General features: G+C 43.8%; 2 protein-coding genes across 2 annotated transcripts; one reads left to right on the top strand and one right to left on the bottom strand.

Moving 5' to 3' along the window:
* Positions 1-42,430: 42,430 nt before the first annotated feature.
* LOC131313386 (cysteine-rich receptor-like protein kinase 10) lies at positions 42,431-43,113 on the bottom strand. The gene is made up of 3 exons (XM_058341677.1): positions 43,019-43,113; positions 42,736-42,854; positions 42,431-42,641 (listed from the first exon to the last, which is right to left on the bottom strand). Exons 1-3 carry the CDS (start codon positions 43,098-43,100, stop codon positions 42,582-42,584), a joined length of 261 nt encoding a protein of 86 aa, XP_058197660.1. The 5' UTR covers positions 43,101-43,113; the 3' UTR covers positions 42,431-42,581.
* Positions 43,114-46,021: 2,908 nt separating this feature from the next.
* On the top strand, positions 46,022-48,524 carry LOC131314019 (uncharacterized). Its single transcript, XM_058342517.1, has 4 exons — positions 46,022-47,076; positions 47,191-47,628; positions 47,739-47,895; positions 48,006-48,524. Exons 1-4 carry the CDS (start codon positions 46,022-46,024, stop codon positions 48,522-48,524), a joined length of 2,169 nt encoding a protein of 722 aa, XP_058198500.1.
* Positions 48,525-50,872: the final 2,348 nt, after the last annotated feature.

Here is a 50,872-nt window from a genome sequence, read left to right as displayed (position 1 = left end):
CCTCCTGTCACACCCCAAAATGAGAAGTGACCGGCTGTGAACCATGAGGCTAATCCATGGAACACGCAGCCTAAATAAATCAAAGTAACCGAAAATCAAATGATCGCTTTTTCATTATTAATTCAAATCAAAAGCCAAATATGTCTCATCATAAACATGGGGCACAACTATCCCATGAACCAAACAATATCCAATAATCCAACAATAATTAAAAGAATTTGTTATCTGACAATTGTTTCAAATGCGGAAGCTATTTCTAAAATAAAACTAAAATGAGACACCCTAAGGAAGTCAACAAAAGATTATCCCCAAAATGCCGCCAGAGTCCTTGCCTAATTCCCCAATTTGCCTGAAAGAGAAGTTGGAATAAATCCGTCAGCTGACGAACTCAATGAATAGCAAGTATGTATAATAAATAAAGTTGAAAGCGGGGATTATAATAATTTACCATTAAATCATAATTTGGCATACGATGTGTCCAATAGAATAATAAATTAATCAATGAAGCATTTAACCAAATAAATATTCTTGGTGGTGATCACAACATTAACGCCATCAATAATGGGGAACCACAATCAAACAGTACCATGACAAAAATAAATCTCAACAAAATTGGATCCAATATCGAACTTAGAGTCACCAGGGTTGGCAGCTCATGGTACTTTTCCCTAAGACGATCCGGCGAAAGAAAGCCATTGAGCATTAGGGTCACCGGCCTAACACGGTCTTTTCCCCAATGGCCAGGGTCACCAACATGAGAAGGAATAAGTTCCCTGGACTTTCGAAATAAATGTTCCCATTAATATCCACCAAGTTCTCACCAAAAAGAATATTTAACAATTGATCTCAGAAAATTCATCGCATGCCAATTTATAGAACAACTTATAAACAAATTTCTGAAAGAAATATTTTTAAGGGATTTCTGAAAGAAATATTTTTAAGGGACATAAGGATCTTTCGAAAATACGTAACATACTTAACTACTCATCTGAATCCAAAAAATAATGCAATTGAACGACGCAAAACGAGACCAACCTGAAGAGAAAATCATATAGCATTATTATATCACTGATGTACCAATTAGGACTAACGTCAAATTACAATTAACTAATCCTAGAATTATCTCCCTCCAAGCCACCAGAACCATCCAAAACCTTAAACTTCAATTTTCAACTCAAACAATATATTTCTTAAGTAACCATGTGTTCTCCATTCCCAAACTCTACCATATAGACTTTATTCTCACATATGCACACCGCCTCACCATTTAAACTCTTCTGACACACGTAGAACTATATCATTATTCCACTAATCTCCAATACTAGCAATTCCCAGCAACATCAGATCGATTCAACGTGCACCACAACGCACGAGCCACCAATTTCACAACCCACACGCCTGGCACATCTCTCTCTCTCTGTGCCGAGTAACCCAATAAATTTACTCGGCCCTAGTGTGCCAGTGCCCCCATCCATGGACCCTATTGCTCTGAGAAATGGTAGATCAAAAGTAAATGAGAGAGATGGAGAATAGTATTACCTCAAACGAAACCCAATGAATACCTCCTCTGAAACTTGGCTGCTACGGCTCTCTTAGAAACTCAGGATACTCTTAATACTAACCCTACTCTACGAATTTATAAATGACCTCATAAACTACCCACTACTCCCTATACTATGGCTAATTAGAATTAGAGAAAACGTAACACCATTTATAAAATTACCATCCGGTACCACTATTTTATTCAAAATCAATCTCATACCCCAAATATTACAATTGTGACATCAATATTCATAGCGCTCGCAAAATAATTAATTGGGAGCCAAACATAACACCGATTAATAACAGTAATATAACTAATTAAACAAATAAAAATGCTAGGTCGTAACATCCTTCCCCTCTTAAAATAAATTTCGTCCCCGAAATTGCATACTAATCTCATTCATACAAATGCGAGTACTAATCTCATTGCATACTAATACTTTGACCAATAGAATTGTTTTGTTGCGAAGCACCTTCTCTTTCGTATCCAGAATCTCTAAGGGTTGCTCATCATAGGTTAAATCATCTCAAACATGAAGTGACTCGCCATCAGTCACATGGGACGGACTATGCACATACTTGTCATAGATACATGAAAAACATTATTGACCGGAGCCAGCTAACCGGCAACACCAAATGATAAGTCACCTCACCAATCCTCTCTAAAACCTCAAACGGCCCAATACAACGAGTACTCAACTTTTCCTTTTTGCCAGTGTTCGTCGATTGGCAGCACCGATGAGCCTCGATGGCGTCGTTCTCGGTAGTCAGTGCTTGTGTGTGTGTGTGAGAGAGAGAGATTTACTGTAGGAGACGGAGGGATAGGCCACGGTGCAGGAGGGGCCCAGATAGAAGCGGCGGAGGCCCTGGTTGAAAAAGGCTTTGGTGGTGAATAGGCGAGAGGTGGGGAGGAGGGATTTGGGGAAAATGGAAAAGAGTGGCTACTTCAGAAACAATTGGAGACTGGTTTGCTAGGGCAAGAACGGAATGGAAGTTCAGGGGAAAATTTGGGAAAGTTGCGAGGGGGGAATGATAGCGCGTAAAATTTTACGTGTTCAAAATTTTAACTACTCTTGGCACCCGGAGAAAAATAATTAACTACAACACAAATAGCCTATTGTGAGGAAAATACCATTCTGTTAATGAATTTGAGTCAAAATGAAGTGGCTTTGTAAACCTGATCGAGCCAAAAACTCATGTGAATAATCTAATGAACAAGTAGAACAAAATCAACGGTCTCGATAGTCATGATAGTGTCCCACTCGTGTGGCTACTGTACATTTAATTACAACACAAGACTTAGTTTAGGGTTTTCTAAACCGGATAGAGCTAAAATTTTACGTGAATGACGTGATCAACAAGTACAACGAAATCAACGGTCTTGATCATCATCATTGTGTCCTGATTGTGCGGCTACCATATGTTCAACTTTAGCACAAGACTAAGTTAATTATTAATTTAGTAAGTTGAACATATAGATTCTAAAGGTTATTGACGAGTCTAAATGCATGCCTGATTTGTCTGATTTGTCCAACTAGTCATCAATTCAACAGGTGTACGAACTAGCACAATGCACGCCAGATTTGTTTGATTCTGATAGCAATAACTGCTTCCAGAATTGTATCTCAAAGCTTTCGAGTTGCTGTGATGGAAAAAGAGGGAGAGTGCTGTTTCGGAGCTGTAATGTCAAGTATGAGATGTACCTGTTTTACAATGCCAGCGCCACTCCGTTGCCCCCTTCACCAGTCGTCCCCCCTCCTCCTCCTCCCAGTACTACAACTACATGCAGCCTTGGTAAAACTTTATTTTGTAAAGCTTAATTAGATTTGGAATTTAGGCTCCACTTGTTTCGAAAAATATTTTACCCGTTTTATGGTGTTTGGTTGGTTAAAAGTTAAATAAAATGTTTTATTAGGAAAACAATTTTCGTCAAAAGGGTGATAAACGTTTTACCGACACAATGCCCGTAAGTCATTTTTGCAACTTCTATGTTGTGCCATCGCTGTAGCCTCAGTGACTGTGTGTCCGCCGACCCCACCCCAGCCATCAAACCATATTCCCTCATTTCCTCTACTTTCACCTGGTCTTTGACTTTGTCCTACCTCTGTTTTTTTTTTTTCCCTTTCGGGGGCGTCATACTTCTATTCTTAAACATATTTTCTATGGTTAACCAAACGCCGAAAAATAAGTTGTAAAAAGTTATTTTCTACAAAATCATTTTACATGAAAATATTTTTTATTTTAAAATGTTTTACTTCAAAACAAACGGAGCCTTAATGATCAATTAATCTTTCGTCCTTACTACGAGTCTATGATGAGTTTTATGTATTAGTACTAGTTTTTTCCTAATAGTTGAAAGACTCGGTCCTAACGCAATGCCTTATCCTAATTCCAAATAATTTTGGTAGCCTTAGGGCGTTTCCGCTAAAAATGTTGGATTACATGTTATTGAATTTTGTCAGCATGTTCACATTAACCCACAATTTCTTTCTCTTTAGTTTTCCCTCTACATTTTTCTTTCACTCACCTATATACTATCTACAGCTTATAAGTTAGTTGAAACAACTTGACATTTTTGGACAACAAGAAGTTGTCCATAACTTATTAGTTAGCGAAAACCGCCCTAGATATTTTGTGAATAAACCTGATTAGGATTCTGTTGAGTGGACGGTAGACCCAGCACAGGGCTTTTTTAGAGATTTTTACCTCTAAGTACAGAAAAATGAAATTTAATTCCCATTAAGGAGAGAGAGAATACTTAATTACCACTAGGTCCATTTTTACAAAAATACATTTAGCATTAATGGAAGTGTCACCTTAGGGTTTTAGGATATCTTAGGGTTTTAGGGTTTATGATACCCTAAGGTTTAGAGTACCCTAGGGTTTAGGTTTAGGCGCTTTCATAGAACCCTAGGATTTAAGTTTAGGCACTTTTCATAAGGGATTTAGGGTGCACTTTAATTTCTATTATAGGGTTTTAGTGTTTTATGCACTTTCATAGGATACCCTAGGAGCTTAGGCATTTTTATAGGGTACCCTAGGGTTTAGGCATTTTTATAGGGTACCCTAGGGTTTAGGCACTTTTATAGGGTAACCAAGGGTTTAGGGTTTTAGGCACTTTCATTGGATTTTAGTGTTTCATTAATTAGTGTTTCATTAATTAGATGAGACTTGGTGGGAATTACTTTCAATTTTCTGGACCTAGAGGTAAAAAGCCCGCTTGCATATACACATATATGTTTCGCACAGTCTATACACGTACATATCTATGCTTAATCATGCATGTCATATTTCTTACTTGTTCTTGCTCTTGCTTAATTAATGAGTAACACTAAACGGTTTTCAAAACAACTCTATGCAATCAAATAACTATATATCTATAGGGTTGGTTCCGTGGTCTTGGCCTGAAATTTATAGGTTTGCTTCATAAGATACCACATACCCCAGATGTTAGCATGCGAAACGGTAGTCCCTTCCCTCGTCTAGACATTTAAAAAAAAAAAAGCGCTATAGGGATTAGTAAATTTGAAAGTGCGTGCAAGGAGTCCAGATACCCTATTATGTACTCCCTCCGTCCCCTTTTTAAAGTCCAGTATTCTATTTTCGGTTGTCCCTTAAAAGTGTCACTTTTGTAAAGTTAGTGGGTAAAAATTGATACATTTTCTATTTTACCCCTAAAAGTAGATTCCATTTTGAAAAGTTAGTAAGTAAAAGTGTAATGATGATGTTTCCATAAAGGGTACGTAAGGAAAGTGGAGGTAAATGTTGATGTGAAATTTGTAATGATGATATTTTCTTAATAAGTTGGAGTTACGAAGCAAGATACTTAAAAATGAACGGAGGGAGTATTTAGATATTGGTTTTTTGCCTCAATCATAAGCAGTGGTGGAGCGAAGAATTATATTCATCGGAGGCACCTCTTTACAAACAACCAATGATCATTCTTGCGGTTTCCCAATAATTGATTATTCGACTTTTATTTTGAAAAGCTAGAAGATGAGTTGGATGGACTAAACAAGTAAAATAAAGTACAATTTGCTATTTGCTTCCCTGAAATAAACATTTAACTCTTTATGGGGTTGATTGATTTGGTTGGAAACATGCTACCATAAGTCCTCTGCCCAAATTTTTTGCCTTGTTTGGATGGTGTTTTGAAAATTTGATTTTTGTTTTTGGGTAATGAGTGGAAAGATAAATTAGGGTAATAATTGGAGATAGGAGTTTTGAGTGGAGAGAGATATAAAGATAAATAAAAATAATGATTAAAAAGTGGAGAAAGAAATGAGAATAATAAAGGGCACGTGACCTCCTGAACCTATGTTGACTTTGCCCCTGATCATAAGAGAAATAGACATTTGTACCAAAAAAAAAAAAAAAAGAGAAGTAGACATAAAAGGTATAGCTAAGCATTATGCACAATTTGACACAATGCAACCCTAACAAACGCATTTTTATAATTTTTTTGCCTTTTGGAATAAGAGCCGTAGCAGACAATTTGCGCACGACTGGAATGGCATGGATCTTGAGAGCACCAAATGGATTCAAACTGAAATGTAAGTCGTTTTCTTTTATTGAATCTGAGTTTTTTTTATTGCAACTGATCCACTTTGTATATAATAATCTACTTGCTATATACTAATCCTACCCTTTACAGATTAAAATATGGGTTTGCAAAGTGATAACCGTGGTTTGTTGCTGTCAAAGGGGCAAGTATACCCTACCAGTTTTGGCGTTTTTCATTTTTTAAAGTATAAAGTGGTCCTATTTTGTATGTTTCTGTATGTCAGTTTTGTTTGGTGAATACAAGACCAATTTTTTTTTTGTATACTTGCCCATTCAACTATCCAATTTCTTTGTTTGGTCAACACAAACTGGTTGTTTATTTCTTTTTTGTTTTGTTTATGTCATAATTTTGCAAATTCCAGTCCTGAGTATTTTACTATTAAGTTGAATCATGATGAAAATTTAGTTAAGGAAGATATGTTGAGTATTATGTAGGTGGTACTTTGTGTGGGCACGCGCCCCGGAAATTTTATTTGTAAAATTGGGTGCGGCCCTTTTTGTTGGAAAAGCGCGGTGAAACGCCTCGATTCAGAGTCGCCACTCGGGTTTTAGCGGTAAGAACACCCAAGGAACCGAACTCGAAAACGTTTGCCACGTTTGTTTGAGTTTGAAAAAGGCATAGACCGGTCCGTCGTCACCTTCGATACCTGAGGTTTGGGAGCCAGGTTACGAGAGGGGAAGGGTTTTATGGCACCCCTCTCGCCCAATCCGGAGATCGGTCTCTACTCGGGCATTTTGTAAAAGCGCTTGCATTTTTCTCTCATTTGATTATTTTTTAGCCAGTTAGGGCGGGGGAACAGTTAATGGGGGTTAAAACTTTAACAAGTTGTGATCATGTGACAAAAATATTTATGAATGGCTTGATTGCGCTACTAAATATAGATTGAGAACAAGCACTGAGCAAACTGGACAAATTGCAATACGCTGTCCCGCAGGGGCGTGAGCAAGTTCTACCAGCATGCACTGGTCGAGCCACTGCATGTTGATTTGACTTGCACACGCCATAGGGAGACTGGCGTACTCCACTCATCTAGTTTCACAATCCTTGTTTGCAACCCTCTGGGCTCTGGAAAAGGACCAGCGCACACCCAGGACAAACCATGCAGTTTAAATAAACAAGATATATACATTTACAGACAGATGAGATGGCTTGAAGCCATGAAAATAGACAAGAAACCCCCTAAACAATGTGGGGACAGAAAGGAGGCCAAGACTGAACTAAGATGCAAGGGCCAGCCACTGGATCCTAGCTTTAACTGCCGTACGCCAGTCATAGACTGTCGTACGCACGTTGGACCCTAATCCAGTGCTTGGCTTTTGCATCATCTGGGCTCTGGAGCATGACCAGAAGGATCCCAGGGGCCTTTTAAGCAGATAAGAAGCGAGTATTAACTACTACATCTAAACAGTTCTAAATATACAGAAAGCGGTAAACTGGTTATTTAGCATGCAAGGGTGACTGACAGAAAGATAAAACGACAGAAATGGTAGTCCATGATCCCCACGCCAGTAGTGCTCGTTCTACCATGACTGGCGTACGGCATATGGTTACTGGCGTGCGCCATGTATCACCTCATACGTTTGTCGTATTTTGCCAGTTTGAGGCCAGGACAAGTATTACTTACTAGCCTGGGCCTCACTGGTTCCCCTCAGGGGCCAAAAACAGAAAGGGACACAAAGGTGGTATACCTTTTTGTTTGAGGATTGAAGGTGGTATTGAACTTTAAAGCTTGGAGATGGAAGCTTAAATGGTGACTGGATGTCAGCAGGGTGTGTGGAAGTGGGCTATTTTCTTTTCTCTTTCAATGGAAGAAAAAGGGATAGAGAGCAAGAAAGGAGGAAGGAGAGAGCTTCTACTTCTTAATGAGGCCAACCCCTTGCAAATGAATGCAAGGGGGGTATTTATAGGGGAGAGAGAGACTGAGATCAGTCTGGTCTAGGGCCTTGTTTGGCTGGTTAAGGCAAGGTTGGAGCCTCCCATGCATTAAATGCATGGGACTTGCCTTGATGGGGGGTGTAGGAGAGAGGGGGAGCGTCTCTGCCGAAAGTAATCATCAGGGACGCTGTAGCCGACGTCAGGGTGGCACAAAAGTCCCGCCCAAGTTGCTGAATAAAGTTGATTTGACTGGATTTGACCGGCGTGCACCACTATTAACTGGCGTGCGCCAGTAAAAGCTGGGCCACTGGTCGATGACTGACACGTGGCAGGTAACTGGCGTACGCCTTCAGAACACTGGCGTATGCCAATTGGGTTTTGCTGGGGCTGTTTGGCTCTGGTTTGAAGGGTTTGAAAGGGGTTTTGAGAGAGGTTCGGGACGCTCAAAGCGCAACCACACCTTTGTCCTTAAACTGTTTTCGACTAAGATCATCATTGGGGAAATAAAAGATCGACAAATAACGCTATCTGGCCAGTCCAGAATGGGGTGTCTACAGAAGCCCCCCTTTGACGGCACTTGATGCACCATTGACTGGAGACAAGTAACGTCAAAGGTTTCCTAGACACCCTCTTCAAGGCCATCCAAAGTGAGAATTTTGAAGAACCTGTTTGATTCGACGTCGGGGCGGGCAGACCGCTGCTTCGCTGTCTTGGATAGCCAGATCACGGAATGTGGACTCTCCTGGGGAATGATCTTTTTGCAAGAGCATCGACTCTGTTGGGGAAAGCAGATTGTGGGACGGGTAGATCGTCTTTGATTTTGAAATTGGACGGATAGATCGTCGTTGATTTGAATTTGGACGGATAGATTGTCGTTGATTTGAAATTGGACGGATAGATCGTCGTTGATTTGAATTTGGATGGATAGATCGTCGTTGATTTGAAATTGGACGAGTGGATCGTCGTTGATTTGAAATTGGACGAGTGGATCGTCGTTGATTTGAAATTGGACGGGTGGACCGTCGTTGATTTGAATTTGGACGGATAGATCGTCGTTGATTTGAAATTGGACGGATTGATCGTCGTTGATTTGAATTTGGACGGATAGATCGTCGTTGACTTGAATTTGGACGGATAGATCGTCGTTGATTTGAAATTGGACGAGTGGATCGTCGTTGATTTGAAATTGGACGGGCCTCTGCTTGGGGATGGGTCCAAAACTTTCCAGAATGAGTTGGGCTTTTCTTTTGAGGATGAAATCTAGTACACAGTGAATTGGGCCTGAGGCCCAGGACTTACTGGCGTACGGTATCATAATACTGGCGTGCGCCACTTTTACGAAAGATCCAAGCCCAGACCCGGCCCAGATCCGGCCCAATCGCTCCATACGTCGTATAAACTTCTGTATGGGTGCAGAAAATCGCTCTCAGTCGGTTTTGAAACTCTGAAATCCTCCCGAGTCTCCCAAAAACTCCTCAATCTCACTCAAACTTCGATTTCTTTCCAAAACCCAACGCTTTCTTACTCATCAATGGCAGAACCCAATGGTGGAGGCGGCAATGGCGGTGACGAGGTTCGGCGAAGGGGCGAGCCCGAGAGCCCTCAAATCGACGATCAAACGCTAGGCGAAGCCCCGTCGGCGATCAGTGCAGAGGCTCCTGGGGGTTTGAGCGGTGGCGATGGCCATGCAGCGGAGGTTGGCGGTGGCGATGAGGGGCGTACGCCGGCTGTGGTGGTGCGTACGCCAGGTGTCCTGGGCACAGGGGGTCCACGGGTTGAGCGATTGGACGCACGAAGTGGAGTAGAGGGCGTCGTGATTACGGGTATAGGCTCGGTTGGGGCCGGCAGTAGCAGTAGGGGTAGTGGCGATGATGGTGAGCGGCCGGAGACGCCGGCGAGAGATCCGGCGAGGGGCAAGGGTCCCGTGGTTGAGAAGGGCGCATCCGGAGGGGTACCCATGGAGGGGGTGGAGTTCAGGCCTGCGGTAGGGTCTTCGGCACACGTACCCATCACTCGAGGAGATTTTGCCGAGTTTGTGTCCGAGGAAGAACTCGGCCGGTTGCTCCAGGAGAACCCTGGGGTGGTGGCTGCAGTGCTGGCAGCACGAGAGGATAGGGCTCGGCAAGTGGAGAGAGCGCAGGAGGAGGAGCGCCTGAGGGAGGAGGCCGAGAGGGCCAGGGCCGAGGAGGAGGCCTTCGTGAGCGAGATCGGGGCAGCAGAGGAGGTTCAGAGGGAGGTGTGGCCCTTTGAGCGAGCGGTGACGCTTGCAGAGTCCGCACGGCTGGCACCCCGTGCTAAGTTTGATGCGGCCACCTACGCCTTGCCCGAGCCACACGTGTTTATTCCGTCTGGGGTTGATAGCCTTGCACCTTTGAGGGAGAGCTACGACGCAAAGCTTGTTCTGAGAGACCCTCAGAGACACCTGTCCGTGAACTGGGCGCAGGTATTCCTTTGAACTTTTCCTTTAATATGCATGTCTTGTCATTTGAATCCAAATGTAGCTTTGAACTGTCGTAGCGTAGCTCGCAATACCTGTTGACTACAACCCTGAACTGTAACTTGATAGAGAAAGTAGAACCTCGAATAGCGTACCTCGACTTTTGAAACTTAACTTGAATGATAGAACACTCGAAGTAGTTAAATCGACTTGCAGGATGCCCAATGATTTTGACAAAACGGTTGGTGCCCCACTTGAATGAACCATAAGTTGCCTTGATCAATAAGACTGTCCTTTGAACTTGAATTCGACTAAGTAGATTGCCATGGCATGACGGACGCCCGGATGGCGTGCCCAATAGCTTGAATCGACCATATTGATAAACTGAAAACTCATGCAATCGACTGAGAGATGTACCTTGAGAAAAGAGAGGCCCTGTAGCTCGGAACCTGACTAAGAAATACCTTTGAACTGATTCGACTGATAGCAGAACTGGACAGGAGAATACAAGTGCCCGGTAGTTTTGTTCGACCTTTGTGATACCTGTTTCGCTTGTAGAGTTACTTTTGAAATTCTGAATTCGACTAACTGTGTGGTTTGCAATTATTGATGAAATTCTTTCTGCTGTCTGTCTTTGTTGTGCAGAGGGGGGCAGCCAGCACTCGGGGCCACGGAGGTCCAGCGAGCTCGCTTGAGTTGTACAGGAGCTTACCCGAGCGAGTCAGGGCCTTGGTTGACGCTGTAGGGTTCCGGCCGTTTATCCTCACGCTGACGGCCGTGAAGAGCGACCACGCTTTGTTGACAGCGCTGGCCGAAAGGTGGTGGGATTCCTCAAATTCCTTCCACTTGCCGATTGGGGAGATGACAGTGACCCCGTCTGACTTTGCAGCGCTCACAGGCTTGAGGGTGGGTGGAGAGCCTATCCCGTTTGACTCAGAGATTTACAGGGATCCCGAGGCTCTGGCGTGGTTTTTGGGGCAGGCGCCGGCGGGTGAGGCGGAGACCGTCCATTATGACCAGTTTAAGCGGTATTTGCACGGGAGGGAGCCGGAGTCAGACTTGGAGGCGGAGCAGATGGCGAGGGCCTACTTGTTGTACTTGTTCGGGGCTACCTTGTACCCGAACAAACGATCCACGGTGCACCTGTCCTACTTACCGGCCCTCCATGATTTAGGCGCAGCTTCGAGGTTTGACTGGGGAGGAGCGGCTCTGGGTGCCTGCTATAGTTTCATGGGAGAGTTCTCGCGCGGAAAGAAGGCGACGGCCGGCTACTGGAGAGTGTGGGAGGTAGGAAACAAAGCTTGTCATTTACTTCCCGTTTTTCTATTTCTTGCACTTGTCTTTAATTTGCCTATGAACTGTATTTCGACGCTTTGATTGCCTGACCGTTTGCAGCTGTGGGCCTATGAAGTGCTAAAGATGTACCCACCGGAGAACAAGTGCCCGAACTGGAGGATGCTCCCTCGTGCCATGATCTGGGGTCCCATGTACAGCGGCAAGAAGAAGTCGAGAGGGAGCCTCCTAGCCTTCCGGTCGTACCTGGACGAGCTGTCGGGTACCCAGGTATGTAACATGCCAAACTGATTATCCTGCCTTTTAGAATTGCTTTAATGCTGTCGCTGATGCTTCAAAATCTGTGCCATTGTCCTGCAGGTAGATTGGAACCCGTGGAGTAGCGCCGAGCCTGAGCCTGAGTACCTAGCACTGAGCAGGGTGGTGACAGCAAGTCGGGTGTTGTTGGAGTCTGCTTTCGGGTGGCGGTGGTACTTGGGTGACCGGGTGACACGGCAGTCACTGGGCTCTCTTGAGTACCAGGTGCCCGGGCCACTGCCTCTTCACGCTTCTCATACGGACAGGTACACGCTGGCCGAGCTGAGGCGTTTCACTGTTCCGGCTGGGCTTGCTGCCTTCCTGAGGCCTGAGCGTGACTATGCTGTCTACCGGAGGCAGCGCTTGGCTAGGCCGCTTGGAGTGCTGGAGCATGTTGCCGTGCAGAGCGAGGCGCTTGAGGCTGGCGAGGAGAGGCGGAGCCGGGAGAGCAGGACAGCCCAGCCGAGAGAGAGGAGCGACTATGCTACAGCGACGGGGCTGCCTCGGCTTTCTTGGACCCTAGCTGTGCGAGACACGGCAGGAGAGGAGGCTGTAGTTCGGTTCGAGCCCGCCAGGACAGACCCAGCAGAGATCACAGAGCCGGTAAGACATTCCTTTACCCTTTTGTAGTTCCCGTATTTCGCTCTCAGTATGTACATTTGGCTTGCATTCTGATTCTGTCCCGAAATATGTCACAGGCTCCGATAGAATGGGTACGGGAGGCAGCTCGCCTGATGAAGGCCATGGAGAAGGAGTTCCACAGGATAGCCGGCGGCGCCTCTTTGCAGTTGGAGTACCCACCACCAGCTCCAGCTCCCGTTGAGCAGCCTCAGGTATAACTTTTCCTTTTCCTTTTACTTTTGATCAGGATTGCTTTTGACATTTCCTGCACTCAGCATTTCAATATATACAATATGCACAATGTATGTTAACTGAATTGAATGACTATGCAGGGACATGCTAGGGCGGCTCCTAAGAGGAAGAGCGTGCGGCCTCCCCCAGCAAAGAAAGCAGCTTCGAGCTCCTCCCGGCCAGCGGCAAGGGTGGAACAGGGAGTGCAAATCACTCCGGCCAGCGAGGAGCTCCAGCTCCGCCGGGAGCTGAGGAAGAGGCCTGCAGAGAAGAGGCCTGCCGAGGGACCCTCGCAGAAGAAAATGAGAGAAGAGGAAGAGGCAGAGGAAGAAGAGGAAGAAGGGACGTCCCTTAGCAGCGGCTCTGACTCAGCGAGCGACCCCAGGTTCCGGATAGACCCTCGAGAGGTAGAGGACAGTGAGGACGACGACGACGAGGAAGACCTTTTTGATGACTGAGGGCTATCACCGAGCCTTAGTCTATTTTGCCGGTACTTTGATACTTGAAAACATTTGGATACTTTGGATGGGGCCTGCGTGCCTTTTGACCTTTGGGCGAGTGTGCCCTGATACATTTAGCTCTGCCCGAGCCGTTGCGCCGTTTGATACTTGATACATTTCCACCGTTTACTCCTTGGCACAGTAGTATATAACATAAGCATTTTCTGTTTTATCGCTTTCCCATTACTTTGGTGAGACTTGGTAAAGGAAAAGAACAAATCATCCGCTAATATCTAACATGCATTGATGAATTCTTTGAGTCGACAACAGACACTTGTATACGCACATAATTGACTTAGCTCGAAGAAAATATGGACAGAAGAGTCCTAGGATACGACACGTATCCCAGACACGCGGGGGATACGGGAGTTTTGGGCGCCGGTAGGCCAAACTCCAAGATTCTCCCCGGGGAAAGAAACTGACCGTTTTGAAAGGTAACATAGATGTACAATGACTTGCACGAGCCGTTAAAACCGGTAAAATTGCCCCGGTGCAAGAGAAATACTAAGAAAAAGCTAAAAATGTCGCAAAAATGGACATAAGACGCCAAAGATGACTCGATATGGTCCCGAACTGAAACCGACACCCCCACACAGTCACACAAGGCCTATGTAACATATATGGTATGACAAAACTTGGCAAAAGCCCCGGAAATGAGTTTTGACCTCCCGTATCCTTGATTTTAGCTTGAAACGGGCCACCGGGGGTCCAAGATCTTTATCGGGCATGGCTTTTAGAATCCGACGCACTGCCATAGCCTTAAATGATGTTTGTGACTTGTATGAATCCTCAAATGGCAAAAACCAACCCCGGAATCAAAAACGAACATTCGGAGGCAGTAGCTGCTGCAAACTGGTTTCTGGTGAAACCTACTGGCGTACGCCAGGAGTTGAGGGCCGTACGCCAGTAAGTGGGGGACACGGACACGCCGGTTATAAACTGGCGTACGCCAGGTTCTTGAACGCCAGATCCACTTGACTGACCAACTGTCCTTTTTCAGGGGCCACTTTGTTTTTACTCCCACACGGTTTGCACACGGTTTCTGGGTTCTCAGGGGGCAGTGTCCTTTGCAGAGGGGAGGCTTGGAAGTTAGCATGATGCCTTGGTGGCTTATTGGTGATGAAAGAGCAAGGCTAAGGCCTATAAAGCAGAGGCATGAGTATTGTAGTTTTCAGGACTGCATTGCTTCCCCTTTTCCCCAGTATATTTCAGCATTTGCCATGGATAACCCCCTCCCCACTTTACTTAGGCCCTGGTTAGCGCAATTTCTAAGCGTTGACTGGCTCAATTTTCAATATCACGGCCTTGCCTCGTTCCGTTTTCTGCGGCATGTGCCACTCCGCTCAGCGCTCCTGCAGGCTGCTCTCAGATTCTGGGATCCGGACGTCCATGTCTTTCGCTTTGGCGACGACGAGATGTGCCCCACCGTTGAGGAATTCCAGGCGTATCTTCGGACCTTCTCGTCCCCTACGCTTGTAGTTCCGCCCTACCAAGCGAGCATGCCTAAACTGTTGGCCAGTTCACTCAACATTTCCCGGGGCTTGGCGAATACTATCCTCGAGGGCGGCCAATTGAATACCATGCGGCTGATCGAAATGTACAGCCCGGACGGCGATTTGGATAGTGATGACGCTCAAGCGCGCCGCCGCTTCGCCTTGGTAATTTGCTTGCTGGCCGCCTATTTGCTCGTGCCGGCCCATGGGCAGGTCAGCCCTTCGCTTGTGAGCGTTGTTGCACAGATGGGGGCGCGAAGGAATGTGGTCCCTTTGGTCCTGGCCGAAACTCTCTTGGGTTTGGATTTGGTGTATACGGGCCAGTCGGCCGTTTTCAGCGGCAGCCCTCTCTTGCTTCAGGTAATCTCACTCAGCTCACCTTTTTTCGGTTTTTCTCACGTTCTCATTTTACCTCGACGCTCGGCTTAGGCTGCTCCCTAGCTCCTTACTTGTCTTTTCGCTCAGGTTTTATCTGGCTTCTTACTTGTCTTTTCCTCTCATGCAGTTGTGGCTGTCGGACAAATTGAATCTACTGCACCCTCCGGTGGCGGGTTGGAATCTCTTTCCGAAGAGGATTCATCAGAGGGAGATGCGCTACCCTGACATGGACACAGAAGGCTGGTACGAGTTCATGCGGCAAATGCAGCCTGACGAGATTGCCTGGAGGTGCCCCTGGTTGGATCTCCTGGACATGGCCATTCATTCTGATGGGTTCGACAGGGTGGTGATCGCGGGACTGTCGAGCTTTACTTTCTACATTCCTGGTCGTGCTCTTCGACAGCTGGGCGCTTCTCAAGAGAACCACCGCATCAGCATTGGGGATTTCTGTGTCCCGAACTTCAACGCTCAAACACTCAATGGTTACCAACGGCGCTGGGGCCTTAGAGCCCTTCAGGCTGAGATGCCGGATTTTTCAATAGGGTTGAGGAGCCGCTACAGACAGTGGCACTATCTGAGAGCAGAGGTGAATGCAAGAGAAAATATTGACTGACTCCGGGCCACTCTGCTATGCTTAGAATAAACTGCGAGCCGTTAGGCTTCTTAAGCATTTTGTTCTGTTTTTCATGCTCCAACTGTTTTTTTAAGGCTTTTATGCTCAGCTTATGTATTAGAAGTAGTAATTTTCAATAAAGTTGAAAGACAATGGGTTTCCCCCTTTTTGATTCGCTTCAGTGCTGCCTTTGACTTGTGATCGACCTCCTCAAACTGCGATGTGGACCCAAAAATGTCAAACCTGGATTGAAATTTTGATGGAATGTGACCGAATCTCAAGGTGAGATTGCCTACGTATCCCTTTTCCAGGGAATCAGGTCAGAACGTAGTTCAGGCCAAGGTTCGCTCGTGTATTTTACCTCTCCTTTTACGCTCTAACTTTTGCCTAGTACCGCCTTTTCAGGTTTTCGGTCTAGCGAGCTTTCGACTTTTGCCTATTTATTTTTGCCTAGAACCGCCTCCTTAGGTTTCCGGTCTAGCAGGCTGCTCTAACTTTTGCTTGGAATCGCCCACCCTTGTGGTTTTCGATCCAACGAGCATCTCTCAGGGAAAATAACGTTTGAGCTGATCCAGGTTGACCAGGGTGTTGAATTCATTGCCGTCAAGGTCGATGAGCTTAGCAGCACCCCCGGATAGGATGGTCTTGATGATATATGGCCCGGATCGCTTCGGCCTGAATTTCCCGCGGGGATCAAACACTGGAGCCCGGATCTCCTTTGTGACCATGTCTCCTTCGACCAAGCCCCTGGACTTCACCTTTTTGTTGAATGCTCGAGCAACTCGACGCTGATAACCCTGAACATGATACAAAGCCCGGAGTCTTCTCTCATCAAACAACATCAACTCGATGAACCTTCCGCTTAACCAGTCAGATTCCTCAAGACCGCTTTCGACCATGATTCTCAGCGACGGTACCTCAAGCTCGATGGGAAGTACTGCCTCCATCCCATAGACTAAAGAGAAAGGAGTTGCACCAGTTGAAGTGCGGATAGATGTTCGGTACCCCCAGAGGGCGAGAGGCAGCTGCTCGTGCCAATCCCTTGCAGACTCGGCAGTCTTCTTGATGATCATCTCGACATTCTTGTTCGCAGCTTCGACCGCCCCATTTGTTTGCGGGCGATAGGTCGTTGAATGGTGGATCTCGATGCCAAATTCTTCGAAGAGCTCCAGAACCCTCCCTTTGAAATGACTTCCGTTATCGGATACGAACGCCTGAGGAACTCCGTACCGGTAAATGATGTTCTTTCGAATGAACTGAGCAACCTGAACCGTTGTCAGTGTCTTGTAAGACTCAGCCTCGACCCATTTGGTGAAATAGTCTATCGCCACTAGTATGAACTTATGGCCGTTTGAAGCAGACGGTCTGATCATCCCGATAACGTCGATGCCCCAAACAGAGAACGGCCATGGTGAAGTCATGCCATACAGCTTAGATGGAGGGACATGCTGCAAGTTTGCGTGGATTTGGCATTTGTAACAGCGCCGGACATAGTCGATGCACTGCGTCTCCATTGTAGACCAGTAATAACCCTGCCTGAGGATTTTCCTAGCGAGCATGACGCCGCTCATGTGAGGCCCGCAGACTCCTTCGTGGACCTCCTCCATTATCTTTGTTGCCTCGACGCCGTTGACACAGATCTTGTGCATTCCGCAGTGCGACCTTCGATACAGCTTCCCCCCACAGATGATGTACTGAGAAGCCAACCTCTGCAAAGCAATCCGATCCTTTTTCGTGGCCTCAGTAGGAAACTCCCCACGCTCCACAAAGTTCCAAATGTCATGGTACCATGGTAGGCCATCATCGACATCATCAATGGCGTTGATATACTCGTAAGCGGGCAAGTCCCTCTGTTCAATCACGATTGGCCGCAATTTAACACCTATTGGAAGTTCGATCATTGAAGCCAAAGTCGCCTATGCATCGGCGAACTGATTCTTCAAGCGTGGGACATGGGTGAAAGTCACCTTATTGAAGCGAGGAATCAGTTCTTCCAAATCTTGGTGATAAGGCTTCAGCTTTTCTTCACGAACCTTCCAATCTCCATTGGCTTGGGAAACCACTAAGTTCGAATCGCCAATTACTTCCAACTTCTCGACTCCTAAAGCGATAGCAGCTTCCATTCCGACGATGCAGGCCTCATACTCGGCTTGATTGTTGGTGACATCGAAATTCAGCTTGAAGGCGAGCGGAATGTGAGCCCCGGCGGGCGTGATCAACAACACTCCAATCCCAAATCCCCTCTGGTTAGCAGCCCCGTCAAAATAGAGCGTCCATACTTCCTCGACCACTGTTAGAACCTCTTCGTCGGGGAATGTGAAATCCACGTCTTCCGGGCCGTTGATCGGGTGATCGGCTAGAAATTCGGCCACAGCGCGCCCCTTTACAGACTTCCTCGTGACATGTTGGAGTTCGAACTCAGCCAGCAGAAGCAACCAACGTGCTAGCTTATGGCTGAGTGCAGGCTTCTCGAATAGATACTTGATAGGATCCATCCGAGAAATCAGTCTCACCGAATAAGCTAGTATGTAGTGTCTAAGCTTTCTTGTAGCCCAAACTAGCGCCCAACACGTCTTTTCCAGAGGGGTATAGCGCTCCTCAGATCCAACCATCTTCTTGCTCAGGTAGTACACAGCCTTCTCGACCCCATTGCTTCCTTCCTGTGCTAGCAGACATCCCATGGCTGTTGAAGAAACGGACAAATAGAGAATCAAAGGCCGACCCGGCGTTGGCGGCCTCAGTACCGGTGGGTTCTGCAAATACCTCTGAATAGACTCGAAAGCGACCTGGCATTTCTCCGTCCATTTGAATGGGACCCCCTTTTTGAGCAAATGGAATAACGGCCCGCATGTTAGAGTCAACTTGGAGATAAACCTGCTGATGAACTGGACCTTCCCTGGAAAACTTCGCACACCTTTTTCAGACTTGGGCGGCTCCATCTCGAGAATTGCTTTGATTTTGGAAGGATCTACTTCAATTCCCCTCGCGGTGATCAAAAACCCCAACATTTTTCCAGACGTGACCCCAAACGTGCATTTTTGTGGGTTCAGGCGCACATTGTATTTGCGGAGCCTTTCGAGAAATTGCCTGAGTGTCGGAAGATAGTCTTTTTCCTCCTTTGCCTTCACGATCATGTCATCGACGTAGATCTCGGCGGTCTTATGGATAAAGTCATGAAACAAGGTCGTTTGAGCCCGCTAGAAAGTGCACCCGGCGTTCTTCAGTCCAAACGGCATTTTTACATAGCAGTAAGTGCCCCATTCCGTGACAAACGTTGTTTTCTCTTGATCCTCGGGTGCCACAGAGATTTGGTTGTATCTGGAGAATCCGTCGACAAAAGAGAGCAAGGCATGCCCCGCCGTGTTGTCCACAAGCACGTCAATGTGTGGCAAGGGAAAACTGTCTTTGGGGCTTGCCTTGTTTAAGTCCCGAAAGTCGACGCAGACTCGGATCTTTCCATCCTTCTTAGGAACGGGCACGATATTGGCCACCCATTTGGGGTATTCTGCAACCCTTATGAACCCTGCATCAATCTGCTTTGTGACCTCTTCCTTGATCTTCTGAACCCAATCCGGCCTCATCCTGCGGAGCTTCTGTTTGACGGGGACAGCCTCAGGCTCCAACGGGATCCGATGCTGCACTATTTCAGGATCGATGCCGGGCATATCCCTGTGAGACCACGCGAAAACCTCGGGAAATTCCTTGAGGAGCTTGATCGTTCCTGCATGATTTTCCGGGGACAGATTTGCACCGATTTGCATCATGCGGGGGTCATCCTCGTCTTTCAAATTTACAAAAATTACTTCTTCTTTTAGAGGCTGAGCACGCCTTTCGTCTTCCTTTTCGATGAGGGAACGCAACTCAGCCGGGATGTCCCCGTCGAAGTCTGTTCCTTCATCGTCAGGGTCGACACAGTTTATATAGAAGCTAGCAAAGTAGTCAGAAGTAGGATCATGCATTTCATAAAACCCCACAGGGTTGCCAAGTACAACAGACTCGAACTCGAAGTAAAAGCTACGACGTGGAGGGCCAAGAGGCACAAACTCCGACTCTGAGCTAGACTTAGACTTGACAGACTCCGTGTCAGACTCAGACTCATCGTCAATGCATGTTAGACGCGGAGTGAAAATGCAGTTATTGAGACTTCCCTGTGCCTTTATGATGAGAGCGGTAGGATCCTCGAGAGCATCTGAGGAGTCGGGCCCGAGCATCAGCACTTCAGCTTCTTCGCCCTTGCCAACCAAACCTACTTGGGAGAACAGCATCTCCAGATCGCCTTGATCAAAAGCCTTCAGCCAGTCAAACTCTCCCTTGGCCTGACCCAGCTGCTTCTTGAATTCCTTTTCGGCCAGTTTCTCTTCGGTCGTCTCCTCATCGGGCCAGGTGTCCGCAGCGAAGATTTCAAATCCTGGCAGCCAAGTGGAAGTCTCCGGATCCCAAAACGGCTCTATCTGTCCCGAATAAGCAGAGCCTCCTCCCTCTCGTACAAAGTAGCTGTCGGGGTTACCAAAAAGGGTTCGAGGTTTTCCTCTGTCTTTCCTCTTTTCGGCGTCTTTGGCCGGTGGAGTGTAACCAAGACCAAAGCGACCTTTGTTGGAAGGAAAGACAGGGAACTCGGCGATCCCTTGTTGGTTGGCCCCGAGTCCTAGGCCCGGCATGAATGACATCTTCCTCATCATTTCGAGGACAGTTGAGCTTATGGTGAAGTCATCATCCATGGCAATGGCGAGGACTGAGCCAGATGTGTCGAAAGAGAAACCCCCGAAGTCCGAGTCTTCTTCCCCGTGCATAATGCCCAAGACGGGTGTGCCGTCATCCGTGAGAGGGCGGATCCCAGAGTCTGCGCAGATCGTTAAGGTTCCGGTAGGCAGCCCCAGCATGACTTTCTGGTGCAGGGTTGAAGGTACAGCCATAATGTCGGCCCTATGAAGCCAAGGCCTGCCCAGCAGCAGGTTAAAGGTGGCAGGGACGTCGACCACGTGGAACTCTACATCCATTTCGAAGCCCTCAGCATCCAGTTTCAGCATCAGAGTTCCTTCCACCATGCGGCGGGTGCTATCGTATGCCTTGACGGCCAGATTGGAGGGCGTTAGGTCACTTTTGGAGAATCCCAAACGATAGGCAACCCTCATCGGGCAAACGTTGATGGCCGAGCCGTTGTCAATCAGCACGGTTGGCACCCAATGTCCCCGGCACTTGACGGTGATGTGCAGTGGGCAGTTGTGAGCGGTTCCTTCGACGGGCAGATCCCTCTCGGTGAAAGTGACGGAGTGCTTAGAGAGAAGTGGCAGCACGAGAGCAATCATGGCCTCGGGGGTGATGTCGATTGGTACAGTGAGCCGGGCCAAAGCGGAGGACAGTTTCTCGCGATGCTCCTTTGATGACGAAATTAGGCCCCAGATAGAGACGGCGGCCGGGATCCGCTCGAGCTGTTTCAAAATGGCGTCTTCTTCTGGAACCCCGTTTGGAAAGAGCGGATCAGTCCTCTGAGCAGCGGGAACAGTGGCTTTCTGACCGGGCGGATTGGACGAGCTTCCAGCCTGGAGGTTGGATGGCTGAAACACTCGGCCGCTCCTAGTGACGTTGGCCACATCCCACCAAGATGATGAGTCAATAGAATCCCACAGATCGGCCGGTACTTCTTCCAGCTTGCGCTTCCCTCTGTCCGTTGATGCCACCGTTGCAGACGTGTCTGTCCCCAGAGCGGTATCCCATTCCAAGTCCTCCATCACTAGGCCTTCCCAAAAGGCAGGATCCTGTGCAGCCGCTTCTTCAAATGGTGCTCCTGGGTTGGTGACGAACGGAACGTCCCAAAATCCTCCATCGACGAGAGCAGCATTGACGGTCCACACTTCGTTCCCCATGTTTAGGTCGACAATGTTGTTGACGTCCCAAATATCAGCTGGCGGTGAGGTCTGAACGGTTTCTTCCGCATCCCAGAGGTCGGCCGGAAGCGCATCTAGAACCATGATTGAGCAGTCGTCCCCGGGAGCAGAAACAATAGGGCAAGGCTGTTCCACAGAGACGAAGTCGAGAGTAGGATCGAATTCATGGATGCGTCGGTCGAGCGTGTCAGCAATAGCATTTACCAAGGGTAACATGGCGCCTAGTGGGCGACGAACGTCGGGCACAATCTCCCCCTCTTAGAACTGGTCCCAGTACTTCTCATCGAAGTCGTTTTGGTCCACATCAGTCTCGAGACCTTGACCCAATTGCCATCCACCAGGCTGTGGATCCCACACGTATTCCTCGGCTTCCACTTCGACTGGGTTTAATTCGGGCTGGTAAAAGAGCGTGAACAAAGAGAGACCATCCAGAGGGTCAGCCTGCGCCGCGTTCCATTCTACCTGCCACTGGTCTACCCATATTTGATTGACCTGAGGGTGCGCGGGGAACCCCATGTTATACTGTTTAGTCCAATCACTGCAAAGCTCTTCCCATTCCTTGGCTCTGTCTTCCATGGCCCAACCGGCCGCCATCATGTTAATGCTTGGTTCGGAGGGAAAGGGTACAACTGGTCTTGGGTTGAAGGTTGAGGTGATATGGTCGGTGGGGTTGAGTATGGTGGAGCTGAGGTTTATCTGGTTCACTTGAGGGTTAGGGTCATGTTTGGGTAAGGAGTTGGAGATGACATTGGGCTTTGTGGGTGGAGTCGGAAGGGTACCGTTGTCCACCAAATCCTGTATCGCATGACGGAGGCGATAGCAGGAGTCAGTGTAATGGCCGGGCATTTGGTGATACGCACAGAAAGCGTTGGGGTTATGGCTAGGGGGTGGATTTTGAGGAAGTGGAGTTGGGGCTAGAGGTCTGAGGTGCCCAGTTTTGATTAGCTTCTCCAACACCGAGGAGAGAGGCGCCTCGAAGTTGGCGAAGCTACGAGGTTGGTTGCGGTTTCGGGGTCGTTGAGGGGTTTGAACTTGGTTAATGTCGGCAATGTGGTTAGAGTTTTGGGTAGAGGGGTTGTTGGCAGAGTTCGCGTTGGCGTAACTGTTGCCACCGAATAAGGCAGTGCTGTTCTCGGTGTATGCACGGGGCTTTGATTTTGAGGCTGAGGTGGAGGAGGAATTGTCACTCCTAGGCAGAACGCCGGTTTGAAGGGCTTCTTCGATGGCCAGCCCGGAGTCATAGAAGGTTTCGAAATTTGCGCCCTGAACCAACACGAGATTTTTGGCGAAGTCAGGCTGCAGATTACGGGAGATGATGCGGATCTGGTCCTTCTCGCTTGGGCGATCGGGCATGAGGGCGGCCTTGGCTCTCCATCTTTGGATAAAGTCTGCAAAGGACTCCTTTGCAGTCATCTTGGTGGATTCCAACTCCCGAGTGGTCATTTTGAGTTGGGCGTTGTAGCTATACTGAGCATTGAAGGCCGTGCCGATGTCTTCCCATGTTCGCCTCTTGGAGATGTCGAGCGACAGGAACCATTGGAAGGCGGGACCGGCAAGAGTTTGCGGAAATAGCTGAGCCTCCTCGACGCCATGCAGCTTCATGGCTCCATGATAGGCCAACAAGTGAGTTTTCAGGTCCCCAGTACCGTCGAACTTTGCAAAGTCGGGCATTTTGAACCGATCGGGCAGCCGGGCATTCGGAAATGGGCAGAGGCGGTCCATGTCTAGTACTCCCGACCCTTTTCTTTCGGATTTGGCGACGGCTTCTTCCAACTTGGCCATTTTGGCGACCAAAGCTGCCACTTCTGGGCTTGGAGCGGGATTCTCAACCAGCGGTTCCTCCTGGGCGGCGGCTCCCTGTTCATGCCTTTCACCTCCTTCCCCTCCTGCTACCAGGGGAAGTCGCTCCTCGATTAGGGTTTGAAGATTGGCCATAGAGGCGTCGGCCTAGTCGGCTCTCTGTTGCATGATGGCCAGGTTGCGCTGTAGATCGGCTAGGACGGTTGCAAGATTCGGAGGCGGGACATCCGCCATGACTAGTACTTATGTTTTAACAAGCTTGGGAGATGCTGGCGGAGATGGAGTAGACGGAGGGGACTCGTGCGGAGTAATCGGTGGCGAATCCTCTCGTGACACAGTGCAGGCCAGAGCTTCCGTTGCGGTCGACTGAAAGACGAACCCCAAAACAGATCCTCAAACAGACTCGACGGACGGTCCCAAGTAGGTTTGGCTCTTGATTTCGGAATTCTGCTTTGACATCGGCATGACTAGACGGCAAAGTACAAGAGCTCAGTGACAGCCTGCAGTCATTTTATTTGAAAGAATAAACGGGAATTGAAAAATGATCATGCCAACGTCGTCGGTGTCCTCCTAGACTCTAGAACTAGGGGGAGTCTGCTTCACGCCACTCGGACAGTTGCCATGGAATCCTCGGATTTTCTTTTCGACGGTGTATCCTTGATTGAATCGAATGTTACTAAGAGATGCCAAAACAGCCTAAGTCTTTGACTTTCTCCCTTCTCGAAGTTTCAAAGTTTGGTTTTGGAACAACTCGGTGTAGATGTCATGATACCGTAACCGAAATGGCGTAAGCAGCACTGTGCCAGAGCCTGGTGTAAGTGATTAGCACTTTTAACCTGAGTGGTGTAAGCATCATGCCATTTTCTCCGTTGTTCCTAGTTTTCGGTTTGAAACCTCGATGGGGTTTTAGACAAGGACTTAGGAAGTATCGATTTCCCGAAGTCTCATTGATTAAGGATTTGAAAATTCTGGTAACGTGCAACATCGAGATGCACGACTCGTCATCGGTCCAAGGCAAACGCCGAGTGGGCGCAAGACAGACTCGACAAAAGACATCCTAAAAGCCGCCCTAGCATGCTCCTACGCAAAACGATCATGGATGTATGTACAAGCATGCGATAGGAAAAGCGGTAACACATAAACAGGACATGGGGTTAGAAACAAGTAATCCTACCCTGCGGGTTCCTGTCTTATGTTGAAAGCTTCTAATGCATTGTACGCGCTGTAGAGGCCGGTTTTGGCTTAAAGGGGTTCCTCTGACTAGAGCCGCGATATACCTCCCATTGCAACGCGTAGAGCAAAGCAATGGTCGAACGGTAGTACGACTCATCATCGTCCAAGGTTGTTGGGCGTTCGAGGACCCCGGGCTCTAGTAAACTGTGCCGGTTACCCAAAACACCTCAACGGGGCTGACCAACCATCGATACGAACGGAGAATGCCGAAGAATGACCAAATGAGAGAGAAATGCAACGCTTTTGAAAACGAATGCCTTTTGAAGCTTGGCCCACTTTTGTTAATTGATACTTGTAGAAAACTACACAAGAGAACAATAGTAAAAGCCCCAGTTCGGATTGGTCGGACGCTGAGATCCTGTTACGTTACCATTCCGTTCTTCAGTAGCGCGGAGCGTACTGTTTTGACAACCTTTTGAAAATTGTTCAATTATGTATTAATCGCCAAATATCAATCAACGCAATAGATCCCCAGCGGAGTCGCCACTGTGGGCACGCGCCCCGGAAATTTTATTTGTAAAATTGGGTGCGGCCCTTTTTGTTGGAAAAGCGCGGCGAAACGCCTCGATTCAGAGTCGCCACTCGGGTTTTAGCGGTAAGAACACCCAAGGAACCGAACTCGAAAACGTTTGCCACGTTTGTTTGAGTTTGAAAAAGGCATAGACCGGTCCGTCGTCACCTTCGATACCTGAGGTTCGGGAGCCAGGTTACGAGAGGGGAAGGGTTTTATGGCACCCCTCTCGCCCAATCCGGAGATCGGTCTCTACTCGGGCATTTTGTAAAAGCGCTTGCATTTTTCTCTCATTTGATCATTTTTTAGCCAGTTAGGGCGGGGGAACAGTTAATGGGGGTTAAAACTTTAACAAGTTGTGATCATGTGACAAAAATGTTTATGAATGGCTTGATTGCGCTACTAAATATAGATTGAGAACAAGCACTGAGCAAACTGGACAAATTGCAATACGCTGTCCCGCAGGGGCGTGAGCAAGTTCTACCAGCATGCACTGGCCGAGCCACTGCATGTTGATTTGACTTGCGCACGCCATAGGGAGACTGGCGTACTCCACTCATCTAGTTTCACAGTCCTTGTTTGCAACCCTCTGGGCTCTGGAAAAGGACCAGCGCACACCCAGGACAAACCATGCAGTTTAAATAAACAAGATATATACATTTACAGACAGATGAGATGGCTTGAAGCCATGAAAATAGACAAGAAACCCCCTAAACAATGTGGGGACAGAAAGGAGGCCAAGACTGAACTAAGATGCAAGGGCCAGCCACTGGATCCTAGCTTTAACTGCCGTACGCCAGTCATAGACTGTCGTACGCACGTTGGACCCTAATCCAGTGCTTGGCTTTTGCATCATCTGGGCTCTGGAGCATGACCAGAAGGATCCCAGGGGCCTTTTAAGCAGATAAGAAGCGAGTATTAACTACTACATCTAAACAGTTCTAAATATACAGAAAGCGGTAAACTGGTTATTTAGCATGCAAGGGTGACTGACAGAAAGATAAAACGACAGAAATGGTAGTCCATGATCCCCACGCCAGTAGTGCTCGTTCTACCATGACTGGCGTACGGCATATGGTTACTGGCGTGCGCCATGTATCACCTCATACGTTTGTCGTATTTTGCCAGTTTGAGGCCAGGACTAGTATTACTTACTAGCCTGGGCCTCACTGGTTCCCCTCAGGGGCCAAAAACAGAAAGGGACACAAAGGTGGTATACCTTTTTGTTTGAGGATTGAAGGTGGTATTGAACTTTAAAGCTTGGAGATGGAAGCTTAGATGGTGACTGGATGTCAGCATGGTGTGTGGAAGTGGGCTATTTTCTTTTCCCTTTCAATGGAAGAAAAAGGGATAGAGAGCAAGAAAGGAGGAAGGAGAGAGCTTCTACTTCTTAATGAGGCCAACCCCTTGCAAATGAATGCAAGGGGGGTATTTATAGGGGAGAGAGAGACTGAGATCAGTCTGGTCTAGGGCCTTGTTTGGCTGGTTAAGGCAAGGTTGGAGCCTCCCATGCATTAAATGCATGGGACTTGCCTTGATGGGGGGTGTAGGAGAGAGGGGGAGCGTCTCTGCCGAAAGTAATCATCAGGGACGCTGTAGCCGACGTCAGGGTGGCACAAAAGTCCCGCCCAAGTTGCTGAATAAAGTTGATTTGATTGGATTTGACCGGCGTGCACCACTATTAACTGGCGTGCGCCAGTAAAAGCTGGGCCACTGGTCGATGACTGACACGTGGCAGGTAACTGGCGTACGCCTTCAGAACACTGGCGTATGCCAATTGGGTTTTGCTGGGGCTGTTTGGCTCTGGTTTGAAGGGTTTGAAAGGGGTTTTGAGAGAGGTTCGGGACGCTCAAAGCTCAACCACACCTTTGTCCTTAAACTGTTTTCGACTAAGATCATCATTGGGGAAATAAAAGATCGACAAATAACGCTATCTGGACACTCCAGAATGGGGTGTCTACACTGTGAACTACTTTGACTTCTGTGATAATGATAGAATTTCTAGAACTGAGTTGCGAGCAATGTGTAAGGAAGGTGGTTACGTGGAAGAAGTGTCTTTGTACTACAGGGTTTGTCATTTAGATGGGAAATGGGTTTTTAACATTATCCAAACAGATAGTGATGTTACAAGCATGCATTGTCACACCTCAAAATGAGAAGTGACTGGCCATGAACCACAAGACCAAAGCTCGTAGAACATGCAGCCCTAAAAGATATTTTAGGAAAACTCCCAAGCAAAGATCCACCAAACAGTCAACCATTTTTTTTTTTATTAAGAACAGCGCCAACAAATTAAGTTCCTAAAAAAAGAATGGAGCACAAACATCCCATGAACCAAATAAAATCCAGTGATCCAACAGTAATAAAAGAATCCATATGTCTAACCAAATGTTTCAAATGCGGAAGTGATTAATAAAATAAAAATATGATGAGACACCCTAAGGAGGTCAAACTAAAAGAAGTCCCCGAGATGCCGCCAGAGTCTTTGCCTAATTTCCCAACTTGCCTGAAAAGAAGTTGGAATAAATCCGTCAGCTGACGAGCTCAGTGGGTAGCAAAGCATGTATATTAGAATAAAGTTTTGAAACAGGGATTAAAATAATTTACCATGTCAATATAAATTTGGCATAGAGGTGAACAATAAAATAATCAATTAATCCAATAAACGATTCATCCGATAAATCTTAATAGTCTTCTCAATCCAATCTCCAACAACAATGGGGAACCACAATCAAAATCAATAGTACCAAGTGCCAGTGAATAAATATCTCAAAATTGGATCCAATATCGAATCTTAGGGTCACCACGAGTAGGCAGCCCGTGGAACTTTTCCCAAAGAACGATCCGGTCAGTAACAACCGTTGAGCATAGGGTCACCAGCCTAATCCGGTCTCTTCCCTGATGGCCAGAGTCACCCGCACACAGAGGATTAATTTCCCTGGACTTCAAAAATATGTTTCCATCGAATTCCACAAAGTTCTCACCAAAAGATTATTCGAACAACAAATGGTTTCACCAATACCGCATGCCAATTTAATATAATCAAATATAACAATATGTTTCCAATTTTAATCATAAATTTTCCAAAACAACAATTTAAGGGACGCGGGGAAGTTTGAAAGTACATAACATGCTTAACCACTCACCTGGACCCAAAAGTAACGCAATCGAACAACGCAAAATGAGTCTAACCTGAACCAAGAATCATAGAGCAATATTATCTAACTATAGTTTCAAGTAGAATTCTATAACAATCTAAGACTAACTAAGAAAAAAAACCGAAACTAAGAAAATAGTAAGCCACCAGTTGAAAATCCAAAACCCAACTTAAACTCCAAACCCAATAATCTTTTCTTCATGTACCCAACATGTTACTCCCAATAACACCAAAACATGTTCCTCGATCTTTCCATTATAATATACTAGTTTTTCATGCATTAAGCCAAGATTGCACATGCACCCAACTGTCGAGATCTCTCTCTCACACACCAAAATCACCATCTACAGCACCAATGCACACACATCAGCCCGCACCACGTCGCACACACAAAACCCACACAACAATCTGCCCACATCGGGCTCTCTCTCTCTCTCTCTCTCTCTCTCTCTCTCTCAATATAAAATACAAATTAACTCCATAATAGTCTCCAATCCATGGACCCAATTGCTATGAGAAAATGAAGATGAACAGAAACGAGAGAGATGGTGTACTATTACCTCAAAAGAACTCCAAGAAAAACTCCCCTTCAAAGTGCGGCTTCTACTCTCTCTCAAACGTCAGGAGTTCTTTTAATATAACCAAGTTCTCTTAATATAACCCTAAACCCTCTATATTTGTATCTCTACCCGTACACGTTGTAAACTACCCGCTAATCACATAAACCCACAATTATAGCTAATTAGTTAATTAACTCATCCAATTGAAATAAATTAGTCTGCGATTAATAATTAGACTTGTGCCCTCCGAACCACAATAGCGCTGATAATAGTTATATCAAGCGTCGCTTTTAAAAAAAAAAAAATTATTAGGACCCACACCATAGAATCTAAATTAATAAACAGCCAAAGTAATTAACAAGACAAATAAAATTTCTAGGCCGTAACATGCATGGTTCAATCCCTTAATAATGACTTGTTGAAATTGTACTTAGTTAATAGTCGTGTTTTGTATTGCCTTGGCTTTTGGTGCCTTGTTTGGCATGGCTATTGATGCTTCTTTTGCTTTTGTGATGGCTATTGATGCCTTTTTTGGCTTGTGCACTACTAGGACTGAACCTAAGGAAAGACCTTGTTCTGTTAATGGAGACATTTGTTGGTGCTGTTATGCCTTGTTTTACTTTTGTGGTTGCTGATACTGGTAATGCCCTTTTTTTGGGCAATTGGAGATAAGAATGCATGCTTGTGATTATGCTTCATTTTTCCATTTTCAGATGCATTTGGTTTTCATATTGTCTCCAATGAGTGAATGTCATTGTATCTGTATAAGGGGAGGAAATTGCAGAAGAAATTCTCACTGCTGTTTGCCTCTCATTATTGTGTGTGTGTGTGAGAGAGAAAGAGAGATGAACAGAGTGAGTGAGTCGGGGAGAGAGAGAGAGAGAACAAAGTCAGAGTTATGGTAGACCATTTGTGAGATAGAGGAAGAAGATGACAGATACATATGCATATCTAGTAGGCAAAAAGACATTTATATCCTTCAACTAACCCACTTAGGAGAGGGGGTTAAGTTTTCTGTCCAAAAGGAAGAGATTGTTGTGACTGTGGAACATTTTTTAAGTTGAAGGGGCAAGGGTGTTCAATTGGTAGTTAAAGGGGGAAGTAAAAATTTCGAAATAGTTTAGGGGGCAAGTATATATTTAACTCTATTTTTTCTGGATTCGTCGGATGAAAATGCTCAACTACTTAGTTTTGCCCCTATGAATTTAGGAAAATATTTACCGATGGCCGTTGAAGCTAATTTGTTACAAGGCCCCAAAAATTTATTTTTAAAATTTATAGGTATTTTTTTGTATTTTTGGGTTCCGGAATGAGCCCACATGTGTGTAGTCAAACCGTGCGGTAAACCCAAGCGGTAAGGGTAGCACGGCTGAAAAATATCTAAGACAGGATCACTGAAAGTGATCATGTAAACTTCATGATCAACTGCAACCAATAGATCTGATACCAAGGCAACATTTGAAGGAAGGTTTATGTATCTGTCATCAATTAACCAATATCATAAGTGCCTCAATATCTCTATCCCCTGGAAGTGCATAAATTTTGGCCAATTATGTAAAATACATACATCTAATCCCACCGATTTGGAGTCCCTATTTACAATCATCAGATCAGAGCAAGCAATTCTAATTTGGCGTTGTTGCCCCCTTCAATTTAGAATAAATGGGCCTTGTTGTCTGCACATTTTGTAATACCCATCTTTTGTCTGAGTTGAGATCTTATTTTTACAACCATTAGACCGTTGTTAATCAAATGGCGACGATTTAGACATAGATTGAAAGTTGAAACAATACCATCTGTTTCGCAGGAAGGAAAGGAAACGCGATTACAATCGGTCTTAGTGTATCAGCATCCGTAGTGCTAGTGCTAGTGCTGCTTGGTTCTGGTATCTACTGCCAAAGGAGAAGGAAGGAAAAGAATAGCCAAAGGTAACAAAAAGTCTTCTAGTTACCAGTTTCCAATCTACTGATCTCATAATATGTCAGCTATAGCTAACTGTACAGTTCTCCACAGAAGAGAGAGAAAATAGCCAAGAAGTTCAATTACTTGACTTGGCGCAAGGTAGAATTGTTGATGATTACAGCACTGATAATTTGCAAGGAGAAAAGCCAGCAAAGTCGCACGACTTTCCTTCAGTTCAGCTAGATCTTGTACTTGTAGCTACAAAGCATTTTTCGGAAGAAAACGAACTTGGAGAAGGTGGATTTGGTCCAGTTTACAAGGTACTTGTGGTGCTGACGATTTTGTCTAGTCTAAATTTTCAGGGGTGTTGTCACTTTTTCAAAAACAAAATCTAAATTGAGAGCTAAAAGAGGCATTTTGTGACAACAATGTTGGAAAAATGAAATTTTAACCAAAGAGAATTTGGTGGGACCCACACTGTGCAATGTGTGCCCAAGTGGGTTTTAGACAATCCTTGTTAAGGAGTTTAAATCGATGAAAGAATAAACAAATTCCATTGAGAGATGAATGACAAACTATCTCTCAAAGTGGGTTTCGGACCAACAACAGTACACGGTTGGTTGGTCATAGCTGGGTTGATTACCAAGAGTTATTACCCATGATTATGTATTTAATTTCGAGAATAATAACTGTATCAGTTTTATTTTAGAATTGAATTGTGGAATCAATTCCCCTATTGATTGAGAGGCTCCTCCACCATCATTACAGCATTCATGGCAGAGGCTCATCCTTCAACTATAAAATGAGACCTCTTCCTTTGGTTTCGATACACCAAAACTACACCGAAAACAATCCAAAGCATCTCTATTACTTCTTCTGCAATACAATTGTTCTTTTCGAGAGAGAGAGTATAGACACAAGTTGGTTCGACGGATAATCTACGGTGGTGTTTCGGCGGCTAAGTGGTAACCGAGTCAACCTTGGGAGATGAACACCGACACAACCTCTAGCACTGGTGAGGCGGCGAATTTGTCTTAAGGGCACCGTTGTAAAAAACGGATCTCGGTTTGCAAATTCTTGACCCTTTACAGTTCATGTTCTATTTACTGTAATTTTTATGTTTAAGTTGTAAATCCCTAAATTTATAATTTCCAGAAATTAGTGAATTTCATTTTTATTTTTCGCACTATGTCCTACAATTAGGGCTACAAACGAGCCAAGCCGAGCCAAGTTTTACAGTGTTCAAGCTTGTTTATTAAGTTTTTACCGAACACGAGCTCGAGCTCGAGCTCAGTGAAAACTTAACGAGTCAAGCTCGAGCCCAGCGGGCCTTGGCTTGACTCGAGCTCGAGCTTGTTCACGAGCCTCAACGAACAAACAAAAAATGTATATATATTTTTGCATAGGCCTAATACAACCAGAAATGTTTTGATTGTGAAGGTATATATCTTTCATTTTCCTATGGAGCAAGGGTGTACTGGCGTGCGTGTGCCTAGCCTCCCTTGGTTGACTAGAAAGTGAAAACGGAAAGAACAAATTACGAAATAATAATAAAAATCCTAAACTTAAGTATATATATATACCCCGGCTCGCGAGCCGACTCGAGCCAAGCTTATCCTAGCTCGAGCTCGGCTTGTTTACAAAACGAGCTGAAATAATCAGCTCGAGCTCGTTCGTTTAACTTCCGAGCCAAGCTTGAACGAGCCACTAACAAGCTAAGCTGCAAGCCGCTCGCGAACGGCTCGGTTTGTTTGCAGCCCTACCTACAATCTTAAGACAAATTATTTTTTGGAAAATGGTGTTCCTGTTTTGATGATGGAAAAACAGTTTACGATCAGTTTTTGGAAATTGTTAAACATGGGTTTTTTCATATCTTTCGGGAACCAAATTAGTTTTTGGGAAAGTAGTTGCTTGGAAAAGGAGGGGAAAAAAAAAAACCCAGTGGTTTCACGGAACAGTTTTTTGGGTTTGTTGATTGTGTGTTATGACTAGTTTGATTTTTTCAAAGTTGTTATATAACCTTTTGAATTGGTAAAAGGAATTTTGTCCACTACTGTTATTGTTGGTACAACAATTCTCATGTTTTGATTAGCATTTGTGTTTATAACAATTCTCATGTTTTGATTAGCATTTGTGTTTGCTAATTTTTTGATTGGCAAAAGATGAAAATTTATTAAAAATGGGGAATAGGGGAAGGGAATCCAACAAAAAGTTGGATGAACATCACAAGGGCAAAAGCCCGAAACACCTGAGGGTCTACAGGGTCCACAACAAAAATAACAAAAAAGCCCAACCCATACCCAAAATAAACAACAAAAGCCCAGAACACCCAATCCCGGCCCAAACCATGGCCGGCCCATCCAAACCAGACCCCAACCCTAACCACATCAGCCACCATCGCCGTACAAAACACCGAAAAACAGCCTCGCCGTTATGCTTCGTTCTAATATTTACCCATATGTGATTACCGGGTTCGGTTTTGGTTCGGGGTATTTAGAGCACGGGTATTTTTGTGGATCGTAACAGTAAGAGGGAAAAACATGTTATTTGTTTTTCATGTTTATAGTATTGATGTCAGTACTTAAGGTTTTTTTTTGGCTTCTTCAGTACTTAAGGTTGGTAATCGGTTTCGGTATTTGTATAAATACCAGTGGAACGGTTTAGACAATTGCTTATTTGGTTATGCAAATACTCTACCGACTCTCGATTGCCGACTTGATTGGTTGTTATAAGTGGGTGCTACAAGTTAGTGGATTCTTGTAAAGGCAAAACCCATTTTTCGCAGTAAAGGAAAAAAAAATGCAAATTTTTGCAAGAAGAAAAGAGCTTTGCATGTGTGTGTAACTGATCTCGTAAATGCCTTGCTTAATATTTTAGCATAACCATTTTGCATTAAGAGGTTATGAGTTCTGGATATTGATTTGGCACTAAAGGGCATTAGAGAGTCTTGGTTGGGCTACTACTTTGAATATTCGTACTCCAGTAACGGTTTTAGCGTTTTGAAGGCATTCAATTTGTTTGGTGCATTAAATTCAGGAGTAGGGGTGGCAAATTGAACCCAGACCCATTAACAAACCCAGACCCATCAATTAGAAAATAGACCCAACCCAACCCAACCCATTTATTAGTTGGGTAAGAATGGGTTCAAACCCAACTAACCCATTATTAATTGGGTCATAATTGGGCATTAATTGGATCAACTTAAATGACCCAATGGGCAATGAAAGTAACCCACCAAATTCCATCTTTTAATTGGTCCCAAATTCCATCTCTCTCTCTCCCTCCCCGCTCTCTCTCTCTCTCCCCCTGCCCCCCCCCCCCCCCGCTCTCTCTTTCCCCCCGCCCCTCTCTCTCTCTCCCCCCTCCCAACCCCCCCCCCCCCCCCCCCCCCCCCCCCCCCCCCCGTCGCTCTCTCTTTCCCCCCCGCGGGAGCATGGCCTTCTCCCTCTTTAATTTAATTGTTTTGTGCTACATCACACGGGTCCAAAAATATTTTGAATGGTCCGAATTAAAAATCAATTGTGACCGGTAACAATTATAAATTGAAAACACATCTCATTCATTAATTGCGCGAATGGACCCGTGAAATTGTGCTCCGCCGTGAATAAATTTCTCTCATGGTAGTCCCGCAAAGGGTTTGGATTAAAAAATTGACTTATTTTTTTGTTCTTATTCAATTTTTTTTTGCATTTTTTTTGTTTTGTGTCATATTTTTGTGACTTATTAATTTGTTTTGATGAGAGGAATCAGAAAAGTAAAAAAATTTGATCGAAACTTATAACTTTTTGAATAAAGACAAAAAAATATCAATAAGACAAAAAAAATTACTTATTCTCGTCTTTTTGAAAAAATTTATGAGTTTCGATCATAATTTTTTTTTACTTCTCTAATTTTTCGATCATAATTTTTAGTTTATATATAATTGGGTTAATGGGCGGGTCGGGTTTGCTTTAAAATAAATGGGTCGGGTTGGGTATGGGTAATTAGACTCATAGTTAACGGGTCTAAATGGGTCAATGACCCATTAAAGACCCAACCCACTAACAACTTACTCAATTTGACCCAAACCCGCCCGTTTGCCACCCCTATTCAGGAGTATAGAATTTGACTTTTCAAACTAATTGGTTTATGACTTATACTGACTGGTTTTGTGGTTATGTGGGAACTCTATTGTGCTTCCGTAACCGTTTCAGTATTATATAAAGGAATAAAGGGAAAAGTCAGTAGTGATTTTGCTAGACTCTGTTATTTGGTTTCAATTCTCGGCACAGTGGATGGGTTATCTAATTGTTGCGATTGAGTTTTGGAAAGAAATAGGTGTCTGGGATAGTTTTGCGAAATGATGGGCCCATAGCTTTTTGGAGCATGGTTATTTTGTAGCTTATGGGTGGTCATGTTTGACGTTTGCTCGGAACAAAAGGAGAAACTATTTGGCTTCAACGTCGGTCAATAGTGTGCCACTCGACCTTGGATGGATAAACTGTTTGGCTACGGTCAGTCGTGCGCGATTGGGCCTCGAATCAGTTTTTTGATAAACTGTTGGGCTACGGCCTCAGCCAGTCGTGTGCGACTCGGCTTCAGATCATTGGGCCATTTGGCCTCTGGAGTAGTCTACTTGGCTTTGGCTTTGACACTGCTCGGCCTTGGTCTTGTGTTTGATCTGCTCGGTGTAGACAATTTTTGTATTCGGCTCTGTTGGGCCAAGTGTTTTCGGAAATATGTCTAAATAAGGGAACACTAGTGTTGGTATTTTCCTAAGTGGTTTGACCATAACTGTTTGGTGCGCCAACAGTGATTCCTGCGAGAACAATTTCCTCTCATTTAAGGAATGAGCAGAATAGGCAAGTGATTGTCTTGTGAGGGTCCAAGTGACAAAGACTTCTTATTAATAAGTTGAAAGAAGTACTGAGCCATTGGATTTAATCCACACTAAGGTGTGTGATTTACAGTTACCTTTGAATGTGGGGGTGTCTCGCAAAGGTAGTTGTACCTCCATCGAAAAAGGGAAACGATAGGGACAAGGACTGTTGATTGTGTGTTTATTAGTTACGCACATAACAGTACTGTCTATCGGTTTCTTATGTATAAGTCAGAGATACTGGATATTCACAAGAACACTATCATGGAATCAAGGAGTGCGACGTTCTTTGAACACGTGTTTCCATATAGATCCATAGAAGAGTAAAGTTTCGCGAAACGGACTTTAGAGACTGCATATGAAAGCAGTCAAGAGGAAGAGGGTGATGTTGAGCCTAGACGTAGCAAACGGGCTAGAACATCAACATCCTTTGGTCCAGACTTCCTAATGTATCTGTTAGAAAGTGAGCCTCGAACATTCAAGGAAGCTATGAGCTCTCTTGAGATTCCTTTATGAAAATAGGCTATTACGAGTGAAATTGATTCCATTCTGCAAAACCATACGTGGGAATTCCCAATTTAGGCTTAATAGTACATCCCAACAGGGGATGACCGTACTTGTTCAATTTATCTTGGTGGATCTTCCCCCTGGTAGTAAGCCTTTGGGCTACAAATGGATTTTCAAGAGGAAGATGAAGGCAGATGGATCAATAGATAAGTACAAAGCTAGGGTTGTCATTAAAGGGTATAGACAAAAGGAAGGCCTAAACTACTTTGATACTTATTCTCTTGTCACCAGGATCACATCCATTCGAATGATAATCGCAATTGCAGCTCTGTGAAATCTTGAGATGCATCAAATAGATGTGAAGACAACTTTCCTAAATAGCAATTTAGATGAGGAAATCTACATGGAACAACCCGAGGGTTTTTCCAAGCCAGGTCAAGAAGGGAAAGTCTGCAGACTTGTTAGATCTTTGTATGGTCTAAAACAAGCACCGAAACAATGGCATGAGAAATTTGACTATGCTATGATGTCAAGTGGTTTCACATCAACGAGTGTGACAAATGTGTATATGTTAAAGACACAGATGAAGACACAGACAAAGGGTACGTCATTTTGTGTCTCTATGACATGCTCATTGTTGGTAGTAACGATAAGAATATCAAATCTACCAAGAAGATATTGAACTCAAAGTTTGAGAAGTTCAGCAAGTCTGATTCGAGTATAGCAAGGACTCTTGTGGATGCGAATCTCCACTTATCCAAGAATGTAGGGGTAGGGGGTATCCCAATTGAAGTAATCTCGGATAATTGGGAGTCTAATGATGAGCAATACAAGGCCCGACATAGCCTATTTAGTTAGCAGACTGAGTAGATACACGAGTAATTCAGGGCATGACCACTGAAAGGCGATAGTGAGAGTACTATGCTATTTAAGGCATACTCGTGATTTGGGACTACACTACACCAAATATCCAGCAGTACTAGAAGGGTACTGTGATGCAAACTGGATATCAGATATGAAATACTCGAAATCCACGAGTGGATATGTCTTTACATTTGGTGGTGCAGCTGTCTCTTAGAAATCTTCAAAACAGACGTATATAGCATGTTCTACTATGGAATCTGAATTCATTGCTTTGGATAAAGCAACTAAAGAGGTGGAATGCCTACGCCATTTTCTAAAAGGTATTCCAAGATGGTCAAAACATGTGCCAGTAATTTGCATCCATTGCGATAGTCAATCAGCAATAGGAAGGGCACAAAGTAATATGTATAATGGTAAGTCTAGGCATATCCGTCTTAGACACAATACCATTAGACAATTACTCTCTATTGGGGTTGTTACTGTTGATTATGTGAAGTCAAAGGACAACATTGCGGATCCGCTAACCAAAGGGTTAAACAAAGAGCTAGTTGAGAAAGGATCGAAAGGAATAGGGCTAAACCCTACTACACTCATGTTACCGTGATGGAATCCCAACCTAGTTGACTGGAGATCCCAAGATCTATGTTCAATGGGACAACCTACTTGCGAGTAACGGAGAACGATCACTGTGGAGACATGCTCTCTTACTCATTCCTATGGTGCGAAATAGTGATACCTGCAAATGGAAACATGTTAAGTGTTGGCTTTTAATGACTCTTATGCGCTGGAATGCCATGTGGGGTATAGCAGGATACCCTTTATAAGAAGGTCACCTATGTGAGTATGAACTGGAGCCGTTTTTTTGAGAATTTAGGAAGGCAAAATTCTCGAGAAAAATACTTGCAGAACTAGGAAGTGGTGTCATGGCCAAAACAAACCCAACAATGAGAACTGAACTATGTTGGGAGGAGTTTTGTGTGATGCCTATTGTCTCGATTTACACAAACGTTAGAACAGTTCAAGACAATATGTTCACTGGTCAGCCAGTAAATCCAATAGGTATTCACAAGGAAAGGTTCAAGGCCAAAAGATACCTATCCTATGCGGAATTTTTCCATAGTACTCTCTCTCGTGTCAGCTTTGTCTCCCGAGTCGAATTTGGCCAATTTCATTCATTTGAGGGATTAATGGAAAAATAGAATTTTAACCAAAGAGAATTTGGTGGGACCCACACCGCACGAGGTGGGCCCAAGTGGGTTTTAGACACTCCGTGTTAAGGAGTTTAAACCAGTGAAAGAATGAACAAATTTTAGTGAGAGATGAATGACAAATTGTCTCTCAAAGTAGGTTTCGGACCAACAACAGTGCATGGTTGGTTGGTCATAGCTGGGTTGATTATCCAGAGTTATTACCCATGATTGTGTATTCAATTTCGGGAATAATAACTGTATCAATTTTATTCCAGAATTGAATTTGCGGAATCGATTCCCCTATTGATTGGGAGGCTCTTCCACCTTCATTACAACATTCATGGCAGAGGCTCATACTTCAGTTATAAAAGGATACCTCTTCCTTTGGTTTGGATACACCAAAACCACACCGAAAACAATCCAAAGGATCTCTACTACTTCTTCTGCAATACAATTTTTCTTTTCGAGAGAAAGAGTATAGACACAAGTTCGTTCGATGGGTAGTCTACGGCGGTGCTCCGGCGGCTGAGTAGTAACCGAGTCAACCCTAGGAGACGAACACCGACACAACCTCCAGCACCGGTGAGGCGGTGAATTTGTCCTAAGGGCACCGTTGTACAAAACGGGTCTTGGTTAATTTGCAAATTCTTGATCCTTTACAGTTTATGTTTTATTTACTGTAATTTAATGTTTAGGTTGTAAATCCCTAAATTTGTTAGATCAAGAAATGAAGCCTAGGATATCAGACTTTGGAATGGCAAGAATTTTGGTGGAAATCAAAGTGAAGCCAACACAAACAAAGTTGTTGGAACATAGTAAGTCTCTCCATTTCCAACTTTTGTAAGTAGACATAAACACGTGTGTTCATCTCTTCTTATGTTACTTTTTCTTTGTTAACTACAGTGGATATATGGCTCTAGAGTACGCTATGGAAGGACTGTTTTCTGTTAAATCTGATGTCTTCAGTTTTGGAGTTCTCTTACTAGATATTATAAGTGGGAAAAAGAATAGCGGTTTTTATCTTTGAGAGCAAGGTCATAGCCTCCTCACTTATGTATGTTTCTGGATTCCTACTCATCTCTATACCTTTTAACCCAAAAGCATAACGATCATCCGTATTGATAACATCACTTCTTTCTAAATCGTCAATATACAAGCGTGGAATATATGGTGCAAAGAGGAAGGAATATTGGAGTTGATGGACCCATTACTGGCGGAGTCATGTGTAGCAACAGAAGTGTTAAAATGTATCCATGTCGGATTGTTGCGTGTCCAAGAAGACCCTCATATAGACCGACGATGTCAACTGTAGTTGTTATGTTGGGAAGCGACAATGTAACGTTGCCTCAACCAACACAACCAGCATTTTTTGTTGGGCATTTGGTGTTGAACTCATGTCAGTCCTCGTCAAATGCTAACGAAGCTGTAACTTACAGTATGAGCTTTACCCGTTCTTGGTGGACTCTCCAATTGTAGCAGAAGCTCTGTCAGGCAACGGGACTGATACCGTCCGCTAGCAGTAGAGAGGTGAGTAATTAATTAATTAATTGTCTTGGGTCCTGATTGCGTAAAAATGTTAGGTGCACGTCCAGCAATCACGTTATCCCCTTATTTTTTCCTAAATATATATGCATTTAATCAAAATCACGGTCCCAGAACCCGCCTTTAGGCTCGCAATTGTAGCCAATTGAAAAATAAGCAAACTACCTAAATGGCTAGACAAATGCTGAACATTACTGAGATTTCGATAGCTAGACTCCAAATGCAATCCCTTGTAGTACTTTTTCCAAATACTTTTGGTTGCCTTCATTATATGTGAAAACAAATCCAGTTACAATTCCGTACCAAGCTGATTAGTTTGTACGCAACACTACCGATTGGAATTCCCCTACGTACAATGATCAGAGCAAGCTAGCAAGTCCACTTTGGCCTTACTGTGTGCACATGTTGTAAGTTGTACTACCCACCCTTTTTGAATGTCTTGGGACCTTATTGTAACAAGGAAAACTTTTAGGAAATATGGAAAAATGATTCCAATCGGCATCAGTGTATTGGCATCCGTAATGGCAGTGCTGCTTAGTTCTGATATCTATTATCAGAGATAGGGGTGGCTCTAGGATTTTATGTACAGGAACTTTTTGTATACAAAACTATGTGTACACTTTCCTTGATTTAAGCCCATGTACTTTTGAAGCAGTTAGGTGAGTTATAGATTCTATCATGTATTGCCACGTGCATGTCATTGCTGGACACCTTGCCACGTCAGCACGAATACCTCTTGCAACGTCAGTACGACACCTCTTGGTTTGTCATCACGAATATCCTCTGATGCAAATATCTCCTTACTATTTGGGACGGATCCCTTTCACTACAACAAAATCCGGTTTTGGCGACGCACAATAGTACGTCGGCAACGGGTTTCGCAGACGCAAGTCCTTGCGTCGACAAGCCATCAGCGTATGTCGGCAATGGTATTTGTCGACGCGAACCCCTCTGTCGGCAAAAAGCAGTAGATTTGGCAACTCACTTTGCGTCGGTGAAAGTGTCTGATGTGAAACAAATATAACACCTTTGCCGAAGTGATTTACACCATGGCAACACCAGTTGTTGCGTCGCTGAAAGGTTACTTGACGAAAAAATACCTTTTTTTAGCACCTCATGCGCTTCGAACACAGGCCTCTACACAAGCCTTTGAGCACAAGCTTTGACCAATTGCACTACACACACTTTTACTTCACTAATTGATGCTTCATTTACACTCCATTGTATTGACTGATCAGATTGTAGCTCTGAAACAATATTAGACCCTATTCCACTCTGGCCTAAGAATCTCGGTTGTTGAGGAAGTGACAACGTAGCGGAATAGCTATTGAGCATCAAAACTATTGTTGCCATAGAAGGTCTAGCATATATCTGGATCATCTTGAACGCACAACAAGCCAATATGGATACATCTAGTGACGTCATTTCTTGCATACAATCCTTCAAAGAGTTGGATCCACTAAATTCAAGGGCGTTCCTTCCCTCCAGAGTTTCCAAGCTTGCAGCAATTCAATACTCACATGAATTGTGGATGCTATGATATTGGCACTAAAGGGGAAGATACGCCCAATGTTATGTCCAATATTTACTGGTTAAAATATATTTTTAGCTTTTTATGAAGGATAATTTTAAGAGGACTAGCAATATGGGATAGATAGAGTAGCAATTGTAATGTACGGCTAAAGGCTTACAAAGCTCAGAAGGTTTGCAGCATCATCTGAGTGGTAAAAGTTGTTCCTCTTGTCAGAAATGATCTCTAGAACCAAGACACTAAGGCTAAACACATCAGACTTTGCGGAGAACTTTCCATGCTCTATATACTTTAGAGACATGTAACAACTGCAAGCCACCATTATTAGTTAATCATGAATTAATGGAAGACAAAAAGGAAAGGAAACTAGTACTTTGCGAAAAAAACCAGACATGAAAAAATTGAGGTCATAATGCACGAAGGTTTAATTCAAAAAGTACGTGACAATACTATTTTTTTTCCTAATTATAGTTGATTTAACAAGCTACTATATATCCTTCCAACCATCAAAATATCTCAAGAATTGATGAAAGGGAAATTAGGTAAATCAAGAAAAGTAAGTAAAGAAAAGGACTATTGTTCAGAGAAGCAAGTGTTGAAATCCTTACTAGTAAAGTCCATGAATTGTCATTAAGCAGTTAGGCACTCGTTGTTCAAAAAAATTAAGCAGCCAGTCATAATAGCTCATGTGTTTGATGAATCCCATTAATGCAAATTATAAGTCAGTGCCCGTTAATGCAAATTATAGAAAAACGAACATACGGAATGCAGAGAAACTCCTTACAATGTTCCAGCGACTCGACTTGTGTTTCCTTGAGTTTGATCATTTTCAAAGATCCTAGTTAGCCATGACAAAATCTAAAACTTTTGCATTCATATCAGCATCTAACAAGATATTGCTAGCTTTGAGATCACGGTGTATAATTCTAAGCCGGGAGTCTTCATGAAGGTACAACATCCTCGGGTTACCCCTCATATGGAAATTAGTAATTCATTGCAATAGAAATTAGTAACAAGCAGATGAATAGGCATTTAGATTGCCTAACCGAATAACAAGTAATTGAGGATCTTGTTGAGCACAAACTCATAAATGAGTATCTTTTCTTCTCCTCCCAAGCAAAATCCAAGTAGCCTCACAAGGTTTCTATGCTGGAGCTTGGCAACCAATACCACCTCATTCTTGAATTCTTGTGCACCTTACCTTGAGGTTCGAGATAGCCTCTTCACAGCTACCTCTTGGCCATCTGAAAGTAAACCCTAAGAATACAAAACATCTCGTGAAACTCATAGATCCAAAGTAGGACAACTTCTGCAAATTAGAAACGGTATTTGCAAGGAAAAAAAAAAAAACCTTGTAGACTAGACCAAATCCACCTTCACCAATTTTGTTATCGTTTGAGAAGTTGTTTGTGGCAGCTTCAATTGTACCAAAATATTGCAAGGACTGCACTTTTAAGATGTCATCCCCAACTGGACAAATCAAAAGTTGAAATTAAGAACAAATGGTAAAAACAGGAAAGGACAAGAAGTTGTTTTGTGGTCTCTGTCAATCTTTCTTTAGTTAATTTATTCTGGCATGAAGAAGTTTCTTTAGTTTAGTGTGGGGGCAATTTTGAAATTTCCCTCGTTCTTACCATTGTCTAGATCTTCTTCTACAGAATTATATTTCTTCTTCGCCCTTTTAGTTAGGAAACAGAAGCCTGCTATGAAAAGCATAAGGACGACCCCAATTGAAATTGTTTCATGAGACTCCCCCATTTCCTGCATTATCAAAATTGTTTCATTAGCAAACGGTTGCACTGACTAAGGCCGCAAACAATCTAATTCGAGTATGTAGTGATTAGTTTCAGCTTGCTTGAAAAAAAAAAAATATTGAATATTATATAAGGTTTGTTTTGTTGAACCGCGTCTAAAAGAAGCATTTAATCTAGCTGATCACGATCTCGAGCATATTGGTGTTCAAGCTTCGGTCAAAAACTAGACGAGTTTGAAAAGTGTGTTCAAAACTAGCCTCGAATTAGATTTTAACAAGCCGAGTACGAGTCAACATCGAATTACTTGAATCGATTTAACACCACACGCGCGATCGCTCACTTTTTGCAACTTTAATTGATAAATGTCTTTCATCCCATATTCTTGGTCTTTTCAGTTGTGGACTAAGGCGAAAACGCAGTCTGTGTAATACTATGTTCAAATTATTAACAGCATTTTTTTCTTAATATGCCTCTGTAAGTTCCATAGGCTGAGGTCTCTCTTTGTTGGTAATTTCACGCCAAAAGACATTTTTTTGAATATCCTCATTTATTGTGTTGTAATTTATTTTTCATTTTATAAATCTAAGCCGGGAGTCTTCATGAAGATACAACATCCCCTAGGCTACCCCTCCTATAATCTTGTAACGTCTTGACCAATCCAACTTCTCTCGCTCTTGTGGGTCTGTGCATTGATCAATTCAAATGCAACTTCAGGTTAGAAGTAAAGAACCAGACTTGGGAAATATGTATTATGTTATCAAAAATTCTACGACCACACTCAAAATCACATATCCAAATACACACCCTCTCACAAAACACAAGGGTCCCACACACACTAATCATATACCTAAATACAAACCCTCTCACAAAACACAAGGGTCCCACACATACTATTAAAAAAACACAATTCATAGTGTTTGAGAGTTAATTCGTAATTGGATTCCGAGACTGACATTCATGGCAATGAAATTAGTAACAAGCAAAACTAACGGAGAGGTGTTTAGATTGCCTAACCGAATAAAAAGTAGTCGAGACTCTTGTTGGGCACAAACTCATAAATAAGTATCTTTTCTTCTCCTCCCAAGAAAAATCCCAGTAGCCTAACAATGTTCTTATGCTGGAGCTTGGCTACTAAGACCATCTCATTCTTGAATTCTTGTGCACCTTGCCTTGAAGTTTGATATTGCCTCTTCACAGCTATCTCTTGTCTATCTGAAAGTAAATCGATCCTAAGAATTCAAACATCATGAGAAACTCATAGATCCAAAGTAGGACAACATCTGAAAAATTCAAATAGATTTAGAAGAAAAAAAACACCTTGTAAACTGGACTAAATCCACCTTCACCAATTTTGTTATCGTCTGAGAAGTTGTTTGTGGCAGCTTTAATTGTACCCAAATCATTTTGCAAGGACTGCACTGTCAAAAGTAATGCCTTGATGTAATTTTGTATTTGGGCTAAATATTTATGTAAGTGGGCTATAAAATGTAGTTTGTATATGGGCCATGTACGATTTTGTATTGGGCCTCTTATATGTTTGTCTGTAATTTAGTTAGGCCCAAAGTTGTGTCTATATAAGTCGTCCTTGTAAGAAATGTCTAGAACTAATGAGAAGTGAATGAAAAATTTGAGTGAATTTTCCGCTTGACCGAAAAAAAAAAGAATGGAAAATCTGAGAGAGCTTTCCTCTGGTTTCCCCTGTTTGTGCGTGCCTCCTGGAGAGCTATTGCGGCATTCAATTGCTTGCTTTAGTTGCTAATTTCTCCACTAATCAACAAAGGTTCACGGCTAATCTCAGCCAACATGCACCCCAACAGGACAAATCAAAAGTTGGAACAAGAATAAATGGTAAAAACAAATAAAGGACAAAAAGAAGTTTCTTTCGTTTAGTGCGGGGTAATTTTGAAATATTCCCTTATTCCTTTATAGAATTGTATTTCTTTTTTGCCCTTCTATTTTTCACCCTTCTAGTTAGGAAACGGAAGGGCGAAGAAGATGAACTGATGTTGGCAGTTGAACTTCATCGCTAGTTGCTTCTCTGAGAGGATGCAACGGTTCTAGACAATACCGCATACTGTCTATAACAATGCACGAAATTATAACAATCCACGATGAGTAGGAACGAATCCCGAGGAGGCTGAATGCGGGATTCATACTTGCGCTCAAAAGGAACTCTAGAACGCCAAAATCCGTGTACGGCTGGATGCAGAAGAGAGTGGAGAGACAATAAAAAGCGAGAAAGAGGAAAGTCAGCATGGAAGCAAGTGATTTTTCCGAGTAGCAGTAGAGGCCGATGTTACCGAAGAAAAGAAGCACGCATCCGATACTTTTGCCGGCACGTTTGGCTTTTGGGTTACTCTGCAACCAAAAATAGAGCTTTGAAAGCACGTAGTTACTGCCTGAAATTACGAGTGTCGAAATCAGGAGGACAGCAACGAGGCTTGTCCTTTTCTTGACAAAATCCATGGCCAAAAACGAGAAAACCCACGATGACGACGAGATGATTCCAAGGTAGTACCAAAAACTGAGACTCGGCCTAACAGGTCGCAACATTGGGGAGGGAAGGATAAAGAAGGAGAAGATTCAAGGAGAGAAATTGAATGGTGCTATTCCCCCAATAGTTTCTGGGAGGATTGAATTCTTTCTACTTTTTTCTACAGTGTTGGTTGGGTTATCTTCGTCTTTTCCACCTTTTTTCTTTTGGGCCTTCCATGAAATGGCAGTGGGCCAGCGATTTGGACTTTTTTCTTTTTTCTTTTCCACTGCCGCACCCCGCCCCACCACTACCATTGCACCCTGTTCCCGCCACCGCCACTCTCACCGGGTTTGGGATTTGATGCCTACGTTAGGGTTTGTTGCTTCTTGCCGCTGTTTTCTCATCTGATGACGTCTACGCTCTCGAGTAACGATTTTGATTCCTGTTTTCCTCCATTGAATTACTCTGCTTCGAAACTAGGGTTTCCTAATTTTGGTGTTCCTATTATATTACCTCATGAGAGTGCTGTGGTTGTCTCTGAATCTAAGTTTGGGAATCATAAGGATCAATCTTTGTGTGTTCCTGTAGTCCATAATTCATCGGGGAACGTGAATTTGTTTGATTTCTTAGAGGCTGCTACGATTCCTAATAATGAACATCTTGATATTCTAGAGGGTGATACCCCTACGATCAAACAGATTAAAAGTCTTACTAAAGAGGTTTCATCCCTTCGTAATGAGTTGAAAGCTAAGGATCAATTGATTGAGTCATTACGGGTTAAAGATTCAGTTCCCATGGCTGGGCAGAATTCTGGACTTTCCTGGAAAGACAAAGTTTCTTCCCCTAAAGTGCATTCTAGGATGAAGTTACAGTACTTTCCCCTTGCTGTTGAGGGGGCAACGGTCAGGGTTTCTCCTCCTAAACACGTCGAGACTCATGGAGCAGAGAAATGGAAGGATTGTATTGTTGGTCATTTTGTGGATAAAAAACTCCCATACTTGTCTGTACGATCCATTGCATTCCGTTTTTGGGGCAAGTATGGTCTGAAGGAAGTACTCTCTAATGAAAAGGGTTTTTTCTTCTTCCAATTTGGGGCAGAAGGGGCTTATCGTCAAATTTCTGAGGTTGGTGCTTGGCACTTTGGTAATCGACTAATGGTTTTACAAGAGTGGCATCCTGACTTGGAGTTTGAGAAGGAAAGCCTTTCAAAGCTACCCCTGTGGATCCAACTATATAATGTTCCCCTTCAATATTGGTCTGAGGAGGGGCTTAGTTACATTGCCAGTGGCATTGGTAAACCTTTGTATGCAGATGAAATGACTGAATCATCTAAGAGAATTAGCTATGCTAAAATATGTGTAGAAGTTGATGTTCACTCGGAGCTGCCTCACTCTATAGATCTTCTTACTTCAATTGGGAGGATGATTACAATCGGTGTGAAGTACCCTTGGCGGCCTTTACGGTGTGTAGCTTGTAATGTCTTTGGTCATTCTGACTGTAACCAACTAGCTAGGGAATCCATTCAACCTGCGACATTCATGAGAGTTCCTTAAGCCAAGGTTTGGGCTGTGAAAAGTGTTAAGACTGTGACTGAGGCTTGTGCTATTCCTGATATCCCTAAGCTCCAGAATACTCCTAAGAAACCTACAACTACTATTCCTTATGCTAACCAGTTTTCAGCTCTGCAGGAAGGAGTGATTATTTGCACTGAAATGGAGTTATCTGGAAAAGACGCTACTTTTGTTCCCAATGTGCATGAGAGTGATATAGTTACTTTTGATACTTCTGATCCTTTAATTGTTTCTGATAACGGCAATTCAGTAGAAACAGTGAATCCAACAGTAAACTTTGCTGAATCTTGTGATGATCAAGAGGTTCTTCCAGCATTTGATTTTCTGCCACATGATCTTGGTGTTGGAATATTTGACCCTGATGTTGTGTTTCAAGCCTTAACAGAGATGGAACAAATTTCTTCTAAGCAGGCTAAAGGTGCTCATAAACCAGGGGGAGGGAGGCAAGCAAGGAAACCAAAAAAGAAATGATCAAACTAGCCTCCTGGAATGTTAGGGGTCTAAACAACCCCTTAAAGCAGGTTGAACTTAGGAAATTTATTCATGCTAATAGTTTATCTCTGATTGGGATTGTGGAGTCCAAAATTAGGAAGGACAATATTATACCTTCCATGCAACATTGCCTTCCTTCTGGATGGGATTATATTCATAATTGTGATTTAGGATCTGTTGCAAGGATTATTGTGGCTTGGAGGAAGCAGGGGACTATGGTTAGTGAGCTTTTCAAGTCTGATCAAATGATTCTTCTCTCTGTTGAAATTGACATGAAGTCTTTTCTCCTTTCAGTAGTCTATGGTTCTAATCACGTTCCTTCCCGAAGGCAGCACTCTGGGATGATTTGAGGAATTGCAAAGGGTTTATGGGGTCTCTGCCTTGGATTATTGTTGGTGATTTTAACTCTGTTCGTAAACCAAATGAGAAATCTGATCCTTGTCTTTTTGATGCTAGTGCTGCTTCCGAATTCAATAATTGTTTGGAAGATATTGAAGTAGAGGATCTAAATTCTAAAAAACTCTGGTTTACTTGGTCCAATAGAAGGGTTGGTTCTGATCATTGTAGCAGCCGAATTGATAGATCTTTGGCTAACTTTCACTGGCAAAATTTGTTCACTGAATCTGAGGCAGCTTTCCTTGCTCCAGGTATCTCAGATCACAGCCCTATAGTTGTTTCCATTGTTCCTTATAAGGGAGGGAAAAAGCCCTTCAAAATTTTCAACTTCTGGATGAAACATAAAGGGTTCTCCCCTCTCCTTCTTCAGTCATGGAGTCAACCAATGAAAGACCTATCTTCTCCTATGCTGATTCTCTACAAGAAATTAAGGCGTCTTAAACCTTGTTAAAAGCTTTTAATAACGAATTTTATGGTAATATTCAAAAGAAAGCTCTGCAGGCAAAAGAGGAGCTCCTCTCTATCCAAACTATAATTGCTAACTCCTCAGGTGATCCTATCCTTCTGGACTATGAAAAACTCTGTCTTCTTCATTTCAATGAATTGAGTGCTGCTGAGGAAGCTTGGAGTAGACAGAAATCAAGGGTTAAGTGGCTTGAGTTGGGAGATAATAACACTAGTTTTTTTCACAAAAAAATGGCCAGTCACCATATGCGAAACAAAATACTGTCAATTTGTGATGAAAGTGGGAATAGACTAAATGATCCAACTATTGTAAAAGGTGAAATTCTGGGGTTCTATCAGAAAATGTTAGGCTCTAAATTTGATCAAAAAAGGCAAGGAGAAAGGTTGTCTTTCTCTAACACTGTCCCTACTTATTATCAAGCTCAATTAGTCACTCCTGTAACTCTTGAGGAAATTAGGAAAGCTATTTTTTCTAATAATGGAGACAAATCCCCTGGTCCAGATGGCTATAATGCAAGTTTTTTCCAAAAGAATTGGAGTCTAGTAGGTGATGAAGTGACTGCTGCTGTGGTTCACTTCTTTCAAACAGGTTGTCTCCTTAAAGATGTTAATGCCACAGCCCTTACTTTGGTTCCCAAGACTCATTGCCCTCAGACAATGAAAGAGTTTCGACCTATTGCCTGTTGCAATGTCTTGTATAAAACCATTACTAAGGTGTTAGCAAACAGACTTCAACCTGTCCTTCCTCTCATTATCAACAAAGCTCAAGCTGCCTTTGTTAGAGGGAGATCAATCTCAGATAATATTCTTTTAATGCAAGAGTTAGTGCGGAACTATGAGAGAGATTGTGGCCATCCAAGATGTGCCATAAAGATAGATCTAATGAAAGCTTTTGATTCGGTTGACTGGGATTTCCTTTTTGATGTCATGGTAGCTTTGGAGTTTCCCTCTCAATTTATCATGTGGATCAAGACTTGCATTTCATCTGCAATGTATTCAATTGTCATTAATGGGGAACTTGAGGGTTTCTTCAAAGGAGAAAAAGGGCCAAGACAAGGAGACCCAATCTCCCTTTACCTCTTTCTTTTGGTAATGGAAGGGTTTTATGCCATCTTACAAAAGAAGATATCTCAAGGCCAGTTCACTTTCCATCCTAAGTGCAATGATCTTTCCATCTCTTATTTGGCCTTCGCTGATGATCTATTCCTTCTGGCAAGAGTTGACTGCAGTTCCATGAAGATTATTAAAGAAGCTCTTGATGAATTCTATCATTCTTCCGGCTTAAAACCAAACCTGCAAAAAAGCCAATTCTTCTTCTCTGGTGTTGGTACTGATGTTAAAATTGCCATTCTTAACATCCTCCATATACCTGAGGGATCCTTGCCTATGAAATATCTAGGTGTGCCTCTTATATCTTCCAGATTGAAGTATGAAGATTGTATCCTGCTAAAAGAAAGAACACAACAAAGAATTGCCTGCTGGTCCAACCATTCTCTATCTTTTGGAGGTCGAGCTCTTTTGATTCAGTCTGTGCTTTTCAGCATGCAAACATATTGGTGCTCCTTGTTTATTCTCCCCCAAAAAATCTTGAAGGAAGTGGAGGCTTTACTTAGAGCCTTTCTTTGGTCTGGTCTTACTCTCAAAAAGGCGGGGGCTAAAGTGAAGTGGATGGACGTTTGCTCTCCAAAATCTGAAGGTGGTCTTGGCTTCAAGTCTCTAAAACTTTGGAACAAGACCTCCATGATGCGTCACCTTTGGGCTTTGAGTAAAAAGGAGGACACCCTTTAGGTCCAATGGATTCATAGCTACATCATTAAAAGCAGCAATCTTTGGTACATGCCAATCCTTCATGAGTGTTCTTGGACAATTAGAAAGTTGCTGAAATTAAGGCCTTTCGCGCAAAACTTCGTTAGACATACCTTAGGTAATGGGCAAGCTACCTTCTTATGGCTTGACAATTGGCATCCAAGTGGGCCCCTATATAAACTCTTTGATGACAGGATTATATCAAGCCTTGGATCCTCTTTATATGATAAAGTCAGCTCTTGCATTTTGAATGGTGTTTGGCACAGGCCAAGACCTAGGAATATGATTATAAAACGCATTCAGGCCTCTACCCCTCCATCTCTTTTAACTTTAGGGGATAGCAAAGACGTGATAACCTGGACAATCTCTCCCACAGATTCTTACTCAACAAAACATACTTAGGAAGCAATTCGGAACAAATATCCCAAGGTTCAATGGTCTTCTCTTGTTTGGTTCACTAATAACATTCCTAAGTGGGCATTTATACTTTGGATTGTCTGTCTTAAGAAGCTTTCGACAAAAGATAGA

Source organism: Rhododendron vialii, chromosome 13a, assembly GCF_030253575.1.
Source record: "Rhododendron vialii isolate Sample 1 chromosome 13a, ASM3025357v1".
In the NCBI taxonomy this organism is placed as follows: domain Eukaryota; kingdom Viridiplantae; phylum Streptophyta; class Magnoliopsida; order Ericales; family Ericaceae; genus Rhododendron; species Rhododendron vialii.
Note: the sequence above shows the minus strand (reverse complement) of the source record. Positions and strands in the feature narration are given on the sequence as shown.

What these genes read in the sequence shown, in the direction of transcription:
- LOC131314019 (XM_058342517.1), top strand. Translation starts at nt 46,022, where the DNA reads ATGACGTCTACGCTCTCGAGTAACGATTTTGATTCCTGTTTTCCTCCA. An exon ending in CATAAACCAGGGGGAGGGAG is followed by an intron (nt 47,629 to 47,738) that starts GCAAGCAAGGAA and finishes TCATGCTAATAG; the next exon opens with TTTATCTCTGATTGGGATTG. An exon ending in GGAGGAAGCAGGGGACTATG is followed by an intron (nt 47,896 to 48,005) that starts GTTAGTGAGCTT and finishes TCCTTCCCGAAG; the next exon opens with GCAGCACTCTGGGATGATTT.
- LOC131313386 (XM_058341677.1), bottom strand. Translation starts at nt 43,100, where the DNA reads ATGCTTTTCATAGCAGGCTTCTGTTTCCTAACTAAAAGGGCGAAGAAG. An exon ending in AGAAGAAGATCTAGACAATG is followed by an intron (nt 42,855 to 43,018) that starts GTAAGAACGAGG and finishes TGATTTGTCCAG; the next exon opens with TTGGGGATGACATCTTAAAA. An exon ending in GATTTGGTCTAGTCTACAAG is followed by an intron (nt 42,642 to 42,735) that starts GTTTTTTTTTTT and finishes TTGTATTCTTAG; the next exon opens with GGTTTACTTTCAGATGGCCA.